This window comes from Oryza brachyantha, chromosome 9 (genome assembly GCF_000231095.2).
Source record: "Oryza brachyantha chromosome 9, ObraRS2, whole genome shotgun sequence".
Taxonomy (NCBI): domain Eukaryota; kingdom Viridiplantae; phylum Streptophyta; class Magnoliopsida; order Poales; family Poaceae; genus Oryza; species Oryza brachyantha.
In genome coordinates, this window is record NC_023171.2 from 4,552,704 (window position 1) to 4,624,792 (window position 72,089).

The 72,089-nt window shown below is 39.6% G+C and overlaps 6 protein-coding genes across 20 annotated transcripts; 3 read left to right on the forward strand and 3 right to left on the reverse strand.

Annotated features, from left to right (window-relative positions):
- Positions 1–8,770: 8,770 nt before the first annotated feature.
- LOC107305004 (L-type lectin-domain containing receptor kinase SIT2-like) lies at positions 8,771–11,210 on the reverse strand. 2 transcript variants are annotated; one of them, XR_005812434.1, is made up of 2 exons: positions 9,132–11,207; positions 8,771–9,037 (listed from the first exon to the last, which is right to left on the reverse strand). XR_005812434.1 is itself a non-coding variant. In XM_015841272.2 (1 exon), the coding sequence occupies exon 1, from the start codon at positions 11,205–11,207 to the stop codon at positions 9,201–9,203; it is 2,007 nt and encodes a 668-aa protein (XP_015696758.1). In that variant the 5' UTR covers positions 11,208–11,210; the 3' UTR covers positions 9,046–9,200. The 2 variants fall into 2 exon arrangements, 1 of the variants encoding a protein (XP_015696758.1); XM_015841272.2 differs by lacking the exon at positions 8,771–9,037 and having other exon boundaries at positions 9,046–11,210.
- Positions 11,211–14,629: 3,419 nt separating this feature from the next.
- LOC102715606 (L-type lectin-domain containing receptor kinase SIT2-like) lies at positions 14,630–17,123 on the forward strand. The gene has a single exon (XM_015841271.2). The coding sequence runs from the start codon at positions 14,719–14,721 to the stop codon at positions 16,750–16,752; it is 2,034 nt and encodes a 677-aa protein (XP_015696757.1). The 5' UTR covers positions 14,630–14,718; the 3' UTR covers positions 16,753–17,123.
- A 2,877-nt stretch (positions 17,124–20,000) lies between these two features.
- LOC102715880 (hexose carrier protein HEX6-like) lies at positions 20,001–30,764 on the forward strand. 13 transcript variants are annotated; one of them, XM_040527288.1, is made up of 7 exons: positions 20,003–20,338; positions 20,568–20,887; positions 22,514–22,948; positions 23,054–23,649; positions 28,002–28,064; positions 28,502–28,599; positions 30,355–30,764. In XM_040527288.1, exons 1-6 carry the CDS (start codon positions 20,200–20,202, stop codon positions 28,524–28,526), a joined length of 1,578 nt encoding a protein of 525 aa, XP_040383222.1. In that variant the 5' UTR covers positions 20,003–20,199; the 3' UTR covers positions 28,527–28,599; positions 30,355–30,764. The 13 variants fall into 13 exon arrangements, with proteins under 13 accessions (XP_040383223.1, XP_040383228.1, XP_040383230.1 ...); XM_040527298.1 differs by having other exon boundaries at positions 20,256–20,338; positions 20,496–20,887; XM_040527301.1 differs by having other exon boundaries at positions 20,257–20,398; positions 20,493–20,887.
- A 6,012-nt stretch (positions 30,765–36,776) lies between these two features.
- On the reverse strand, positions 36,777–39,092 carry LOC102716157 (sufE-like protein 1, chloroplastic/mitochondrial). Of its 2 annotated transcripts, none has more exons than XM_040527792.1 (2): positions 37,811–39,092; positions 36,777–37,020 (listed from the first exon to the last, which is right to left on the reverse strand). In XM_040527792.1, exon 1 carries the CDS (start codon positions 38,900–38,902, stop codon positions 37,811–37,813), a length of 1,092 nt encoding a protein of 363 aa, XP_040383726.1. In that variant the 5' UTR covers positions 38,903–39,092; the 3' UTR covers positions 36,777–37,020. The 2 variants fall into 2 exon arrangements, with proteins under 2 accessions (XP_040383726.1, XP_015696882.2); XM_015841396.2 differs by lacking the exon at positions 36,777–37,020 and adding an exon at positions 37,030–37,160.
- Positions 39,093–40,857: 1,765 nt separating this feature from the next.
- Positions 40,858–44,894, reverse strand: LOC102718020 (nucleoporin GLE1-like). Its single transcript, XM_006660417.3, has 3 exons — positions 44,783–44,894; positions 41,536–41,614; positions 40,858–41,294 (listed from the first exon to the last, which is right to left on the reverse strand). The coding sequence occupies exons 1-3, from the start codon at positions 44,789–44,791 to the stop codon at positions 40,984–40,986; spliced, it is 399 nt and encodes a 132-aa protein (XP_006660480.1). The 5' UTR covers positions 44,792–44,894; the 3' UTR covers positions 40,858–40,983.
- An 8,493-nt stretch (positions 44,895–53,387) lies between these two features.
- On the forward strand, positions 53,388–54,770 carry LOC102718299 (cyclin-P4-1-like). The gene has a single exon (XM_040527710.1). It carries the CDS (start codon positions 53,443–53,445, stop codon positions 54,169–54,171), a length of 729 nt encoding a protein of 242 aa, XP_040383644.1. The 5' UTR covers positions 53,388–53,442; the 3' UTR covers positions 54,172–54,770.
- The last annotated feature ends 17,319 nt before the right edge of the window (positions 54,771–72,089 follow it).

Consider the following 72,089-nt stretch of genomic DNA (forward strand, 5'->3'; position numbering starts at 1 on the left):
GCAGAGATGAAATGAAAGAGATTTGAATACAAGGTGATTGATAAGAAAACTAGGACTCTACAAATGCACTATTTGTAGAACAAATTTGAATGTTAGAAATATAATTATTATTATGAGATAGAGATAGTATTGTTGGTTGATTTTTCGGTTAGACCGCGGATAAAAGAATTAGAGATAGAGATCAGTATGAGAAATTTGAAATCCACCATAATTGTTTTTACCGTGTCCTTATCAAACAAGAAAAGAAATAGATAAAGAGATAAAATAGGAGTTTGTTTCAGTGATCGGTAGAATCAAAACTCCCTACTAAATTCAAGATACACTCCGAGCCCCACCGGTGCTATATAAATAGAGGAACAGAAGAGGAGGGGACATCCATGTTTTTCTGTCCTCAAATCAAAATCCTAATTGCCCGATCGATTAGACAATGGAATAGGGTAGTTTTTCTGTCCTCAAACCAAAACCCTAATTGCACGATCGATTAGACACTGGACGTCGCCCTAATTGCACGATCGATTAGACACTGGAACGACGTCGTACAGTGATCTTGGAAGAAGAAAAACAAAAGGGAAAAAAAACAGAAGACGAATTCAAATTGCAATGACTTCTCAGCCAGATCGGTATAAGTAGGCAACATAATTTCCTTTATAGAAAAATGCTGTATTGCCTAGTCGATAAATTTTTTTGGTAAATTTCTATCGTCATTCCATGTCTTCTTTTCAAAAATATCAGCCCACTCTGTCAAGTGTAAGTGTCATGAGTGTCAAATTAGGAGTACCGTGGCATGACCGTTTTAGATCTTCCCATAACTGTCAATCAGGGTTTGCTTCTATGTGATGCTTTGTTTTTCACATAATAAATTTCGGTTGTAATTAAAATATTTAATATTTGCAGTTTTGTGATTTGTCTGTTTGAGCTTTGTTAAAACTAGGTAAAGAAAATCTCTCTGTCAAAAATACTAGGCAATAAAACCTATGTATCTTTTCTTTGCGACTTTTTTCTCTCTCAAAACATTTTCATTCAACAATTACTTGTTTTAAAAAAAATCCCTACAAATGTCACAGCCGTACAGAAACGTGGTATTTTTAAGTAAAGTAGCATAGTTTAATATATCAGAGAGTTAAACATTGAATTAGCTGTGTTTGGATGTAGACTTCGGGTTTTTAATTCATTTGTTAGAAAAAAACGGAGTTAAACACTGAAAGGCAGTGCAATGGACTTCTTTTGTCCATGCCCCCCCCCCCCCCCCCCCCCCCCCCACCCCACACACACACATGCACACGAAAAAAAATCCTGAACTGTCGCCTTCCTGAATTATGATATTTCTAGTTGAATGATCCACGATCCAGGGCCCAACTGACTGTGACGGCAACAGTGTGGGGACTGGGAAACCGCGGATCCTCCAAAGTCTAGTCTAAATATCGGGTGCTCGTCACAATTGCCTAACATAATAATGACGTGATCGATTTTCAAATAATATTTTTAAACGAAAAATAAATTACGGATAAAACTTTTATATATGTATTCTTAGATATCTAAAAGCTAAGGTTAAAAGATAAAGTACAATAAAAAAACATCAAAATCAATTGTCAATTTAAGATGAAAAAAATAAATTGTCTTATAAACATAAACACAATGGAAAAGATTAGGGTGAAGAGGTATAGGGATTTAAGATAAATGTAAAGCCTTTGTGGACAGACTGAAAACGAAGAAATTAATCGTGATAATGGTCAGCCGTAAACATTTGCCTACTGGAGCTTACCTGACAATAGGGGATCTTTTCTGTTCAGATAGGAATTAGTTGAAAAGTTTTGAGCATGACCGATATATAAGTCCTAGTGGGGGATCAATATCGATTTGTCTAAGTAAACTTTTTTAACGACTAGTCCACCTCTCTGTATGTCTGATCTAACATTTTATAAATATCAGTTGTCCCACGTAATTATATATATTAAAAAATGATATGCAAATTTAATATAAACTAACCTTATTACATAATATAAATAAATAGGAAAATAGGAGCCACGATAACTCAATTTAAACATACAAATATGTCAAGGTGAAAATAACATAGGTAAGAAATTTATTATTGTAGCCATAAGCATTTAGATAAAATGACTGGTGTTAGTAATTTTCAACATGTCTATAGCAATAAAAGTTCGGCACATAGAAAATTGACACGCAATTGTCAAAATACATCATTGTAATTTAGAATAAAAGATGAGTTTATGTGAGTACAACATAAATTAAAAATAGAATAAAAATAAAATGGAAAATAACTAAAAGGACGCATCTCCACATTACAAAAAATGAAAAATTTGATATTGACAACTTAGATAAACACCACCTCACACTGATTATTACCTTCATGGTAAATTATAATTTTTTAAGCATTTTTTAGATTCATATTAATGTTAATGAATCTGAATACAAATATAAATATACGTTGAAGATAAATATAGGTAAGGGCCAAAGCAATGTCTGAGTGTAAGAAATATCATTGACGAATGTGAGTTCTATAAAATATCATAGTACAAACAAATTTATCTGAGAAATGACATTACCGTTATGGTTTCGTTTATTTCTACTGTTAAATACTATGTTCGTATTATGGCACTTAACAGAATCCTAATGGCAACAGTATTTTGTAGACAAATTCATTTATACCATGGTATTTTGTACAACTCGCACTCGTCAATGACATATCTTTGTGTGGAGTACCTGTACTAATGGTATCCGTAGATTACATGCATACATACAGTCGTAGGGGTACCTAATAGGAAGGAGATTATATCTGTATGGTATTAACCGGAGTTTGGTAACTGTAAGATTGCATGCCGCATGTACTAGATCTGAGTTACAACTAAATTAGGATAGATCTTAGTTTTTATTAGATTAGGACTCTATCTGTAAGCCTTATCCCCCACTATATAAGGGGGACGGGGGCACCCCTCATGGGGCACGGCCAGACAGACGGCATATTCAGATCGACTATCTTCTAGTTGATCTGTCTACAATCCAATACAATCGCCAAGCAGGAGTAGGGTATTATCTCGCTAGTCGAGAGCCTGAACCTGGGTAATCCTGTGTCTTCATCCTAACCATCGATCTTTACACCTCGCTAGCCACCACATATATATTGCCGATATCCAAATCATCGATAGTTGGCGCGCCAGGTAGGGGAAGCTACTCCAAGGTCTTTGACAAGATCAATGGACCCAAACTCGAAGATCATGAAGGCAAAGTTTGTCCCGAGGCAAACCTTCAAGTTTGGCGACATCAAACTCCTTGCCGATCAGGGTGGTGTGCTCTCCTACACGTGTTCAGATTCATCTTGGCCTGAGGAGGAGGCGTGTGCCGCTCTGAACCAAACAACTCGGCGCAGTTTGAAGATGAGATCCAATCTAGATCTCACCACACCGAGATGCAGTCTCCTAAGTCGGCATCTCCATCGCCCGGGATCGAGGTCAATGCAAAGCCGACTGCTCAAGTCGCTGCATCAGACACCTACAGCAGCTCGGGAAGCTTCGTTCCCCAGAGAGGTCTTCACCATCACTCGGGCAACAACGAACGTGGCTAAGAAAAAGCGCCAAGAGGAGCAAGCAGCCAAGCTGGCCGGAGAACAGTGGCAGGAGGACGAACGCCATCGACTTGAAGACGAAGCAAGACACCAACGTGAGAATCAATCTCACAAACAACCAAGGAGATAGCCGTGCAAAGTGCAGCACAATCTACTCTACACTTGAGTTGAGAGGCATGCAGTCTTTAAGACCCCTCAACAAAACATCCAAGCGGCGACGGATCTACTCGGCGACGTCATTCAGCAGCTACCTCAACAAGATCTACTGGTGGTTGAAACCATGAACAAGATCAAGGCAATGGTAACAACAGCTGCGATCCAACACTCGTTGGCGCGTAACTCGGGAACACCATCGATACGGTTGGAGGCTCAATCGTCTAGGTCACCTCGATCTAGATCGAACGTTTCCAAACGACCATCCGGATCTCGTCCCCCGACTGATAACAGATCACGCCGAGCATCCCCCGACCCTGAGCAGAGGAATGACACAGCCAGTAAGCAACGTCGCCTCAACGACGAAATCCACCAACTGGATAAACAACGCCAGTATCTTGAGGCCAAGAAAAAGTGCCTCTATCCGGAGGACAGCTCTGACCTCCACCGCAAGATCGAACGCCAACTCCAAACACACCAGGAAGGTCGTCGTCGGGACCGCGAACATCGGAGCCATAGTCGGGGGTCTAGGCATCGGTCACCTGAGAGCTCAAACACTAACATGGTCGACGGTGTAGCGGACTTCACTAAAAACTTGAGTTAGCTCACTTGGCCGACTGGTTTCAAGCCAACTGGCATCAAGAAGTATGACGACTCCACCGATCCCAAGGCATGGCTAACAGTGTACACCATGGCTATCCGAGCAGTCGGCGGTGACACCAAGGCAATGGCCAACTATCTACTGATCACTCTGGATAATTCGGCTAAACACTGGTTGTCGGGGCTTCCCAAACGGTCTATCGACTCCTGGGCAGAACTCCGCGACCGGTTCATAGCCAACTTTCAGGGTACTTACGATAGGCCACGACCCAAATACGACTTATACCAGGTACAACAGAAGAAGAACGAATCTCTCCGGGCCTACATCAAACGGTTCTCTAAGGTTCGAAACTGCATCCCGGAGATCAAGGATGATGTGGTCATCGCCGCCTTCTGCAAAGGCGTGAAGGATGAGCCATTTATCGCGAAATTCACTCGCAAAGAGCCAACTACTGTGAAGTTTCTCTTTGACATGGCTAACTCCTATGCCGCCTCGGCAGATGCAGTTTCTGCATCTCATCCCGATGGGCACGATGACTCGAACGACATGAATCAGGAAAATTAAATCTACTTCTCATGAGCTCTTCATCTGTTTACTGGATCGACGTCTGGATGCGGTTATACAACTTCGTGGCTACACCCTACTCACCGTACCGAACTGGGTAAACGATGCTACACTCTGCGCTGGCTAAGTCCACCCGGGAGCTGTCGGGATGGGCACACGCCGCGAAGCCAACTCATCTCATGACTAAGAAACATACAACAATAAAAGACTACTAGCAAACAGATTAACACCAAGCATGATTGAAGTCCACCGAGAGGTCAAGATGAAATGAGTGGTCAACAATGATCCTAGTTTCCAACAGAAGGTCGTAGGTTTTTCATCAACTTCATCCTCGCCGAGTGGTGATCCCATCACCACACCGAATGCTTGCACCGCCGCCATGTCGGATGCATCAAATTCATCGCCGTTGAGTGGTAATCTATTTACCATGTCGCCATGTCTCTCTTCGACATCAGGATCGTCACCACCAAATCGTGATCGCATCCATATGTCGACCGTCATCATCGTCATTAAGTGGAGACTTATGGAATATCGAAACAGATAAGTCAATTCCATACTTACTACATTGTCTGTAAAAGATTTCTCTTTCTCCATCCTTCGACTGTCCATGCCGAGCGGTTTTCACCCTTAGCAAGTCAGTCGGGGGGCTACACTGTATCATGTCATAAGGTTTTTTTTAAACTCTGTTGTTTAAAAGCTCTTTTTTTTCATGAGACCAATATCTGAATAAAGCTAAACAAACTTCGCGGCTATGCCCAACTCACCGTACCAAACCGAGTAATACGCTATGCTCCGTGTTGGCTAAATCTACTCGGGTTGTCAGATAGGTACACAACACAAGTTTATACAACTCATCTGAGATCGCGAGATATAAATTAGAATAAAGACTTAAAGCAATAGCAAAAACATTTACATTACAGACAAACAAATGTCTTGCAAAAGATAGGTTACTGCTAATGGCTGTATTTCCTATTTGCAGGTCAAGGGCCCGAACTATGGAGTCGGCACTGGTTTAGCCTCTTCCATTAGCACCAACGCCTTCTTCGAATCGCAATCGGCTGCAAAACCTTTGAAGGTGGCTAAAAATACTACCTAGGGATAAAGGGACTTCATTGTGGCAAAGGCTTAGCAAGCCGCTATAATCGCCATGTCCCTCACCTCCTCAGCCACACGCCCGGGTATCCCTTTAAGCCTATCATGGGCTGAAGTAGAGTTAAAGCTAGTCGCCATAGTATCGAACAACTTGAAGATCGCCAAGGCTGCAGAAGCAAACCGGTCCCGAGTAGCCTCGACTACTTTAAGTCAGGCCTCGATATTGGCCACTGCGACATGAGTACTTTATCACACCAAATCTCCAAAATTGACTAAGTGTTACTATGTCCCTCCGTGGGCCTAGCGGACCGATGCGTAAAACTCGGTGCTGGCATAGTTGATATCATGTCGACGAGAACGATGCGAGTTTATGGGTCGCCCAAACGGTGACATAGAATTCATGATTTCTCACATTTCGGGAATCAACGGTGCACCCATATAATGAGGCTATAACTATTTTTACACAGGCACTATTTGATATCGCTCATGTTACTTAATTGCGCTTTTCAGCCTGTGCCTAAACTTTGAGTAAACCTGAATGTACTCGGTACTAACTACTTGGATGTAATGGTTAGGCAGTACTGTATAACCTACCCTACGGGCACAATGTAATTATAAATTACATGTCTGGGGAGACACGACACAAACCATTTCCAAACCACTCGGGTTCAACTTTCTTGGAGAGAGCAACCAGAGCTGGGTACCACTTAGGTCCAGAAGTACTCAGAACAATGTTGCTCGAGTCAAAAACTCGAAACTTCGAGAAACATCTCTTGGGTAATAGTCCATAGAAGACTCTATGTTTAATTGTTACGCATTTAAACATAAAGTCGAGGGCTACACCTATTAGGTGCATCTCTGTTGCACCTAAGTCTTTTTTATAGAGTCCCGAAAAGACTATGTTTAATTGTTACGTATTTAAGCATAGAGTCGGCGGCTACACCTAATAGGTGTCATCGATGCACCTATTCCTTTCTTTCATTCGAAGCCATCCACAACCTCTACAATCATCACAGAGTACTCGGGATCACTCGGGAAGCACTCGGAGAGTGCTCATGAAGCACTCGGATAACGTCAAGCATATTGTGCAAAGATACGCATGATGATCAACAATCTACATGGACGATTTGCGCGGCTATGTATGACTCGGAGGCTGATGTGGAATACCTGTACTAGGGGTATCCGTAGACTATATGTATACATATAGTCGTAGGGGTATCGAATAGGAAGGAGATTATATTTCTATGGTATCAACCGGAGTTTGGTAACTGTAGGATTGTATGCCGCATGTACTGGATCCGAGTTACAACCGAATTAAGATAGATCTTAGTCTTTGTTGGATTGGGACTCTATGTGTAAGCCTATCCCCCACTATATAAGGGGGACAGGGGCACCTCTCATGGGGCACGGCTAGACAAGACGGCATATTCAGATCGGCTCTCTTCTAGTTGATCTGTCCACAATCCAATACAACCGCCAAGCAGGAGTAGGGTATTATTTCGCTAGTCGAGAGCCTAAACCTGGGTAACTCTGTATCTTCATCCTAACCGTCGATCTTTACACCTCGCTAGCCACCCCATATATATTGCCGACATCCAAATCGTCGACACTTTGAATCAAGTGTTTGTCACTGATATTTATTAGATTTTCTCTACTATTAAATATTTTGGTTTTTTTATAGAACAACAAATCTGAATTTCGTAACATAAGAATGCAGTCGTACTATGTTGTTCATCTCGGTAGCTAATAATTTCTAGTTTACTTTTGAGATATGATAACAAGTTAATTTTTAGATAAAAATAAAAGACAAATATGACCTGGAATACATGTAAACAACAAATTTGCAATAAGAAATACTCCCTCTGTGTTTTACAAGACTTTTTAGTCTTGCCTAAATTCATATAGATGCTAATGAATCTAGACATATATATATATATATATATATATATATAAATTATATACATTTATCAATTGATAAATTTAGATAAGGATAGAAAATCTTGTGCCTCGGCGTCCACTTTGCCGTTGGTCCATACATCCGTGACTATAAAGTCACGTACCTTAAGACATGATGCGGTTACAGAGAAGTGGTAGGACCTCGGGTACTATATTGTTGAAATAGAATAAATATAAAATAAAATTTAACTTACAAAACTTTTTCAATACCATTTGATTCAATAAACTATACTAGCTGATGTCCTAAAATGCATAGACCTATGTTTGCTGTATAAACATGTTTCTTCGTTTCTGTTTCATTGTTTTGGGTAATCTCTCAATGGACAGAGAGCACTACATTTGTTAGTGTATGGGTACCAAAACACTGAACTACTCTGTTAGTTCTAAAATATAAACACTCCTGATATTTAAATTTTATATCAAAATATAAATATTTCTCATACTCATAGTACTACTTGTTTTCATTAATTACTTTTCTTTTTTTTTCTGCAACTATTAATTCTCCCAACATATCCATTCTTCATTTATTAAGAGACATCCTAGTCAGGGTTGCTGAAGCCGAGAAAACCACCGCCGTGATTACCACGATTATCATGATCAGAAACCGTCCAAAACTGTAGAAAAATCGTGATAATCACTCTCCATTGGATGATGGTTTTAGAGCCCTCCGCGATAACACAAACCCTTATCATAGTTTTTTTTGTTGAACTTAATCTTTGCTATTGGCTGCTTTTGTAACGCACCGGGAGCCACCTTTTCGTGACTCATGAATAGACGTTTGTTGATTTATGGGCACTTGACGGTTGTACTAATTAAAGTGGGCGAACGTGTAATTGAATTCCTTAAAACTACTAAGTATCTATTACATAGTAATTGTTTTATATTAGAACTAACAATCACAGAGGCTATAAAAGATCCATTAATAGTTCATCAAATATCTACTACTTATATTATACATATATCTATATATATGAGTAGTCGCTGTAAATCTACTTACTAAATATTGTTTGTCTCCATCGCTCGGCGGGGACATTTATTTGAACGTCGCTCTCCCCATATTCCATCAATTGTTCTAGATGCATTACAGACTCCTAAGAACGGATAAATTGTATAGGACTTTCATAAAAAATAGTATAATTCCTATAAAATTCCTCAAAACAGAATAGACCCTACTTGTTGAAGTACCTTGCAGGTAATTACTCGTGTTCAGTACTCCATCCATTCAAGTTACAATATTCTCGAACACAAGCAGCCTCATCGTCCTCCTGAGAGACCAGAGAATGTGCCAAAGCTCGTGATCAACTCGGGGTATGACATGACTGATGGGTTGAATCCTTTGTTTTGCATCAAAGGAAGCTTACTGAAACCCAGACGTGTTGGTGCCAACTCTGGTGGTGGCAAGTCATTGTCGAGATATTGCACTACCTCTCGCATGCTGGGCCTTGAAGTAGGAAATGGATGCAAGCACACAAGAGCTAATTTTAGGACTAGGTATGCCTCGTCGATGTTATAGTCACCTTGGAGTCTCATATCCACCGCTTCCGTGAGCAATCCATGGTGCCAATGTTCAAGAACCCAATCAACCAGCATAAGTTGTTTGCCTTGTGTGTCTTGCTTCACTGGCCTTTGTCCACAAGTCACCTCGAGAAGGAATGCACCAAAAGCAAACACATCTGTGAGAGGAGACGCTTTACCGGTCCGTACCATTTCAGGTGCTAGGTAGCCCATGGTGCCAACGACATGTGTAGTCTGTGGGTTAGTACCATGATCATATAGTCGTGCAAGCCCAAAGTCACCCAATCTCCCATTCATTTCATCATCAAGGAGCACATTGCTTGCTTTTATGTCTCGATGTATAACAACTTTCTCCCATTTCTCATGCAAGTATAATAATCCACGTGCGACATCTTTAATTATCTGAAACCTTCGAGTCCAATCAAGTGTAGACCTACCATCGACATCATGTAGATACTTATCAAGACTCCCATTTGACATGTAATTATAGACCAGAAGTAGTTCATTTTTCCGCCGACAGTAGCCAAGCAGTGGCACAAGATTGCGGTGACGAAGGCGGCCAATGCTAACAACCTCTGTTATAAACTCCTTCATTCCTTGCCTTGACTCATGGGAGATTTTCTTGACAGCAATATCCAATTTAGATGTCGCAAGGATTCCTTTATAGACCTTCCCAAATCCACCTACTCCAATCAAGTTCTTGTTCTTAAATCCTAGAGTGGCATGAAATAGGTCCTTGTATGAGAACCGTTGAGGCCCAAACTCGACCTCCCAATCTTCTCGCAGCTCAGCATACCGTAGTTTCCTCCGCACAAACAAAATGGCAATGGTGCCAAGAATGATGATGAACATGGCACTGGCAATTGGGAGGACGATCTCCAAGACATTGGAACGAGGCTTGGTGCCAACACGAGGTAGCTTGGGCAGTTTGGTGATATCAAGGGCTGGAGCTGGAACACCCATGTCGAAGCTCCAGCCAAGCACGATATGTCGTGTACTAACTGGGCCAGTTGCAGCAGAAAAACCAATATACACTGGGTCTGTGAGCACAGTTGAGAGATCATAGGTAGCAGAGAGCAGTGGCCTCTTCGGTTTTGGTGTATCAATGGGAGCCATGGTCACGGTGATCTGTGTCGCCTCTTCGACGTATTCCAGCCAAACTTGCATGGCCCGACCGCTATAAAGAGTCAGGTTTCTGAACACCCCCTTCTCATCATAGAAGCCAGCAAAGGAGGACTGCACGGAGCGGACGTCGTTGACATCAACTCCAACATGGCTGTTGCTGATATCCCCAAACTCGCTGTTCTGAAAGGTATCGAGTTCGACTGCGAAGATGTGGTTACTGAAATTTCCCCGGTTGCTGATGTTGAAGAGACCCAGGTAGCCATCTGGCCATGCGGCCGAGAGATCGTTGGTCGGTGCTAGCAGGAACGCCATGCCATCATAGCTCCTGTCGGAGTAGAAGGACTGGATGCCGAACACGAAGTTCACCGAGAAGGATTGCACCGTGCTGTTGGGTGGCCTGCGAAGGTGCATAGGCGTTGGGAAGAACGCATGCCCGCTGAGATCGTTCTTGTCGCTTGTCAGCTCCAGGAGTCCCTCCGGTGTGATTTTGGCAGTGCCATCGATAGTGAGGTTTTCGCCGGTGAAGCCATGGTAGATGAATTGGTTTTGACCGGCACACAAGGCCACAAGAGTTAAGCCAAGCGAGACAACAAGAAGCAGGAGAAAGGGATGACGCTCCATGTATGTCAGGTACGTGTAGATCAACTTCGATCAGGGAAGCTGCAGGAGCATCTAGTGTATTTTGTAGTTTATGGACGGACGCACCATGGTTCAATAATTGTGCTTGTAGCCACTAGGTACGCATCTTATAGATATTTTGCCAGGCGCGTTGCCTCAGACCACAAACTACTTGTCAAGTGTCATCCCCAATTTTCCACAATCTTCCCTGTACATCTGAAAATAACAGTCAAGAGATGCCCCCTCTCTTTTGACAAAGTTAACTTTTATATCTATATTTAATTATTTATCTTATTCAAAATAATGTGATTATTATTTATTTTTACTATAATTTGTTTTATCATTAAAAGAACTTTTAAAAAATATAATTTTGCATAAAAATGAATAGGTAAAACATAGAAATCCAGAGGGAGTAACTTTTTAGAGTCAATTCCATATATACCCTGAAATTTCATTGACCCTTTTAAGCCCCAAAAATTTTCTTGATCCCTATATACCCCCAGAGTTTTTTATTTGGATCCCATACGACTCTATTCTGTTTGTTCATCATTAGTTTGAGAATTAGTTAGTAGAAATGTTCTTATTGTTTTTAGTACATTAATAAAAGTTGAAAATGTTTCATGTACGAATAATTTGGACTGTGAAAATAATAAGGGATAAATTGCCGAATATTAGTTGTGAGTCTAAAAAATAAAACATAATTACGTAGAAAATTAAAAAAAATCAAACTTTGCATCAAATTTAAAAAAACAAACTGATGACACTATTGGAATACAAATTTCGAAAAAGTCATTTAAAACTTTTAAGTAAATTTCAAATCAAACTTGATGAATTTTGTGCGGCATCTTCCCCAAAAGTTATGCCCAAATAACGAACCCTTTTGGTTCATCTTCTCATATATTTTGGTATAGATTAATTTTCCCATATGGAGATTTGTTGAGTAGGTAGCACATAAGTATAAGAGAAGAGAGTAGCAATCTAGTCATTTAAAACAGTTTAACGGACAACTAAAAGAATGAACACAGAAGGGATCATGATGAAATCTGAGGGGCATCTAAGGGAGATAAAATTTAGGGATATGGAAACAATTGAACAAATTCTCAGGGATATATAAATATATAATTTTCTCAATGTTTTATAGTCTTACTAACTAACGACTTAGAGATATTAAGGTTTGAATTTTTTTTCAGGAATATTTATCTGTAAATTTTGGTACATGTATATACACAAAATTAACATAAAAATTATGCTACCTTGCCATATATACGTCATTAAGTATCATAAAATCACTCAACAATAAAAGTCAAGAGTCTGATATATATTAGTCATTTTTGCTAGATCTTTTATAAATTATATCCTAAAGTGGATTTTACTAGACGATGTTAGATGATTGACAAGTTCTGTGGAAAAGGATGATAACTCCGTGGAAAGTCCAATCGACAAGTGAAACCCTTTTTTGAACGAACATTTGGCCATGAACTGAATGGCACGAAATTATATCGGTTACAACTTATAGTAATATTCTTAACTTTGCATCTAAAAATTATTAAGTTAGGACGATAATCAATATTGCACAAAAGCATTGTTGAGCTTTCGTGCTATATAAAGATCAGTGTGTTTCATCGTCATGGCATTGAATAGTACGGACTATTAACTTAAATAGATTTAGATTTTTAAGCGCCAAAACTAAACAGTCAAACATTCATAAATTTGATTTCTATCCATCTGTAGTATATTGCTTTGGCCTGGCCTTCTGATAGTTTTGGTCTCGGCCTGTTCTCGCTATGTAGTATTATTGCTGGATTCACATCTCGTTAGTCAACATGACACAGGTTGATGTTGAAAACGGCAACCTCAGTAGATTTGAGAGTGCGGCTGTACATGAATCGATTAATTCAGGTGTCATTTCAGTGACCATTTTCTAGGAGTAAATATATGTGGTTAGCTAGATGCCCCCTTTTTTGTCCTTGCTTAGCTGTATGCTTGTGTGAGTACATAGGTATATATTGCCTTTGTAGTCTCTCGGCCCGTCTTTTCGCTTCTTCTTATAATTAAATGTTAAAATTTAACTTTTTAACTTTAGATTTGAAGTTAATTTTATGGTTTTTTATTATAGTTTATTTTTTAGCCTTTGCATGTAGATAGGCCATGTAACAACTTTATTTATAAATTATTTTTTTTTACAAATATACCGTTTGACAATGACACTCTCTGTCTCCTAGCTAGTACCAAATTTTCCAATCTACTGGCACCCATCAATTAATTAACATAGACAAATTTAAAGTCTGAAAGCGCCATGTTTGGCCAGTAGGATTACCTGTTGCCCGATGGTACTGCAGTCTACCTAGTAAATTTTTCCCTCGCACGCTAATAAGGAACAATGACTTGGATGTTACAGTGTTCATATTATGAAATACAAATAGTATCTTTGCTATCTCTGCGATCATTTATGCTTCCCTTTTTGCATACAAAAAGATCATTTACATATATATTACTTGAACCGTACGTTTAATCATCAAACAAAAATATTTACCATTACGGAATAGGCCATGGTGTTTAATTTACAAAATGAAGAAAATACTGGTAGAAATACTCGCTTCGAGAACTGTATGTCACTAAATATGAAAAGAGTAATATCCAACAAGTCTTTGGGATGTGAATATTGAATACATATTTGACATGTACACTATTATATTTTTACAATATATTCTGCACAAAGGAAAAATATTTGGAGTCCCTAATTTGGTTTTATAATTTTGGACATTTCAAATTCTAACTGTAGAAAAGATTCCACACTTGGTTCCAATCCTATCGATCAAAAGATTCCTTATTCGCTTTCAAACCCTATATCACATCACCAGAGAAAAATAAAATTATCTTGCTGTCGGTCAAACCTACAACAATTTATTACCAACGATGAGTCCAAATTATGTATAGTCGATGAATATCTGCTATGTTATTTACATACAAGAGTCCATGTCAAATTTAGTAGAAGAAAAGAAATGAATAGGAAAAAAATTAAAAAATCTATTTCCATATAAATTTAAAAAAATTAAAGAGTCGATATTAAATTTAATTCATGAATAACTGGAACCCATATCTTGAAAAAAAATCCTACAAGAACCAAGAAGAGCCATGCCAAATTCAGTAGAAGAAAATAAATTTTGTAAAAGAATAATTAAAGGGAAATTCGATTTCCATATAAATTCTTAAGGAAATCAAATAAAAGGACATATGTAATATTTTTTTAAAAAAAATTGAACTATAATGTATTCCCTCAGAGCTGATCGTCAAATTTGACTTACTTTTTTATCCATTATCTAATAAAACACCAGAAGGCATGGAGAATGGTATATTGGTATAGACGTGGGCGTGGCATGGCTTATCTCGACTACTGGAAGTTATAAACGCTGCGGTGCAAGCTTCAACCGAGGCCGGGCACTGCCCAAAATCACCTCAATTATTTGGTCCCTCTCTCCTTGCCAGCTCGATCATAGATTCATAGTCAATAGTCATGGCCGCCATGAAACCCATGTTGTTACTTGTACAGATGCTGCTCCTCAGCCTTGATCTTGTAAACATGGCATATGGTGAAGAATACGCATTCATCTACTCTGGCTTCACCGACCAAAACATCACCCTCGACGGTGCAGCCATGGTGACGAGGAGCGGCCTCCTCGACCTGACCAATGGCTCCGTCAGGCTCAATGGACATGCGTTCTATCCATCTCCACTGCCCTTCCGCAAGTTCTCCGATGGCATGGTGCAATCCTTTTCCACATCGTTTGTGTTTGGCGTGCAATCTAGCTACCCTAGCCAAGGCTTTGCGTTCTTCATTGCACCAAGCAAGAATTTTTCGTCTGCGTTGGCAGTGCAATTCCTGGGCCTCTTCAACAACCAGAACAACGGCGACATGAAAAACCAAATCTTTGCAGTCGAGTTTGACAGCATAAAAAATATCGAGTTCCAGGACATCGACAACAACCATGTTGGGATTGACATCAACAGTCTCACCTCCGTGGACGCCTTCCCAGCTGGTTTCTACGACGATAAAGATGGTACCTTCAGTAATCTGACCATAGCTAGTAATGAAGCGATGCAAGTCTGGGTAGATTACAATGGAGATACTGCACAAATCAGTGTCACCACGGCTCCCATGGGTGTGGTAAAACCCTTGAAGCCACTAGGATCAATCATCCATAATCTCTCATCAGTACTAAGTGAGATGGCATATGTTGGCTTTTCATCTGCTGCAGGCCGGGACAACACTCGGCACTACATTCTCGGGTGGAGTTTTGGTCTAAATCGTCCTGCTCCAAGTTTTGACATCACCAATCTACCCAAGATGCCTCGTTTTGGCCCCAAGGGTAGATCAAAGGTCCTAGAAATCATTTTACCAATAGCATCTGCAGTGTCAGTCCTCTCCATTGGTACCGTAATTTTTTTACTTGTACGAAGACATCTAAGATATTTAGAGACACGGGAAGACTGGGAGGTCGAGTTTGGGCCACATAGATTTTCTTTTAGGGATTTGTTTCATGCCACGGAAGGATTCAAGAACAAGAACCTTTTAGGAATTGGAGGATTCGGAAGGGTATACAAAGGGATGCTTCCGGTGTCAAAACTAGATATAGCTGTGAAAAGAGTGTCACATGATTCAAAACAAGGCATGAAGGAATTTGTAGCAGAAGTGGTCAGCATAGGTCGTCTCCAACACCGTAACATTGTACAGTTACTTGGTTATTGTCGACGCAAAGGTGAACTATTTTTAGTGTATGATTACATGCCAAATGGAAGCCTTGACAAGTACTTGTATGGTCAAGAGGACAAGCAGATCCTTACTTGGGCTCAAAGGTTTCGGGTCATCAAAGGAATTGCATCAGGATTGGCCTATCTTCATGAGGAGTGGGAGAAAGTTGTTGTTCATCGAGATATCAAGGCTAGCAATGTGCTCCTTGATACTGAGATGAATGGTAGACTTGGTGACTTTGGCCTTGCAAGGTTGTACGATCACGGTGCTGATGCACAAACAACACGTGTGGTTGGCACCATAGGGTATCTAGCTCCTGAACTAGCATCAAGCGGCAAGGCAACCCCTCTTACCGATGTATTTTCATTTGGTATATTTGTTCTTGAAGTCACATGTGGGCAAAGGCCCATTAAGGAAGACATCAGTGGAAATACAACCATGCTAGTGGATTGGGTGCTAGAGCATTGGCAGAAGGGAACACTTACCGATGCCGTGGATGTTAGGCTCCAAGATGACTATGATCTTGGTGAGGTAAGCCTGGCACTGAAGCTAGGACTACTATGCTCCCACCCGTTTGCAGATGCTAGACCAAAAATGCAGCAAGTCATGCAATACCTTCAAGGACAGGTTCCAATACCTGAGGATATGCCACCCAATTTGAGCTTCGAGATGCTAACATTGATGCAGAATGAAGGATTTGACTCATATATTATGTCATATCCGTCATCAATAACGAACCATTCCGACGCCAGCCATGCCTCCTGTGCTGCTATGTCTGCTCTCTCCGGAGGAAGGTGACACCAACCATGGTTGATTTCCGTTTCGACAACATATTAGATTGTTTGAAATTAATTTGAATATTGCTATCCTATGTATGCACTAGAGATGCAAAGCTTACATGATTAGAGTTTAGCAGTCCATTTTATTCCTTAAGGAAGTATCACTGTCAAGGATTGGAGAAGAGTTTTAGGTACTCATTTCTATTTTGGACGATAAGCTTATGAATTCTGGATCTTTCTGCTGCCCACTGATCTTGTGGCTTTGGCCATGCTGGTGCATGCGTAGACAAATATTTTTTTTTCATTTATATGTATTGTTAGACCAGGATAGAATAATATAGTATTACCTCAAATTCGTCCCAAAACATGACAATTGTAATACTCACCACATATGTGATAAAGTTGGGGAAATTAAATGGGAAACCGTGGTTCCTTAAGAAGAGCAAGGCCGCGTTCGGCAGCCACCCATAAGTTATCTTATCTCCTTTCTGTGTGAACGCTTCCCGAATTGCTAAACAGTGTATTTTTTGCGAAAATTTTCTATAGAAAAGTTGTTTTAGAAAATAATATAATCTATTTTATATTTTTTAATAATTAATTAATTATGTATTAATCTACTACTATATTTTCCACGCCGGATAACTAACTCACCCCTCCCTCCAACCGAATGGGGCCCAAGTATTCGTTTGTTGCTGCTTTAAGGAGTGAATTAACTCACATCTTAAACGATGTGTTTTTTTAAAAAAAATATAGGATGCTTTTAAAAACCATATTAATCTATTTTCATGTTTAAAATAATTAACACTCAATCAATCTCCTTTTTCTCCCTCCATATCAAATTCACACTAAGTCATTACTGCAAAATTAATTTTTGCAAAACACGGGGCTTATTTATATAGGTAGGCCACAAAAATTCCGCTACAATAAAATTCTATGGTCCAAACTCACTTGTGAAAAACAATTTTCACAAGCATAGACAGTGTCGTATGTTATAATAGATTTTCGCTGGTGGTCACTAAGGATGCCTGCGCGTGGAAACAAAGTGGGTTTGGACCCTAGTTTTTATAACATGTGTGGGATGCCTATAGATCCGTAGATTACATGAATACATATGGTCAAAGGGATACCAAATAGAAAGATTATATCAACCGGAGTATGGTAACTATCGGATTGCATATCATACATATCGGATCCGAGTTGTAACCGAATTAGAATAGATCTTAGTCTTGTCAGATTAGGACTCTCTCATATCTGTAAGCCCTACCCCCCACTATATAAGGTGGTGTGGGGCACCACACCAGGGACACGGTCATATACACATCCAATATAACTGCCGAGTAGGATTAGGGTATTATCTTGCCTAGCCGAGAGACTGAACCTGGGTAAATCGCCTTCTTCTTCATCCTAACCATCGAGTTTCGAGCCCAATAGCCACCCTATAATTTTATTGCTAGCATCAATCGTCGACAGTTGGCTCGCCAGGTAGGGGGTGCACTATTCTTTTCTCTCTAAGGTTCTTTTCGGCGAAGCTCGATGGACTTCAACTCCAACATCGTGAAGAGGATGTTTCTGTTGGGTTCAACCTTCAAGTTCGGCGACATTCGGCTCCAGACTGACCAGTTCGCTACGATCTCCTACACCGATTCGAGCTCTTCTGAATCTGACGAGGTGGTTTGCTGGTTCGGGCCCGACATGAAGGCATTAGATCAGACCCAGATCCAATCTGGGTTGCACGATACTGAGATGTCATCTCCAAAGTCGGCCCACCAGTAGGCTAATCAAGGTGTCATCCCGACGGAGGTGGAGATGAACCTCAAATTGGTACCAGCCGCCCCGGTCGATGTCTCCGACACTCGCAGCAGCACGGGAAGTTTCGTGCCACCAAGGCCACGGGAAGTTTGGTGGCTGCAGGGAAAAACATTTTTTCATCTTACTAAGTAGTTTAGTCCAGGGAAAAAATATATATGAAAAATTATTCTATTATAGAACAAAATTTAAATATTAGAACACTATATTTTAGATCGTATTTTAGATCAGTGGGAATATTAAAAGACGATGGATACCTAGAAAAATATCTGCTGAACAATAATTGAGGGTAAAACTGGTAGGAGCCTCCTTTAATCAAAACGACTTGTATACTTGGAACTTTCCGCATCAATCATAAACATCACCGTTTAGTGACAGGAGGGAGTACCATTCTTCTTGATGGAGGAGGTCGCTCTCTTGTGGAAATAAAACTGTGTCAGGTGATGTCGTTTTCAAAGTATTAATGACACCTTTCGTGAGACTGAGAGAAGATATGAACGGGTAGACTACTTTTCCATTCTAACGAGCAAAGAGTACGACACCGGCCAGCTGAAAGACTAGGGCACGACATCGACAAGAGCGAGTAGGTCAAAATACCTAGGAAAGGCTCGATCCTAATATGATATCGGCACATTCAGCCAAATACTGTCCCGTCATAGACTATAATCATTTCAAGATATTTCTATAAAAATTATCCAGGGTTGCGAAAGACTGAAATTGGTTGGATACGAATAAAAAGAGATTGGACAAATTAAATGAAATATGGTTACGATTGGTTAAAATAGAAATAAATAAGGTGGAAAAATTACTTTAGAACAAATTTAAACTCTAAAAATATGTATATTATAGAACAGAGGCGGTACAATATAAGAGAAATTTGACGGTATTTGACATAGCACGTGGAGACACTTTTACAATAGAAATATGATACTGTTGATACCTTCTTAACGTTGGTAGAAAAGTTCATCATATAAACATTTATCTAAATATAAAAAGAACTGATCAAATTTAACAAAACCGTTGTCATCAAAGGTTTACATAAACGCTTGTATTTGTTTTTTAATATTTATAGTTGCTAAGGTGGCGCGCGGAGTTATTATTTTTAATCTTTAATAAATAGTACATCTTAATGTACCAAACATTCAACTGTAGTAATTTTTCAAGGATAATAATTTTTTTTATTTATTAACTATGGTTGATTGATATAGTCTCTCTTGTTTTTATTTGATAACGTTAACTTTTAAATATGTTTGACCATTGTTATTATTTAAAATTTTATGCAAATATGCAAAATTGTAAATCGTGCTAAAAATATCGTGAGAAATAAATCAATTCACAATACAATAATTAATAGTTATATAAATTTCTAAATACGACGAATGGCCACGCATAAATCCAATTCCATCTGAAAAAAAAAACAGAGGAAGTACTACCTTTTGTGATTGAATTTCGTCTCTTCCATTTGTCCAATAATACTCTCAAGACAGGAACAAACTAGGAGAGGTTAGTTTTGGACTTTCCTTGTGAATGTTTCACGGCGTTCTCCCACCATGATACCATCCACACATGTTGATCAGAAAGATAAGCATGTAATGATCATAGCCGCTAGCTAGCAGCTAAGGTACGTAGTGCAAACCTCGCATGCTGCAAGCGCTCAACCATGGCGGTCTGCACTGTCGTTGCGGAGAACAAGGAGGCGCCGCGCCGCTATGGAGGACGAGTCACCGCCTTCGTCACCCTCTCCTGCATCACGGCGGGCATGGGCGGGGTCATCTTCGGGTACGACATCGGCGTCTCTGGTGCGTAACATAGAGTACTGAAGCTTATCCCGATCGGCAAACTTCTTTGTTTCTCTTCTGGTAATTAATGGAAATTAATCAATCCAAGTACCTCTCATTCAAAAAAATATATATCTGGCAACCACACCACACGTGATATGATATTGATATATAGCAGTATGCCATTCGATCGAGGTGTGGAGGAGCACGACGGACGATGGAGTTGGATGATTTGTGTGGGTTTACGCAGGCGGCGTGACGTCCATGGACGGATTCCTGCGGAAGTTCTTCCCGGATGTGTACCGGAGGATGGAGGGGACGAGCGTCAGCAACTACTGCAAGTTCGACAGCGAGCTGCTCACCGCCTTCACGTCCTCTCTCTACATCGCCGGCCTCGTCACCACGTTCCTGGCTTCCTGGGTCACAGCAAGGTGCGGCCGCCGGCCGTCGATGATCGTCGCAGGGACCGCGATCCTCGCCGGTTCGGCGATCGGGGGAACTGCGGTGAATCTCTCCATGGTGATCTTGGGCAGGGTGCTGCTCGGCGTTGGGCTGGGCTTCGGCAATCAGGTATAGGATTAATTACAATTCCATTTTATTTTGTCATTCAAAACTAATTTATAACTACCTGCATCCTAGCTAACTGCTTTTTCAGTTTAATAACGGGTAAAGGTCTAAGTTCCTTTCGATAAACTTATGGTTCTGATTGGCTCATTTTTCGATAAATTGATGATAAATAGTAAGATTGGGAGGAACATTGACCATCCAACTGTAACCATATTGAGATGTTGTGTTACGCCTTAGTAACTGATATATATTAAACTTATTCCTATGAGCAAACACAAGAAACAACTAAGAAAAGGAAAAAAATAATTTGATATTGCAAGTAGAAATTTAATATAAATGATAAGTTGAGGTTCCGCAAAGAATAAACAAGTGATTTAACCAATCATGATATTATGTAGAAAATTAGTGAAGCTAATCTTTGATCTAAACAAAACCCTTAGAAACACTGAAGAGGTATCTAACTATTTTAAGAAGGTAGGAGGATGTTAAAGTGGTTCATACGATTGTGCTCCACCAGATTGGGATGCACCTCACATAGCCGCACTTGCACCGGCGTCCCAAATGAAGTTATAAACCTATAGACCCATTATATGTGAGGTAACATATTGTTTGTAAGATTTTTACCAACGGATGGAATTTTGACATGAGGCAGCTGGAACGGTTGGGAAGATGACTCCGGAGAGCTTAGGCACCACTAAGCCACCTATGCCCCAAGGCACTACTCAATTGATATTTCAGATATGAACAATTTTACAGTTAAGTAGGTACCGAGAGACAATTTTGGTATCTCGTAGTACCTTTTTTTGGACTGTAATGTTACTTTTCAGATATATATGAACACGTGAGAGATAGAAATAGTGATATAATTGCTCAACAGTCACCTAATTAACCCTCAAAATTGCTTTAAAAAGGAAAAAAAAACTAACACCCCACAAAGCTTCACTTCCAAACTTGATTTGGAAATTGAACTCTAAGTAGGAGTCAGTATGCAAAAAAAAAAGGAATTTTATGGTACTTGATAAGATATCAGAAGATACCACTTTTCTCTATATGAATTTAGTACCTCTTGATATCTTAGATACTAGTAGATACCAAATTTTACACTAAAATTTTGATATCTCTCGGCACCTACTCAAGTACCATAAAATTCCTCAAATAAAACGACGAGCCTCCTCCATGGTTCCGCCGGATTAGTAGATAAACCGCCTGTCATGTGCTCGGCCATCGATCAGGGGAGGATATAGCCCACCTATGAAATTGTGTTATCTCAAACGGGCAACTAAGAGGCCCGTATGGGAAAGTTAATTTTTATAGTGGACCTCGTAATGGTTCCTATGGAAAAATTAAATTCTAAAATAATATATATCTACAACTAATTTTTGATATAAAGTTGAACAAATATGAGCATTATTTGAAAATTGTATGTTTTGATAAGATCTAAAACTTCATATTTCATAAAGTTTTATTTGAGATTTTTTTATGTGTCAAGTTCACTAAAAACATCTTATATTTTCATTACAAAATCTCATATATGCACGTTTCAAACCATCTTCAATGAAGATGTGCGGAATAAAGAAGTAGAAAGCTTCAGCTAACATACAACTCTGCTGGGTATGCATGTGCATGTAGGCGGTGCCGCTATACATGTCGGAGATGGCGCCACCGCTGCACCGAGGAGCCTTCAGCAACGGCTTCCAGCTGTGCGTCGGCATCGGCGCCGTCACCGCCCGCCTCACCAACTTCTTCACGCAGAAGATCAGGCAAGGCTGGGGATGGCGCGTCTCCCTCGCCGCCGCCGCCGTCCCCGGCGGGTTCCTCACCCTCGGCGCGCTCTTCCTCCCGGAGACGCCCAACAGCGTACTCCAGCAGGGCAAAGACCACGACACAGTCAGGGTGCTTCTGAGAAAGATCCGAGGGATCCACGACGTCGAAGACGAACTGAACGACATTGCCGCCGCCAATAGAGAGCGGGCGAGCAGCCGCCGCGGCATGCACATGATCGTCACCCAGCGGCAGTACCGCCCCCAGCTCGCCATGGCCATCATGATACCCTTCTTCCAACAGGTCGGTCGATCAGTCTCAGGTCATCGATATATATATATGCTCTTTAATTTCGTACCTGAACAACAATTTTGAAATTTAATTATAAACTTTGGCGTACATATGTAGGTGACCGGGATCAACGCGATCTCGTTCTACGCGCCGGTGCTGCTGCGCACAATCGGAATGGGAGAGAGCGCGTCGCTGCTGTCGGTGGTCGTGACGGGCCTCGTCGGCACGACGTCGACGTTGCTGTCCATGTTCCTCGTCGACCGGTTCGGCCGGAGGACGCTGTTCCTCGTCGGCGGCGTCCAGATGCTGGCGTCACAGCTCATGATCGGAGGCATCATGACCACCCAGCTCGGCGACCACGGGCAGGTGAGCAGGACGTGCGCGTTCGTGCTCATCTTCCTCATCGCCGTCTACGTGGCCGGCTTCGCGTGGTCGTGGGGCCCGCTCGGGTGGCTGGTGCCGAGCGAGATCTTCCCGCTGGAGGTGAGGTCGGCCGGGCAGAGCATCACGGTGGCGGTGAACTTCCTGATGACGACGGCCGTGGCGCAGTTGTTCCTGCCCGTGCTGTGCCGCATGAAGGCCGGCATCTTCTTCTTCTTCGCGGCGTGGCTTGTGGCCATGACCGCCTTCGTCTACCTGCTGCTGCCGGAGACCAAGGGCCTGCCTATCGAGCAGGTAGGAAGGCTGTGGTCGCAGCACTGGTTCTGGAGGAGGTTCGTCACCGCCTCCGACGGAGAGCAAGCTGAGCTAGAACCAGTAACTAAAGTTGACAAGCTCTAAACTACTGCCTCTGTTTCATATCGCAATCGCAAGACTTTCCCGTCTTTCATCAATTAATAAATATTTATAATCTATCATATATATATATATATATATATATAAAGTATAGGAAAATAAGCCTTCACATTGTCTCTCACGGGACTAGAAATTTTGATATTAATCGAAAAAAAATAGGAGAAAAAAGGAAAAAAAAATGAATCGGACCAGGGACGGAACCGGGCCTAGGGCAACTAGGGCCCAAGCCCCACTCGTGAGCCGGCTAACAGGGAAGGAGTCCACATATATTTCTGAGAATTACAGATCCAGCCTCACTCATTTTGGGCTGTAATTTCTCAGCCCAACAGCCCGTCGGCACCTTGTCTAGCCCAAAATGGCAAAACCCTAGCACATGAGTGGTCTCTCTCCACACCAGTCTCTCTCTATCTCTCTCTCAACGGGCGGTGGATGACGGATGACAGGGAGAGGAAGGCGGCGGCGTTGGCGGCAGGGGGAGGCCGGGAGGGCATGGCGACGACGACGGCGCGGGCTGGAGGGAGAGGGGAAGGCGGGGGCGCTGGAGGCAGGGGGAGGCCGGGGCCCGGGAGGGCATGGCGACGGCGGTAGCGCTGGCGGCAGGGGGAGGCCGGGGCCCGGGAGGGCATGGCGACGGCGGCGGCATGGGCTGGAGGGAGAGGGGAAGGCCGCGGCGCTAGCAGCAGGGGGAGGGGAAAGCCGCGGCGGATCGGTGGTGGTGGGAGGAGAAGGCGACGGCTGCGGCTTGGCGAGGGGAAGGCGGTGCCGGCGGCGACGGGGGAAGCCGCGAAGGGTAGGCGGCGGCAGCGGCAGGTCATAACCGGTTATCCCCTCTCCTCGCCCTCTCTTTCCCTCTTCTCTGCATTTTTTCTATTTTTTTGTATTTTTTCAGAAATTTTGACTAAACTTCAAAATTGAATTTGAAAACTTTGATTCGAAAGCTCTGAAATCCAGAAATTTTGCCCCTCCTTCCAATTGAAATGTGCAAACCGAAATTGTAAGCCGTAGTTTAAACCCTAGGCTTAGAGAGATCCTGGTTCCGCCACAGAATCGGATAGAGAAAAAAAAAAAGAAAACAACTGCCATCCGCGGATAGAGAGAAAAAAAAACAGAGAGAATACAACGGCCATCCGCGGAGACGATTAGCTCCTCGCTTCGCCTGTCTGCGTGTCTGGCTTGGCTTTGCCCGCCAATCGAAAACAAGAAGGGCAGAAGAACTATCATCACCATTCACACTAAAATACAACTCAGAAACATCTAAAATTTCGTTAAAAAGAACCAAATTAAAATACAACTTAGGAATTAAAAATAAAGAAAAAAAGAGTCCATGTGTAAATACAGTTTAGAAAAAAATTCAAATCTCAATTAAAATTTTTAAAATAATTAATATTGAGGAAAGAGTCTATCTATAAATATAATTTAGAAAGATCTAAAATTTTGGTTAAAAAATGGAAAAAAAGAGAGAAAAGGTCAATATATAAATATATTTTAGAATTATCTAACATAAAAAAGATTACATGCGTAATAAAGTTCAGAAAAAAATCTAAATCTCAGATAAAAAATTATAAAATAATTGATATTGAGGACATAGTTCATCTATAAATACAATTTGAAACATCTAAAATTCTCGTTAAAAATAATTAGATTATAAATATAATTTCAGAACTAAAAATAAAGAAAAATAATAAAAAAGAGTCCATACGTAAATAAATCTCAGATCAAAAATTTTAAATAATTGGCATTAATGGAAGAGTCCAATTTAGAAACATCTAAAATTTCGGTTAAAAAACCAGATTAGAAATATAGTATAGGAATTAAAAATAAAGAAAAATAAAACAGAGTCTATGTGTAAGTACAATTTAGAAATATTCATATCTGGATTAAAAATTTTAAAATAATTGATAAAGAGGGAAGAGTCTAAAACTTTAATTATAAATTAAATATTATATAGAAAAGAGTTTAGGTACGAGTATAGTTTAGAATACATGTAAATAGGGTTCCATGTAGGTTGTGAACGAGCCGAGCTCGAGTGAGCCAGCCTGTCTAGGCTCGAGCTCGACATAAGCTCAAGCCGAGCTCGAATCAAGCCTACCAAACATTCGAACTCTTAGGCAGGCTCGGCTCGAGCTCGGTTAGAGTATATGATAGTTATTTTGATGATATTTGTTTTTGACAAAAACAATAATTTCAAGTAAATCATATTAAATAAATTATAAATAAAATTTAAAATTATTATAAAATGCCCATATAAACTAATTTATCATTTAAATATATAATAATATATTCTTAATATACTATTTCATCAAAGAAAAATAAAAATAGCATATATAGGTAAGCTTGTGAGAAGCTCGAGCTCGGCTCAAAAAAGCTCGCGAGCTTAGGATCAGGCTCGGGCTTGGCTCGTTAGAAACTCGAACCAAGCCTGAAACGAGCCGAGCTCAAGTAACTCACGAGCTTTGAGCTTTTTTGACGGCCCTAGTTTAATGTAAAAATATAATTTAGAAAAAATTAAATTCAAATTAACAATTAAAAAGTAATTATTATCATCCTATATAGCTACAATTTATAATGATGCTAGCCATGCAATATGCGCAGGTCACAGGTCACGTTTTCTAGTTTATATATATATATATATATATATATATATATATGTGTGTGTGTGTGTGTGTGTGTGTGTGTCTAGATTAATTAGCATGTATATAAATCTAGATAAGGCTAAAAAGTCTTATATTGTGAAACGGAGGGAGTACCAACTATTTCAGCTATCAATAATACTCTTATAGTAATTTTACTCAGTACGTACGTACCTTTTAGTTTCCCGATCTTCTCCTGTTTTGTGTGTATTGCGTGTAATATCAGTGAATAACCTCAATAAGATTTTATTCAGGCGATGCTTACAGTTAGCCGCTTTTTTGGTAAATTGTTCCGTTTAAAAAACTTATTTTAAAACTAGTCCGTGCCAAAAACTTTAACCAAAATTACGTCGTGGGCTCAGCACCATAGTCTTTGACGCTGAGGACCTACATGGAGACGTCACCCGTGTTGGCGCTAGATCCTTGCTAGCATGGAGACCGAGCCAATCCCAGTATCGACGTGGCAGGGATCTCAGCGCCAAATTGTGTGACGCTGACTTGTTCAAAATCAATGCGAAAGATCTTTAGCTTTGGAGACGTGGTGGCCGATGGTGTTCTGCCTTGGCTTTGGGGATCTCAGTGCCAATATCTTTGGCTTGAGCTTGAATAGGTCAGCGCCACCTAAATTAGCGCTGAGATCCCTATCACGTCGATATGGGGATTGGCTCAGCCTGTCGAGTGTCAACACAGATGGCGCTGAGCCCATGACTTATTTTAGTTAAAGTTTTTGGTAGCAGTACACCACAACACCATAGAGGAGGTTGTGGTCTACCAGTAAAAAACTTTTTGGTTTCACTCATTCCATCTGGCACACTGTCTGCCAGTAGAAAAATAAATTTCAGCACAGTCTGTCAGCAAACATTGATGGCAAGTTATCTGTCACTAATAGGATGATCATGTCAGTTGCAATGTCTATATACACCGAAAAAATGGCGCGCCCCAAATAGTCCTAGCGGGAGGGAAGACGCGCCATGTGAAAAATTGAGCGCAGGTGGAAATTGTGCAGTGGCCCAATAATTCTCCTCCGCCTCCCTCCTTCTCCCCTCACTGCAGATAGGTGCTATCTTCTCTCCATCTCCATCCATGCCTCAGCTATGAAACAATCCCCAATCCAAACCCTAGCTAGCAGTTGCATCATCCCCCTCAGTCCTTTTGCTGTGCGCCCCCTATAGCTCCCCTTCCCCCTGTCCTGCTCCTTGCCTCCTCCCCAGCATCCATGAGAAGCCTCCATTGTTTCACCCTAGAGCCATCTCACAGCTAAGTCCACCTCCACACAGCCCCAAGGAGGCTCCAGCATGGAACTTCTAGCTCGTAGCACTCAAGTACTAGAAGCAGCATCTCTATGCCATCGAGTAAGCAATTAGCCCCAATTATATTCTATCCTAGGACTGTGGATTGCATTGTTGTAGTTATAATCTGAAGTTCAAGACAGTGTTCTGTGGCCACTAGAAATAGCAACCCAAGGTTATCCTTGATTCCCTTCCCCTCCTAGTGCTATCTCTTGCCCTTACCTATCTCAAGTTTTTCTTGAGACAAATTTGGTTATGTGGCAGACACAGGGTATATCGATCTTAGTTTTGTTTCTGTGCATTCGTATGTGCTAAAAATATTTTTAATTTATTTTGCTTTCGCCATTGCAGATCCATCCTCAGTAATTATGGTGTTAGTAGCTTCATTTCTGTCTTCTTGGCTTCCTGGGTAAGGTATGCTAACCCGGATCTCTTTATCTAATTATGTAAGTCAAGTAGTTGTGAGATGCTTGAACATTTATAGGCATATATTTTTCATAGCTTATATTAATAGCAGAACAACTGATGTGACTATGATTTGTTTGTCTGAAATCTTGCTGTATCCCTGTAGTTTTCTTTGTACTAAAGATTAATTCAGTCATTGGTTGGATGTTAGTTTTATTTTATTTCTTGAATCCTATCTGAAAATACAAATGTTTTTATTAACCTGTGAGTTTTAATTTTTGTCTGGAGTTCCAAGTGAAAATAAAATTGGTTATTTATTAACGTGAGGACTGAACTAACCATGTTTAGTAAACTAATTTCATTTCTATTTGATTTTTCTTATTTTGCATTGATAAAGAGCAATATATTGCTTATATTAGATTTAAAACTGTCTATTTCTTATCCAGAATTGGAGGGGATCTTTCTGAATAGTTGGAGGCACTAATAGATCTTTGAAGAAGGTTGGAAGCAAATCATAAGGAGCAACTATACACACTACTACAAGGTAGAAATGTGTTTCCCTGGCTCTTAAACATTCGTTTCTTACCTGTATGGTCAGAATAAATTTATTGAATGGGTATTGGAATGTATATTGGACAGGGAGAGCTATGGAAACTATTTTTGTTTTTTACAGTATCTATGCTAATAATTTCCATGGATGTTACATACAGACATTGCAAACGTAGTATTTCATAGTAAAAAAAGTCAAGCATGGATAAGGGATTGATGGGCCTGCCTAGGTACAGTAAACAAATACAAGTATAGAATTGTTTAGCCTCACTGTCTTCATTTTTGCCAACTCTAATAGGATGGTATTTCAGGAACACACCTGAGTACATACAAGGGGTCAATAATTTTATAGAGTTTGCTTTTACCCATTCAGCTAAAGTAAATAAAATATTGTGTCCTTGCAAGAAGTGTGTGAACTGTGCATGGCTAGAAGCAAACATTATAATTGAACACTTGATATGTGAGGTATTTAGGCATGGGTACAAGCTATGGATATTTCATGAGGAAGCACCATCAGCTTTTGTGCATCATGCTTCACATCAGACATGTTCAAGTAGAAGAGAGAGTAGATGATTGTGATGAAATTCCTGAAATGATTAGAGACATGGCACATGGTACAGATCAGAATGGAGAGGGAAATCTTACTGATGGTTGTTCAAGTGATGCCAACAACCATGCAGGTGACTTTTATAGACTGGTAGATGACGTAAGTCAAGAGCTATACCTGGTTGCAAGACCTTCTTAAACTAAATTTCTTAGTCTATTTGCTTCATACTAAATGTCTTGGAGGATAATGATAAAAGCTTTGACATACTACTAGACTTGCTTAGAGGCATTTTCTGAAGGTGCAGCACTACCCAAAAACTTATATGAAACAAAGAAGACAGTAAAATCTCTAGGTCTTGGGTACATAAATATTCATGCTTGTAAAAATGATTTCATATTATTTTGGAAACAATATAAAAATTGTATTTCCTGTCCAAAATGTAGTACTACTCAGTGGAGGATAGAAAGAAAGAGTCTTGATGGAAAATATTTCCACAAAGTTCCATGGAGACGTGAGGAGGTGGACTCAGGTGTGAGGCGGCTCTAGGGTGAAACAACGGAGTCTTCTCATGGATGCTGGGGAGAAGGCAAGGAGCAAAAGAGGGGGAAGAGGAGCTGTAGGTGGCGCACAGCAAGAGGACTGGGGGAGACGATGCTGCTACTAGCTAGGGTTTGGATTGGGGATTGTTTCAGATCTGAGGCATGGATGGAGAGGGAGAGAAGACAGCACCTATATGTAGTTAGGGAGAAGGAGGGAGGCAGAGGAGAATTATTGGGCCACTGCACAATTTCCACATGTGCTCAATTTTTCACATGGCGCGTCTTCCCTCCCGCTAGGACTATTTGGGCCACGTCATTTTTTCAGTATATATAGACCTTGCAACACACAAATTGATAGGATCATCCTATTAGTGGCAGATAATTTGCCATCAATCTTTGTCGACAGATAGTGTGCTGAAATTTATTTTTCTACTGGCAGATAGTGTGCCACTACATATACCGACAGACTGAGTGAAACCAAAAGGTTTTTTTACCGATAGACCACAACCTCATACAACTTTATATTCCCCATAGTGTATTTTTTTTTGAGTTTGTTGCACAATGACTTTTAAATATTAAGATAGCAAGTCATTGGTAATGCACGCGTAATTTCTATTTTAACAACACTGATATATACCTTTCCCATGCAAATTGCATTGATCAGGTGACGCCAGACGAAGAAATTATGTCTCATTGAATCAGCTAGCTATTTAATGGAAGTTAGACCAACACAAAACAAACCATCAAGTGCTCATCACACCGTCTGATGGTTACCTGTCATCGTATAATTTTCGTCGAAGCATCGAAAGTGTAATTGAAGGTTCTGGAATGTCCACTGCAAGTCTGCATGTTGCTCCATGGCCATGTTGATTTATGTACTGTGGTGGTGTATTTGCCATGATGGTTTACGTGAATGTCATTTTGTTTGTCTATATATGGTGATGTGTGTATTGTGAAGGATCTATTTTCTATTTGTACTGCGATTAAAAGCTATTACATTTTGTCATTGTAACGTGTATAAGCTGTAACACAAACTTATATATTATAGTTGTAATCCTGTTGTTTTGCTTTGTATTTTTCAGTGTATAGACTTGTGTGCTGACCTGACATAGACTAGCTTGTGTTACACGCGGTTGGGCAATACACTGAGCATATTGTGCATGTGGAAGCTTTGCATGATTATATACCCAAAGGAGCAACACGAAGGAAAAAGGATTGCTTGCTTCCCACCGTAGCCGCGGTCATCGTTGATGTATGTTTTATATGGGTTTCAATCTAGTTTAGTTTTATATGAATAAAACTTGGTGTACACAATTACCTACACAGTGAAATTAGATTGAAACTTTCACAAATATTAGTTTGTTTCATCTTCAAACTTTTAATTAACTTTTATTTGTCACTTGGATAAAATATTTAAGTGATATGTTAGCCTCTAAAACCATGGAATAAAATATTGTATTGAGATAACTAGTTTCACTCATTCATTTAAATATAAACATGATATGGTTGAAAACAACACAATCAAATATTGTACTGAGAAGCCGGTATGGTCGGAAGATACGAAAGCAACAACCGGTATGGTTGGGACTTTCCAAACCATTTTAACCCGAGTTGCTGCTCTACTTTGTTCGCCTGCTCTGCACAACTGCACCGCCGTCGCTGACCTCCGCAGCGCCACGCATCTGCCCCTCCGCTAGAGTGCTAGACATTCCATGGTGTCATCGGAGAAGCATGAATGCACGATGGCACCTGTAGGGGGAAAGAGCTCAAAACATCACCTTATTGATCCATCCGATGGAACTGCATCCTGACTTTCCAGCAATCAATCTCAATCCACTCCAGGTATTCATTTGTCAATTTGAGCAAAATTGAATATGTGAATCTGTGATGTGTTTGATTATGTTGGGTTCATAATATAGTATTGCCTGATTTGTTTAGGTTGTCAAGATCCTGTTAGTGAAAGTGCAAGCCATAATCAAGTGGTGACTGCATCATCATCCACACCTTAATCAGCAGCACCTCATCCTCCTCCAACCTTTGATGATGATGATGGCAACGGCCGTCCTGCAAAAAAGAAGGAATCGACATCTGAGGTATGGCGGTACTTCAAACAAAAAGGTCAAAGAGACTATAGAAGATGGTGGGAAGACTAACAAACAGGAGTGGGCATATTACCAATTCAAGAGGTGCACATACAAAAATAGATGTGAGAGTAATCATGGAACAGTCCATTTTGGAGTCACCTCAGTTTACATCACAGTGTTGTGAAAGGCTAGTAACTACTCAAATTAGAGAAAGACGGGGAAAAGGCCATCACTATTGCTGAACCTTTCAGGTATGATCTGGAAGATATCTTGAGAAAGTTCTACTTGGCAATAATCATACATCAGTACCCATTTAATATGGTTGAGCATGAATATTTGTTGATTTCATTAAGTCATTGTGTCCTAACTTTTCATTGAGGTCCCGTGTTACTATTAGAAAAGATATATATGAGATCTACTGGAAAAAAAAGCTGAGTTGTATGCATACTTTAAAACTGTCAAATCCTGCATTAGTGCAACAATCGATATGTGGACTTCTAATCAGAACAAATGATACATGTGTATCGCATTGCATTGGATCGATGATGATTGGTGTATTCGAAAAAGAATTGTCAACTTTTTTCATGTGGGAGGACGGCACACAAGTACTAGACTGTCTGATGTTTTTATGACTAGTTTGTTGAGATGGTTTGTCGAGAAAAAAATGTCTTCTTTGACTCTTGACAACGTAGCTGCAAATGATGTTGTTGTTAAGGATATAATATCTGAACTCAAGAAGTATGGTTCCCCAGTATGTGATGTTTTTTTTTCATGTTAGATGTGTCAACCACATACTAAACTTGGTTGCTAAAGATGGTTTGCAACAAATTGATAGAACAATTCAGAATATAAAAGCATTTGTACTTCTTTAAAGAACTCTTTGTTGCAGTGGGAGTTCTTGAAGTGTGTAGCTGAGTGTGGGTTAGAAACAAATAAATGGTTGCCAAGTGATGCAAGTACAAGGTAGAATTTAACCTATCTCATGCAGGTAGATGCTATATATTATAGGTTTGCTTTTGATAGGCTTACAAACTTAGACCGGCGCAAGTATGAGGAAATTTTCCCAACACTTGAAGAGTGGGAGAAAGCAACAAAAATCCATGCATTGTTGAAAATATTTCATGATCTTACTAAGCTATTCTCTGGTAATTTATACTCTACTGCAAACTTATTTTATAAAGGATTTGTTCAAATTAAGGTTATACTTACTGATTGGAGTCGTGGCAAAGATAATTAATGATGACACTATTAGAAGCATGACAACACTTAGGATAGCTAAGTTTAACAAGTACTAGATTATGTCAAACACTGCTCTAGTTGTGGCAAGCTTTCTTGATCCTAGGTTTAAGATGAAAATTGTAAAATTTTACATGAAATACACATACAGAGAAATGCATCCTATGAAGGCCAATGCATTTCTCACTACCACAAGGAATATCTATGACTGCTACGTTTCTGCTGCACCTCTGCCAACATTCAATGAATCTGAGCCTACTATACCAGATGCCAATCAAGATCCAACTAAATTGGTTACTGCATTGGATGATTTTCTACATCAAGATGAAGCAAATGCACATGTCGAAAGAGTAAATGATTTGGACAAATACTTATAAGAAGCTCCTATCCATGCTACTAAAGGAAATGATAATTCATTTGATATTCTAGCTTGGTGGAAGAATCGAAAAGATGTATATCCTATTCTCTCCATGCTTGCCCAGATGTGCTTGCCATGCAAGTCTCAACGGTTGCTTCTGAATCGGCTTTTAGCGTGGGTGGTCATGTTGTCGATCCATATCATAGTCGCCTTGATTCTAAAATGGTAACAATATTCCATTAAACATATCTAATAATTTGATTTCTCATGTCATAACAATATTCCATCAATCGTGGCTGATTGGCCTCCTAGCAAACAAATTATAAAGTTAGGTATAAAACCTATACTTAACGGTACTTGTATTATACATGCTAATGTTAATGCTCTTTTATATTACTTACCGAATTTATTCTCAGTTTGTCATATCGCCGCTCTTTTATTAATTGTCTATACTTAGTATGGTATTAATTGATCTAACATGAGTATGAAGTGGACAACTGGTGCTATCAATATGTTCTGCACTTATTCTTATTATATAATGCTATGTATTGTTATTTTCAACATGCACTTTCGCTTATCAACTGTTATAGATACATTTCTGTTTCGGTGGTACCGTTTCTGGAATTCCGACAACGCCGATAACGTTTCCATTTCCATATGTACTATTCTATTTTTGTTTCCGAACAAAAAATTATGAAAATAAAAATAGGAAATATAATTTTCTAACCGTTTCCGACCGTACCAACGACAGATTTGGGCAGTCGTGCAGAGCAGAGATGGCTTAGGGCGCTACGGCGGCTGACGACGCAGCCACATGGAGCAGCGGCGGTGCGATGGCTTACGGTGCGGCAGCAGTGCGGTGTAGTGTTGTCGTGTTGGTGCATGCCTGCTAGCAGCGGCGTCAGAGTCTCCTCACCAGGGTTTCGCTTACCGCGCAAGCCGCCAAAACCGCGGCACCGCGCTCCTGCGGATCCCGCACGGTAACCACAAGAAACACAAAAACCGTGATAAATTTGAATCCAAAAAATTTGAATTTAAACTCACGAGGTTTTCGTGGCTTACCACATGGTTTGCCGTAGCAACTGTGGTAACTGCTTATTGGAACATCACATGAGAACGGCGGTTACCACGGCTTCCCGCACGGTTTTTGTAGCCGAAACTGCGGTTACCGCGAGGAGACCGTGGGTGTGATGTCAAATGCAAAAAATAAAAATAAAAATCTAAAAAAAATACATGAAAAATAAGAAAATATTTTGTGACTATATTTATGACATAGGAAAAATAGGACATGTTATACAGAAAACAAGAAAATTTCACATGACATTTTCTAAATCCTTGATATTGCAACATACAAACATATTCCGTCATATCACCCTTCACCAAATAATTCACACCAATAACAAGTAACAACAACTTCATTTTGATTAGTGCGTCACAACTATACCTACTACCCGTTATTACGAATAAAACTATTACGTATGTACTAAGATGCACGTATAATTTTTCTCTATACATATTTTTTATATATACATCGTTGTATATTTGTATTTCAACATTATGTACCCTAGTGTCTAGTGCAAATTAATAATGACTCAACACAAAATATTCTTGACCATCTTCCTATTAAATATTACTTGCAATAGGCTATTTTTAATTTTCTTTCCTGAAATACTCGTTTATGATTTTTAATTACGCCGAGAATACATATTTTTGATTAATTTCTCTGACAAAACTACATTATATATCAACATATATCACATATATTTTTTCGTTAAATTTCCTCAAATTTTTTAAATTCTCCTCAAATTTAAACTCGGTTACCGTGTCTTACCAAAGCTGTGCCTCCGAGGAGGGCACGGTTACCGCGGCAGTAAACACGGCAACACAAACCCTGCTCCTCACCATGGTCCGTGGTGATTCTAACTGGTGAGATCGTGCGTACCTGTTAGGGTTAGCCGATTAGGAGTTAGGAGCTAATGGGCCGACGCCTGACTGGGCTTTCTAAAATTTTGTGAACCTGGCTGGTTGGGCGTTTAGAAATTTCTAGCCCAATACAAAATAAATGGTCAGAGAAAATGCATTACCGTTTTTGCTACCATTTTCGGATACCTTCACCGTTACCATTACTATTTACAGGGATTACTGTTACCAATTAAAACAGTCAAAAAGAAAAAACAAAAACGACTGCCAAGATTTTCCATACCGTTTTCGTTTTCAACCCTAACTGCGACCATCAGCTGCCCAAGGTTTCACTAGGCTGTGTTCTAGGCTAGGAAATAGATGATTTTCGTAGCTTTGTTAGTAGGATACTGACTCACTAATTCAGTGCTCATATTTTTAAGATGATGGAACTAATTCCAGCCTTCAGCTCGAGGCTTCCAGCACTAACTTTTCAAATATTCGGCATCCAAGTTGTAGCAGCACAGCAAGTCGATCAGTTTGAGAAACAACCACGATGCTGCTATCAGTTGGCCCTGATAGAGCATTAACAAAATAATGTATTAAGCTGAAAATGGAGGAACATGAAAGGGGAAGCAGTAGATTTGTAATTGAGCACCATGAGCCATACTGTCAATTATACTTCTACCTGATATTCTACTAATTCTCGCATGGAGTAGAAAAATCCAAATAATATTACATGCAGTAGTAACATTATTTGTCCACTTTTTCAGATAACAAAAATGGAAGGAGCCCTGCCTATACATTCACAGAAATTAAAAGTACAGTACAATGAGGAAACAAAAAGCCAAACTGACAGCAAAAGAACAGGATTGCCTCAAGTGAATAAAATCAATAAACACCGCAACATAATCAAATTATGAAATAAACTCTAAAGCAAAAGGTCACAATCAAGACAAGAGGCAAGCAGTCGGTACACCATAGTACTATTGCTAGAACAAATAGACAATTTCTGCTCTTCCAACTGTTCCAAAACGACTAGATCAAGCCTGCACCAAAGTCTTCCTTCTGGCATGCAAAAAGAAGTTCGAGTTTCCACTGACCCACTGGCTATAAGCAAGAAAAGCCAGACCAATATGCTAATCTATGTTGACAGGCTGCAATTTCGGGTAACAGATTATAATTGTAAGTTTGTAACAGGAGCCATCTGCTAGTCAGATTGTGCGGTAAATCCGTAAATATTCACACCTTATGTATCACCACAAAGCCTACCTAGTACAACTGTACGTACAGGTGATGCTCTGATCAAAATTAGGAAGCTTAATCTCAGTGGATAATTTCGATGCTAACAGCAGAACATAGATGATATACAAGTTTGGCATGATATGGAATAACAAAAGTATAACCATTAGACTCAAAACATTAAGCATTCCTTGAACTAGACTATCGGGAACCCATTTGTTAGGTAGTACAAAACAAAAAATGGTTAGCGCAATTTCAGTGATTTCAATGAATCTCGTAGATGATCACAATTGATTATATACTTAAGGAAATGACTTAGATTTGTCAGTAACGGATGCACAAATAAAAGATATGAGCAAAATTTTACAATTTACATATAAAAATTAGAGCAAACAAGGTATATTTGATGACACTATCAGTGAAGATACCCAAATTTGGCAGAGAACTTTGATCCAAGCATTTCAACCTGCTTGAATCAATGAAGAACATAGAACTTGCAGCATACAGAAAACTATGATTGCATCAGAATTTTATTAAATAAGGCATTACAGAAAACTAAATAAGGCATGAAGAACATCAGAATTTTATTAAATAAGGCATACAGAAAACTATGATTGCATCTGATAGACCTACACCGTATCCTCTCGGCCCCTGGCATTCAAATATTCAGAACTCATAAAGTGAGAAAACTAATGGAAGGATAAATCAACAAAGATGTGGCTAACAGAATTTCATGAAGACCAATCAAGAACGTTAATAGCAGTTCATTCAACAAAAAGCACAAGAAACACCTCAAGCATTTGAAACCTAAATGAAGAATTCATGCTTAATCTGCATTTCTGCAGTAATGTGATGCTATGACCTATGTGAGTCGAATTCATACTCTAAACAATGACACGAGCATGATGATGTGTCAGGTGGGAACAGCATTGCATTAGTCGAGTTTGTTAAAAGGTAACAACAGTCTAATAACAAAACATTACATCACGAATTTTAGTAGTAAGAAGACAAAAGTTATCAGAAGTGAGAAGCTATAATCTTTCAAAATCTACAGTATGTAACCAAAAGAACTAATATTGCTGTAATTCAAGATCTTCTTACTCTGGCGTTCACAAAATTCATGTGCATATCTTTCACAATATTAAGGCAGTAATTATTGCAGTAAGAAAAATTATCAGAAATGAGAAGCTATAACCTTTCAAAACTAGTGTGTATAAAAAAGAACTACACCTTACAAAGATAACAGGACCAAAATGCATCTACGGTGTGTTTGTTAACTGTATATGTAATCGTGGAGATACCTAGACTTCAGATGGTGTCTTTGCATCGATGGACAGAGCGTGCAACCCACTCTTGAGCTCGTCTTGCAGGAGATCATACACAGCCCTATGCCTCTTGAGCAGGCTCTTCCCCTGAAACAAATCTGAAACCACCCGAACATTGAAATGTGTCTCGCCATTGCTCCCTGATACCCCAGCATGACCCTTATGGAGGTGTGATATGTCCTCAATCTCAAGCTGCACTGGTGAAAGCCCCCGCTCAAGACTCTCCCTTATCCTCTCCTGCCTTCCACCTCCCAATCCACCATTGCCTTCCATAGCTTCAGCAGGCACCTCCTCCAGTTGTTCCTCGTCCTCATGGCTATGCACCTCTGAGGCCTCTTCTTCACGCACACCAAAAGCCGCAAACTCAGGTTCCTTCTCTGCAGGTGGTTTAGCAACCTCTTGGGCCACTTCTTGGTTGCCAAATTCCTCAGTAGATGCTTCACCGGTGGCAACCTCCAGAGCCTTGCGCTTCATGAGGCTGAGCATGTTGAGCAGACCACTGTTCCGGGATGGTGATAGGCTCTGCCTGATCCCAAGCAGCTCGATGAATTCGATGGGCACCATGGCAACATCCCGCGCCGGCGCGCCAGAGAGGCCGAGCACGAGCAGCGCGGCGAGGCCCTTGGTGAGCTGCGCGTCGGAGTCGGCCTGGAAGCTGACCCTGTCCGGCGCGCCCTCCTCCGGCGCGGCGTGGACCCAGACCTGGGAGACGCACCCGCGGACGCGGTTGGCGTCGGTCTTGAGCGCCGGGTCCATGGGCGGCAGCCGCGCGGCGTAGGCGAGGAGCTGCTTGTACCGGGTGCGCGGGTCGGGCACGGACTGGAAGAGCGCCACGATGTCGCGCAGCGCCGGGGGGAGCCGCGCCGGATCGACCCCGGAGGCCGAGGTCGAGGCCGAGGCGGCGGCGGAGGGGGTCGGGGACGCGCTGGACCGGGCGACGAGGCGCTGGAAGGACACCGGAGCGCAGAGCGTGAGGAGGTGGGGCTTGGAGAGGAGGGGCTTGGGGGGCTTGGCGAGGAGGCGGAGGGACGCCGACGAGGAGGTGGCGGCGGCAGCGGCGGACGCCATGGATGAAACGAATCCGGCCAGACCAGCTATGGGCTGGTGAGAGAATCGTGAGGAAGGAGATGACCTCGCCGGTGGGGCTCACCGGCGCGGTGGAGGCGGCGGCGGCGAATCGGGAGGCGCAGAGGAGGCTCCTCCAATGTCGGCGGGTCAGGAAGAGAGAGAGGGAGATAAGGTTTGTTCTCGCACGAATCTTGAGGCGATCTGGGCCGTACGATATCGAAGGAGGCAGTACCGCAGTAGTATTTCGCTTGGATACGGCTGTGCTGTGCAGGAGGACGTTCGAGAATGTTCATTTGCCACTGGATGGTTTTTGTAACCAAAATGGATGAAGATTCTAATTCTATACGTATAATGTACGAAACATTTGGGATTTTGGCTAAATTTCCTGTTGTCAACGGTTGCTTAACACGTTTTTTTCCTTTTATTTGTGGATTATTGAGAAGCACCATGTTTTATATTTTACGATATTATAGCATGGAAAACAAGTGTTACATCACTTGATGGGCTTATGGGACTTCTTGGGCTTGGATTGACAGTAGCTATAACAAGTTTCATGTTATAGGTATAACTATTGGTGTTTTTTTTTGATAAATTAATATTGAGGTGTGAAATTATTGAGGAGATAAGTGAAGAAATAATTGTACTATGAGAAAAAAGAATTACAGAACCAGATACATTGTGTGACAGAGGGAGTACCAATCTAACTAATTTTTCTAGCTCAATTCTAATTATCAGGAGAAATTTTGAATATTTCACCTCAAATTGGAACTTCAAACTCAAAAATTGGAAATCTCTATGCAATTTTTGAAACATTCAATTCAAAGTTTTAAAATGTTGTACCAAAATCATCATTGAGACTTTTGCTTTCGTAAAACAAGCCAAGGTTGCATGTTTGAAAGGAGCAACGTAACATACCACTTTTATAATAAGATGGAAATGGACATAATAATGAGTAAAGCGTGCTCTATATGTAATTGTGTCCCCATTTGTTTGTTTAGTTAATGTAGTATCTAGATGGTTTTTAAATTTCTTATAATCATAGCATCACTGGAACCGGCCAATTACAAAATTTAAAACTAAATGGATGTAAACCTACAATAATGAGAGAATTATCATAAATAAAACATCATAGTGAAAAGAATAGTTTTCTCATATTCATTGTGCCAAAATATATTAACAGGATTTTTAGTGAATGTTTTGGAGCATTATAAATGAGGTTGAATAATTAAAAATCGTTCAGAAGTGGAATTAAAATTTCAAAGATGACTATCTTTTTTTCGAGGTCGTGGGCTAGGGCTGTCAAAAAAAGCTCGAAGCTCGTGAACTGTTCAAGCTTCGCTTGTTGCCCGAGCCTGATCTGAAGCTTGCGAGCTTTCTCGAGCTTCTCACGAGTTTACCTATATATGTTATTTTTATTTTTTATTTGATAAAATAGTAGATTAAGAATAAATTATTATATATTTAAATGGTAAATTAATTTATATTGGTATTATATATTAATTTTAAATCTTATTTATAATTTATTTAATCTGATTAACTTAAAATTATTGTTTTTATTAAAAAAAATATCATCAAAATAACTATACCATATACTTAAACCGAGCTCGAGTCGAGTCTGCCTAAGAGCTCGTAGTTTTGCTAGGCTCAATTTAGGCTCGGCTCGAGCTTATGTCGAGCTTGAGCCTAGATAGGTTGGCTCGCTCGAGCTCATCTAGTTGATAGCCCTACCATGGGCCCTCGTGCCACGCCACTCTCCCCTGCATGGCTCCGCGGCCCCCTCCCTGCGCTGGTGATCCCTGTCCCCTTTCTTCGTTCCTTTTTCGAAGCTGAAGGTGGGGAGAGGTGCATGTGAGAATGGGAGATCCCTCCGGTAGCATTTTTACGTATTATGCCTCGAAAAATCTTATTTATGTGGAGGAGGAGTTGAGAAAAATTAAACGATATCAGACAGAAAACTAATCATATTTTGATCTCATTACTTATATATATATGTGTGTAAAATTATGTAGCATAGTTGATAAACAAATGTCCCAAAATTCTCCACAATACACCCGTAGTGATTTCATGCGATATATAAATATCTACATCACGCAGCATGCCGGGCTGGGCTCGTCGACGCAGAACTGCACAGGATAGGGCATGTGAACAAGTTTGGGGTTGCACATGTTCTTCTCCTCTTCTTCCTTCTTCTTCTTCTCTTTCTCCTGCTTCTCCTTCTTCTCCTTCTCCTCCTTCTCCTTCTTCTCGTCCACCTGCGTGACCGTGTCAATGGCGACGTGCGCTCGCCGCATCTGCTTCCTCAGCTCCATTGTCAGATGGGTCACGTCCAAGTTCTCGTTGCCAACGATCGTAACCTTGTCTTTGTCCCTATCAGCTGTAATGGACAAGATTCCTGCATCCAAGACAATGATCGATTTGCCTAATTAATGAACTAATAATGTTCAATCGTTACCATGTGTGCAGTGCAGATTAGCAAATTATCTATTTAGCAAATACTTGTTCATCTTCATTAACAACATTATATTTTTGCAGGTTAAGCAGCGTGAGAACAAATATAAATATATATCTTCGCACGTTAGTTGATGCGTGGAATTATAGCAATTAGTGCAATGTGTGATTGAGGCATTAATTACCACACTGCTTAGCAATTATTTGCATAACCTTGGACTTCTTCCTTTCGTCCACCATTGTCACCTTTATCTCCACCTTTTGCTACATCCAGATGAAAATAAATAGATAAACAGATAAAAGATTAAAATACAGCGCCCAAACTTAGACGACCAAAAGGTGTCATCTAAATTGTAAAATGCATATCTAAGACCTTAATTAATATTGGTCTAATGTATTAATGGGGGTCAAAACTGTACATGGAGGACAGAATTTATGTTCCCCTCCGTCTCGCTATAGTACGTATGGCTCCAAAACAACTACCACTACACGTATATCTTTAGCTTAATTATGACTTAAAATTAAAATTAATGCATGTTGATCTTGGGTGCAGCGGGAGTTGATTTGGGGGCATATTGCAGCGGGAAAGCGTAAGTGCAAATTAAATTCTTTCCTCCGTGGATAGCAGCGTCCGTACTAGAGCTAAGATGTACATATTTTGGATGTTGGGTAATAAATTAAACCAAGATTAAACATCTTGTGTATTCTATAAGTTAATGAACCTATAGAACATCTAAGTCCAAATTTAAAGACAGTCCATGTATTTTACTCTAAATAAATTCTTGCTACGTATGTGTTACCATGATAAAACTAATATGATAGTTGTTTTTTTTGTTAGCTCCATATGTAAAAACCTAGAGCAATTTTATCATCTTTGATAAGGTACTAGGATATACTACTATTTTCTATGTAAAATTTGGTACCTTATGGTACCTCTTTAGAGATGGGAAAAATGATCAAAAAACCTAAGAGGAAAGTCCATGTTTGGTCCCTGAACTATATCCTTGGTATGGTCTTTTTTGTTAACTACGAAGCCAACTTTTGGCCCTTCAACTCTTGAAACTGTCACCTTTGGTCAATGGGTCCGGAGCAATTTTCCCATCCTTAAGAAGGTACCATTATTTTCTATATAAAATTCGGTATCTCTTGGTATCTTAGGTGCCATAAAGGTACCAAATTTTATATAGAAAATATGGATACCTCATGATACCTTCTCAAGGATAGGAAAAAATGCTCATGGATCCATGACAAAGGCGGTTTTCTTTGACGTTGCATGATCAATCGATCATGCTATTAGCCGTTTGAAGTACTCCCTCCATCTAATGAGGTAAGGATCGTTTGAAGTTTTTCTAAAGAGATTTGGGTTGAGGGAATGGAGGATTGTGATTGGTGGAGAAGGAAAAGTATGTGAGAAAATTAAATAATGAATGGTTGTAACTGGTTAACATGAGTAGGCAGGTGAAATATCTTTATATTGGTGAAGAAAAACTCTGGATGTTCTTATATTTCAGGGTAGAGGGAGTAGATTATATATAGGATATGTGCGAGAGAAAATGGTGACATGTTGACCAGTAGGTTGCGGTATTAATTAATCTATTAAGTGACATGTATTTCGTTTTGTAAAAATTTCTTTCTAAGAGTTGCTTTGAACACTATATTAAACAATTTTGAAGTTTATAACACCTAACACCTAACTTACCATTCATTAATTAGATGTTTCATTTTCCGTGATCTTCAGGTACTTCTGTTTCACTGACTCTCAAACTCATCGGAAAGGGACCAATGTAGACTTTTCTCAAAACCTAAATATAAAAAGATGAGGTGAAAAGGACTCAAACACCATATGCACGACTCCGTTCCATTAATTCCAGAATGTTGATGAAGCAAGTGGATATCTCTCATAAATTTTCTCAAAGGGACAGGTACATAGAAGAGATCAAAGTTGGCAAAGATCGGTACTAAGGTCAACAAGAGTATTAAATTCTGAGAAATATACAACGGTGTAAGCAAAACTTGGAGGTTTCTTTTAGGGCTAAAACGTACTTGGGTATTTTTTTTTTGGATGGTCGCCACATGTTTTGCTACACTTTTGCTAAGCAGAGGCTAACTGTTTGCTTTATTAACATATTAATTTGAACCATATAAGACAATCTTATCCCTATATCTAACTTTTCAACTACTCCATCCGGTAATTTATGTATGATGTTTTGGACATGTAAATTAGCTTTTGTTTTAACTATAATTGTTTGTTCTAACGACAAACATTAATGATCAGAGGTAGTACTAGACACAAACTCATTAAAAAATTATACACATCTACGGAACAGGTTCAAATTAATGGCTTATGACCATGCATAGTGGGAGTTACGGACCGTTAATTTGTCCACTTCTCAATGTTGAGGTAGAGAACTAATTGAGATTAACGTAACAGCAAGTTTCATAGTATAACTAGTTTGTAGATATAAAAATTTTAGTATTAGAACAAACATGTATATATAATAGATTATCTAGACTATAAACTTGCTATAAGCTCATATAGAGCATATGGAGGACAGATGAAATAAAAAAATAGGGTTGACTCTAATGCAAAAGTTAGGTGTACACGTGCATAAAGGAAAATGTACTAAATGCATAAGTGGCACAATTAAAGAGATAGAAAATAAAAAAAATTAGAGACAACCTTATACCTAATCTATTACATATGTTGACTACAACATGAGCCATAATTAATAAGTTAGATCTATTATTAAACTTGCTCATGTTTACCGGTGTCTCTTATCCACATGTGCTTATAGCCTACGCACAGCCTATTAATGTACTCCCTCTATACGTCTTATTTAAAATTTATATCTAAATATGCAAAATTATAAAGCATACTTAAAGTTCCTATAATAATAAATCAATATATTATAAAAAAAATAATTAATAATTATATAATTTTTTTAATAAGACAAAAAGTCAAACGTAGACAAAAACTCAACGGCGTGATATAAAAAATATGGAGCTGCTCTAGGCAAGTTCTAAAGTAGTCATGTCAGTGGTGACCATGGAAAAGGGGAGAAGTGAACCAAACTTGTGTACCAAGTAATCATCAAAGCAATAGCTAAGGTTTCATCATGCAAGAGTAGGGATGTCATGTTATCAGCGCTATATATATACAGAAACAGATCTTAACTATCCCTGTAAACAGCCACTAAGATCGATCTACATATAGCGTCAGAAAAAATATCTTAGCCAAAAATTTAAAGGTCCCTAAGTACTTAAATGAGTAATTTATACACTTTAGGCTCCTTTTGCTTCAGAACTTAGCCTCAACTTCTACAAACATGATTATATATAGTTGAATCGCAGAAAACAATATGTTTGTTCGCAGTGAACAAAAATAACTTCATAACAAATGAAACAAAACACAAGAGTTGACATGTACAATACCTTCCCCATGATTAATTTCTCCGATTACGTCTGGCTCAAAACGAAAAATGTTCTCACAACCAACTTAATTTTCTCACCGAATTTTCTAATGGTCTCTTACTCTGCGAGCTTGCGCTGCAGAATGGCAGCCAATTTATAGAGCCCTCGTCATCGCATGCATGACTTAGTCACACCGTGTAATTTTATTAATTAATTCAGTTACAAGCATAACATGGAATTCCAGCATAATTTTTTATGGACCAAATGGCCGAGACTGTCAACCATGGCAATACATTGCTTTGATAGCTAGCTCTCGATCGACAGTGTCATACGAGAAGGCGACATCCCAAGTGTGTAACTGTCCCCTTGCATATGGGATTGACTTCATCTCCTTGACTTGGTTAATGCCAAAATACTGGCCTTAATGATCTAAATAATTGGTAAGATTTTTATATACACAGAACCCGAATTCCTTCTCAATTCAACGGTTTCTGCATTTTTCTCCCACTTTGTGAGGAACGTTCCCAAAACCTTCGCTCTCAAATGCCACGACAGAAACGGATATACAATTGAGTCGGTACAAGATCAATGCATACAATTTGAAGTTGGAGGATGGTGAGGCACCTTCACACCATGGAGGGGGGCGGCGTTCACCCACCACAACTGCAGGAGTGTGACCAGGCAGCAGGAGAGGTAGACGAATTTGTCAGTGAGGTGTCAGCGCTAGAGCGCGTAGAGCCCTAGGTCAGCGCCCCTACGGTGCCACATCAATGCAGTATGCATCACGGAAGTCATGACACATGAGGGTGTAATGCATGCCCGGGATGAGAGATGAGTGGCCCTGGGCGAGGAGGCAAGGGTTGAAGCGGAGGCATGTGGGTGTCCTCCTCCTCCAATCCGCTTCCACTCCTTCCTCCTCTTACTGAGTGGCATGGCACCTAGGCTTGGTGAAATCCCCATCGGGGGCAGGGATCCACCCCAACCAGGTCGGGGTCTAGGCTGAAACCACCCCATAAGGATTTGGGGTCAAGGGCTCAGATTATTTTGGGAAGGGAGTAGGGAGACAAACTTCACTCGCAGGGATTTCCACGGGGCCTCGGAATTATAAAGAAATACAAAATCTTGGGCCATTGCCCATGAAATCACTAATACAAAGTGTATTGGACCTTAAGCCTATTTGAACAGTAAACTCTAGTTTTCAATCCTTTTATTCTCTCTCTTTCAACTCTCATGACTCAATCTCTCTATCTATCGGACTCATCCCATCACCCAGTGCCTACGCACTACATGAGAGGCCGAGCCACCGGTTCCCAGCATGTCGCCCAGACCCCAGGTCCTCAGTCCTCAGATGTCATATCCGCCCATAGGCCCGCACACCCGCACACGCCCGTGTTGCCCCCTCGCTGCATGTTTGCTGCCAGCGCACGTTGTCGTCGGCCACCTACCACCGGCTCGTCGCTCGCGCTGCGGCCTGCAACCACCCTCATGTGCCACCACCGACTTCCAGATCTCGAACTGATGGCCCTACTAGTCAACCATGACCCCAAGTCTCCATCTCATTTCGAGGAAAACTAGGCTCTGTTCAGGGATGGGGAACACATTCCCCTGGATTTGTTTTTGGACTTGAGCTCGTTCTGGTCATCCACGGCCCCGTCACTCTCCACATGCCTTGTGCCCTTTCTCCTCCGTCCCATGGCAGCTGCTTGTTTTATTTGGCGGCGGTGGCTTCTCGAGTAGTAGATGGGGAACATGTCACTGAGGCAGTGGAGAAGTCGACACAACTATGAAGAGGAGTGGGTGGAAAGGAGGATAAGGGAGTATGATGAGAGAGAGTATGAGGCTAAGAGGATAATTTATGCTAGCTCGGTTTCTGCGGGTTTCTTTGGGTGTCGATTTTTAACTGTCAACTATAATATATTGATGTTATTTTTTATCCCATACATGTGGAAAGTAACTAATAGGTACATGTTTTATGGAAACCGACACCTATAGATACGTCACCCATTGGGGTGTTTTATAGTAATGTATGACATTGTCTAATATTTAGTTGCAAGAATATTTGAAAAGTTAGTCAAATTTTTTACTGCTATGATTGTTTTAGCATGAGTATAATACTCATAATTCTACCCTTCCTACCTCTTCATTACCGATGTCACGTCAAATATGATTTTTGATTTTCTGCTAGTGATCCACCCCAAGTGCACCGCCTCCTCGATAGCTTTTTGTGTTTATAGCATTGGCATGCCCCTTCCCTTCCTTCCTTTGCCCCACTAGCCCAATCACACTCTTTGAGTCTTTCTTCTTTCTTATTGGCACAAGGAATCCTCTCAGCCTATCATTCCTTTTCCTTTCATTGTGATTTGCAACCACTTTCCATTACCTTCTAACTGGCTGGTTTTTCTTAACCCCAGCACCATCTGTACCCATCGTCCTTCTCCAACCTTGTGGCTTTGGTGATGTTAGCCGCCACCTCTTCGTCCATTGTTAGACTGTCGCCAATCCTTAGCTATTTCTCTAAGCTTAGCCCAATGAAACACCACCTTCCACTCCCATAAATCCTCGGTCACCCCGATCTCAACTATAGGACCTAATTTGTCCATGATATTATCGTCTTTGGGTATCTCCAGAAAAGAAGAGGTGCTTGCTAGAGAAGAAGAGGATGAGAATCTCTAAATATTTTAAGTGACTGACATGAAGTAATCCCAATATAATATATATGGTGTGTACCAAGACAGACAGTGGTTGTGGTTGTGGAATTAATTGAATGAAACCAAACTGGTCAGATGGTTTCTTTCTAAAATTTTTAATTAAACAACATCAAGTGTACCTTTGTGGGATGATCGATCATAATTAATTCACTCACTATACAAAATGGATTCATGGAACAACATTATCTCGCATTTACTTCCAGCACGACATGATTGGAAATCTTCGAGAGTAACCTGACAACGTATAGGCAACCATATTTCTATGAATTTTCAAAACCTTATGTCTATATCACAACAGTGAGGTCCCACCTGCAGAATGAGTGAAGCTGAAGCTTGCATGCGATAATTCTCTGGAATTTTCGGCTGGATATGAGTCATTCACTTTGCCATGATGCTTAATTTTTAAGTAATTTTTTTAAAAATGTATTATAGTCAAAATTGTACAAAACCATGGGAGTTTGGCACATAGAAAATCAATACCTATGTATCATGATGTAAGAGTTTTATAAAACCACATCACTAACCATTTAATTAACTTTGTACTATAGCCAAATGAAATGATAATCCTAGGTGTGTCTACTACTTGTATATGACATGCCAAATAACTTACAAATATATCATATATTACTTGTATTTTTATAACTTATAATTGGTCAAAAGTATAGTGTGGATATCTGTACCGGGGGTATCCGGAGACTATACAAATACGTACGGTCAACGGGGTACCGAATAGGAAGGAGAATATAGCTATACGGTGTTGGCTAGGAGTCCGGTATGTACCGGATTGCATGCCGCGTACTTCGGACCCGGGCCATAACCGAATTAGGATAGATCTTAGTCTTACTAGATTAGGACTCTATCATATTTATAACCCTTCCCCCACTAAATAAGGGGACGGGGTGCCCCCCTTGGAGGTAACGGAAATCCATCTGAGGAATACAATCGTCAAGCAGGAGTAAGGTATTATCTCGTCACGTCGAGAGCCTGAACCTGGGTAAATCATCTCTCTTTTCATCTTAACCATCGAATTCCGAGCTTGGTAGCCACCCTATAAGTTCATTACCGACATCGAACGTCGACATACAGCTTCATGAAACTCTATAACTATAGCACCTTTGGTTATGTGCCAGGTACTAAAAGCTCTGTGGTTTATGATTGTCCATAGTACCTATCGTTATGTCAATTTTTATCTTTTTTTAAAAAAAAACTTTTGCTATTTTAAGTGTCAATCATCTAATATCTTTTTATCTGTCAGACACATAAACCTGCAACGTGTAGCACAAAACTTGGTCGAGATATAAAAAAATACAACTTAAGCAAAGAAAAAAAGAATGTAACTTTTAGTTTGCACTGTTTTCTTCTTGAAACAACTGTTGGTTCAATGGTCCGAAATGGTGACTGACACATGAAGAAAAATCATGCCACTAACAATACTTTTTTTTTGAAGTAAGCCACTAACAATACTGATATGGGCCTTGTACTTCATTTATATATATTTAATTATCCGCTACTAATACGCCATTACAGATGATGCATTCAACAAATGATGTAAACTATTAACCGCAGGACATGGACATGGTTTGGTTTTTGTTGCTAGAAGACCTTAAGTCAAAATTTTGTTTCATTATGAACATCACAATTGATGTTGGCCGCCAAGGAATCATTAGACTTTTCTTAATGAAGAACATGCTGATCTTTTTATCTATGAACAGAAGATATATATTCAAAAAAAAATGAAGATACCACAATCTTGTCCGTACAAAAAGGAAAACAAAATACATGACAACATAGAGGCTCCACATCTTCGATTAATTGCCACAAAATATTCGAGTAGGAGCGCGATTGTAGCCCACAACACTAATCAATTTTATCACCCAAAACCATAAGGAGCATCGAGTCACCATCTTTAGAAACACTAATGAACTAGATCGTTGGCAACACAAGCATTGTAGATATTTTTCGAGGACCTCCCAAATGAAATAGCCATCAACACAGAGAGAGAGAGAGGAAAATCACTCTAAACTAATATAACTCCAACTCTATATATATAGATGAATGGCAAACTCTAGATTATTTGGAAAATCTAAAACCCTAGCTAACAGAATTATTTGAAAAAAAAAACTAAAACTAAACTTACTTGACTAAGATAAGATGGATCCCTCTACTCCCCTTGCCACCAGCGAAGTGTACATAGCAGGTATGGACATTTCTCCAATAGGAACAATTGATTCGATGTGTTTGGAGAGGTTTGAAGCACTTCACGAGAGCCAAAAACTGGTGCTGGCCAGCTCAGAAAACATCTCCATAATTACTACACATTTCATAGCAATTTAATCCGTCAAAAACTGAAATCCAATTCTCTACACATACGCCGTGCCGTGATCAACAAAGAGAAAACAAATCCCAATGAAAACAATATACTGACATGAAAACAAAAAACAAATTACAGATTATACGGATGACAATTTTGCATCGACAATGGGTTATTTGTTTGTCTTAGAAGCAGCAACGCTGGCAATGACAACAGATTGTTTTGGCATTGATTCACATCTCGCTATCATTTTTCGTCCTGTACTGTGGCTTTTGGCCATTGACGATCCACACAAATTAAGAACAATAAGAGAAAATGATGATCGATATTGGTGCAGTTACTTGCCGTGCACAGACGGGAGCCCAAAACACACACGGGTCTACCTAGTTGACCGCTATACGACGAACAGAGGCCGTGCTAGGCATGGCACCATTTTTACTCTTGTTCTAGCTTTTTTTTTGTGTATAATAATGAGATATTGATGGACCAAACCCAAGATTCTGTCAAATACACAAATGCACATATTCTCCAGGGTCATGATCCAAATATACTGAAATCTGAAAAAGTCCTTATCAGCCTCTCGAGTTACACTATGCTGACGCCCCTCATCTTATCTGCGACGGATCAAATATGTCATGTGTAAAAGAATAGTCAGTCGTCAATGCTCAGGGGTCGTCACTGGAAAAAAATCATACTTCTGATGCACAGACGTCCGTCACAGATAACTCACCTATGACGGTAACTCTTATATGATGGGTTGTAACAACAACGAAATATGCATAGGTGATGGAAAGATTTGAACATGAGACATCCTAAACTCCCTCTCCATTCAGATAAGCCTTACCAACTCACCTAAAGAGCACTTGTTGACTATTTAGTTCATATTTTTTTAACTAGATATGTTTATATCACGTAACACCTATTTAACGCGTTAGATGACTTAAAATAAAAAGGTTTTTAGTCACATAGTTTTAGATATTATTATGTTCTAAAACTTTTATATAGTCAATAGCTCCATCTGAGGTCATTTAAAGAATTCAAAATAATGTTTTTATAATATATATCCAGGAATGTAAATCATCTTAAATGAAAATTGTCAATTTTAGAGTTATAGATCCGATTAAGATATACAACTTTGCTATAAGATATGTCTCCATCCAAGGTCAACTAAAAATTAAAAATTTCATTTTTGAAATTAGATCTCATCACTTATAATGTATACTTGGCATGTATATATATACGATCTCAGATAAAAGTATTATCATTTACTACCTATGTAAGACTTTCTCTATTGCCTAAATTCATCTGGATGCTAATGGATCCGGACATATCTATAAACAATATAAATTGATATATAGATGAATCTAGGTATAGCTAAAACGTCTTATAATATAAAACGGAGAGAGTATAAAGTTGCAGAATATGGTGAGATATGCAATTTTTGTATAGGGCATATTTTCACCCAAAACCGTTTCAAAAATCCAAAAAATTGATCTTTTATTTACCTGTGATGAGTTAGATGAGTGCACTGATTTGTGATCGTCCATTCCATTACACCCATCCGAGATGACGTGTCATCTCTAACGGCTCATGTTTGGTACCCATTATAGATCACCTTTGACAGGTTTGAACTACAACATGTCATAAATGCCGTTCTACTAAGACAGGTCGTTTCGAATAGATATATCTCAAACATATTATGTTTCAACCTGTAATAGTTGAGTCATCCATAACGAGTCATATTGATCTGTTACAGCTGCCCCATTAAGGTTAACCGATCTGTAGTAATAATGTCCATTTGCGCCATTACTCCCTCAGTAGAATTTAATCAAACATATACGGCCGAATAGTCAAACCGTGTGAATTTGAATATGAATTTTTTGAATAAAATAGTCATGGTTTTGGAAGGGATACCGTGTGACTTGGCACGATAATTGCGCAATTTGCTATGATAATCGTGGTGGTTTACAGTTGATAATTTTCACAGAGAACATGATAATCACGTGACATAATGACAAATCCGCGGTGGCAGGAGCGATAATCGCCCCATATCGTGCGTTATACCGTCGAATTATTTTTTTCAGTTCAACTCACCTCAAATCAGTTTGCGACCTTTTCTGATTGATTAATGTTTTTTAAAAAAACACTTCATCATTAGGTTCATGAATTACATAACTATCAGCTGAACTTTTTCTTCTCTACCAATTTTTTTCAATATTTTTTTGAATTTACACAATATTTACCGAACCATACCACAAATTACTAAAGTCGTCTCATTACTATACGTGCGACAATCGTGGTTTCATGATCCCTAGGCGGAGGAACTTCGTGAGGTATAGGAGTGATCAACGGACATGATGTGTGATGAATCTCGGCTCTAGTAGGATTTTATGATCGGATGGCGAGAATTTCGCGTGTTTGCTTAAGTTTTCATTTTTCTAGATAATGCTTAAGTTGTTTCATTATATTATAGATAAGGGAATAATGACCATAATCACTAAGCAAATGTGCAGTTTAGGAGTGACGATCCAGTAGACTTAGGAAGAAGAGCCCCTAGAAGTAGAGGAGCAGCTGAGAAAAAACGTGGAGTGGAGCATTCTTGGACTAATATATAATATAGGAATAGTGAGACCGTGCATGACCTTAGCTCAACTGCTTCGTATTCTCAAATGCGATATTTAATGTAGACAGCGCGACACCGAATTAAATTTCAAAATATACTTTTTAAAAATTAAACTAGAGTTGATTTTAGGGTTTAATTTTTAATTTTTATTAGAAAACAAAAATAATAAAAAAAATCCTCAGTTGTCACAGGCCTCATATATAGTGAGTTAGGCCGCGTTCGGCACTCCAACTTCTCAGCCCAGATTTTCTTTTTTTTTCGCATGCACGCTTACCGAACATGTAAACAGTGTATTTTTTCCATAAATTTTCTATAGGACAGTTGCTTTAAAAATTATATTAATCTATTTTATATTTTTTAATAACTAATAATTAATCAATCATTTACAAATTTATTCCTACGTTTTCCACGCATCTGACCCATCCTTCCACCGTATCGAATGCGACATTAGGCCCATAAAGGAAAAGTCAATAGAAAAAGGAAAAAAAGACGCTTACTTTATACTACCTCCGTTTCATAATGTAAGATGTTTAACTTTTTTAATTGCAACGTTTAATCATTCGTCTTATTTAATTTAGTACAAATACAAAAAATGACAAGTCAAACCTAAAGTTCTTTTGATAATTAAGTAAGTCACCAGCAAATAAATAATATTTTTATAATTTTTGAATGAGACGAATGGTCAAATGTGGCAACCAAAAAAATCAAATATCTTACGTTATAAAACAGAGGGCCTATATGAATTAGGCCCAAAAGCCCAAAATCCCCGGTTATTGCAGGCCTCATATAGGGCGAGTTAGCCCTGTAAAGAAAAAGTCGACAGAAAAAGGAAAGAAAAAAACGCGTAAGTTACGCGTGAATTAGGCCCAAAAGCACAAAGCCCAAAGGATAAGATAACGGAAAAAAAACGCGTATAAACCCCGTACATACGTATTAAATACCTGTAGGCGTACGCTCTCCCTTCTTCCTCCACCAGATCACAAATCCTCCTCCCCTTCTTCTCGCGAAACCCTAGAAAGCCCTAAATCTTCTCGCCGACATGGCTGCTGCCTCCGCCGAGGTCTCCGCCGACGGCGATCACGCCGTCCTTCGGAACGACGATCGGGGGATCCCTCGGTGCCTTCCCCTCCTCGCCGCGCTCGTGGAGGCGAACGCCCTCCGCAACGCCGCCGCGGCCGCATCCCGACCCGCCGAGTCCGATCTCGCCCGCGCATTCCGCGGCGGCGCGAGGCCCGCCGTCCAGATCGGCGAGTTCCTGGAGCGGATCCACACCTTCATCCAGCTTCAGAGCGTCCGCCACGTGATCCAGCTCCGGGCGAGGTGCTACGTGCTCGCCGGGATCTACCTGACCCGGTTCATGCGCAGCGCCGCCGCGCGGGAGGGCGGGCTCCTCGTCGACCCTTCCACCGCCCACCGCCTCGTGGCCGTCGCCCTCTTCCTGGGCGCCAAGTTCGGTGGCCCCGACGACAGGCTCCCCATGAAGTGGACCCCAGTGTTCGAGACCAGCTCGGACGGCGCGATCCGCGCCAAGGAGATGGCCGACCTCGAGAGGCGCTTCCTGCGTGCCGTGGACTACCGCCTGTTTGTCAAAGACGAGGAGTTCGAGTGGTTCTGCGGGATCCTCGAGACGGCGCCAACTAGCGTGGGCTGCAGCTGCGGCAAGGGAGGCAGGAAGAGGACGGCGGCGGAATCTGTGGAGGGAGAAGAGCAGGACGAGCGCCGCCGCGTCCGGGCTTGCGTGCCGCCCCCGGCCGTCGTCGCCAACTAGATTCACGATGAATTTCTTGTGCATCCAAAGTTGAGTCATTTACTGCATATTATTCTTTCTTTTGCTTGGTTCTTGTTTCAGGTGTGCAGCAGGTGGCATGGTGGAGAAGATCCAAGATTCCTGCAGGTCTCTGTGGTGGAGAAGATGGTTGGTGGCGATGATGTTGGATCGGCTGAGCTTCGCCGTCGCCGGAGTAGAGTGGAAAGTTCAGTTTTAGGTTTTAGGGATTAGGGATAGGACGTTGAGCAACTGATAGCCGAGTTTTTAGTCAGATATTTTCAGTTGCTCTGTCTTAGATTTCTATGTAGTTCATTTCTCCAATTAGATAGATACTAGTACATCCTAGTAGATAGATTGATAGAGAGGCTACAAAGTTCAATTTTAGGTTTTAGGGAATAGGAATAGGGATCGGATGTTGAGCAACTGATGTCTGGGTTTTGAGTCAGATAGTTTCAGTTGCTGTGTCTGAAAATTCAATGTAGTTCTCCAATTCGATAGATAGATAGATAGATAAAGAGGAAGCGAAGTGTATTTTCTTTTCTGTTGTATAGACAATAGAGTTTGTATCGATCTTGATTCTGGAATGGAAAAGGTTATTGAAACGACTTTATATTGTACTCTGTATTCTGGAATGAAACTCTTTTTCTGTTACCTCTGTCATTCTGGAGTCTGGAACTCTGGACTGGATCGTAGAATAGAAGCCTTGTATGGTTGTTCAGGCCTTCAGGGTACGAGCTTGTATCGTCACTTGCCGGTAGCACCGTTAACGTGTCGCAAGAAAATTGAATTCAAATCCCGCGGGCTCCGTTACTTCTGTTTTATGCACGCCCCTCCACCAGCATTTGGACAATTATTGTGTGGTTTGTGCTCAGCTATTTGGTCCGAGAAAAATTTGAAAAAAACTGGAAAATCCGAATAATTTAAAAAATATGAATTAAATAAATAAATACTATGATATTTTTTACATGTAAAACATATTAGTTGATAAATACAAAAGTTCAGCATGAAATAAATAAATAAATACTATTTGAAATTCAAATAATTATAAATGACAATTCTCATTTAATCTATAAATATACAACATAATTGAAATTTAAAATTCGCGCATGTACCAGAATACAATATAATGAGGAGAATGTTTATTATAGTGTCTATTACATAAATATTATAATATGCATAATAGAATCATAAATGATACAACCAAATATTCTTAGACTTTATGTCCGTAAAATACACAGGATTGGGGATGTAAATGAAATTTGTGTAACCCAAATGCTGGGGATGAGAAAATAAATCTTCTTGAGTGTATCATCTCCTTTGTTTAGTATTCTTGTATATTTGAAATGGCATAGTAGGATTTTTCATTCACTCAATTAAAACAACAAACTAAACAGCAGTAAAGGCTCAACTAAAATTTCCATAAAACTTATTAGTGAACCTAATGGATTAAGATTCATCCGCAAATTTTTCTCATGATTTTATCATGTCATAAAAATTCCGAAAACAATTATTCCATCAAGTTAAAATCTGAGAAAATCCAACATTATCAGTTTGCCTTTTTATTCCCTTTGTAAAATACTGATGAAATCAATTTACACATAAAATGTTGAAGATATATTGAGACTAAAACCTCCTCTAATTACTAGTAAAATGGTGCGACCAAATCTGCAGATTTACTACATAAAGTGTCTTCACCAAAACCCCTTTGCGATATAAGGTCCGTAGAAAGCGTAGTTATTTATCTATCTTTGAAAATTTCCCCCAGTGGAAACTACTTTGAATTTCCACCCCTGGGACCACCAGGAAGCTACCTAATCTAAAACTCAGCAGTGGGCCCCACCGTCCCTGTGGGACCCACCGGTCAACTCAGCCAACACCTAGCCGAACGCCTCCACGCGGCCGCACGGCCACTCCTACCCTCCAGCTCGCTGCGACGCCGCCGCCGGCGATCGACCTTCTCTCCCTCGCGCGCCTCGCTGCCGTCCTCGCCATTGGCCCCCTCCCCGCCCGAATCCACCGCCACCCCGCCGAGAGACGCCCACGGGGGGCGAGACCTCACCGCCGGAAAAGCCGTGCGCGCCCGCATCGCCGCTCCTGTTCGATGGTCGTTCCTCCCGACGCGGCCACGCCGCCCAAGCCGCTCTTCCGTAGTCTCCTGCGCCTCACAGGGGATCCATTCCACGGAGGAATCGAGCCCATGCACTTCCTGCCACCGAAACGCCACCGTCCCCTTCGCCGCCGATCACGCAGCCATCGTCGGCGGGCGCCATTCCTCCCTCTCCGGTAAGTTAGAGCTCGATTACTTTGTTAAGCTTGCAAACCCCTCTAGGAGCGGCATCCATACACATGCGCACATCAATCTAACCCGTAACCATACATGCATGTGTCAGTGTCACCCGAAATTCGCCGTCGCTTAGAGCATCGCCGTGCTCAACTCCGGCCACCGCAGCCCGAACCACTGGTCTCTAGAGATTCGTCGAGATTCCCTCTACCTTTTCTCCTTTAGTTGCCGTTCCTGAAAACCCCTGCATCGCCGCCGCCGCTCCGCGCGCCGAAGCACGCTGGCCGCGCCAGCCTGACACCCTCCCCTGCTCCCTTTCTATGACGACGAGAGAATTTCTCATATGCCACTAAAATTATAACTTATTTTATACTTTGTTTCTTCTATGTCATGCCAAGAAATCGAACTTTCCTCTATGCCATTCACTTAATTTTTTCTTTCTTCTGTGCCACTGCGGTTAAGTTTTCCATCCAACTCCGTTAACTTATTTTACTTACGTTCCTTCTATACCACTACATGCCAAATGACCCGAAACATATAATTGAAAATTAGTATTTTCGAATAAAATTTGAAAATTGATATTTTTGGATAAATTTGAAAATTAATATTTTCGGATAAATTTGAAATGACCCACAACATAGAATTGAAAATTTGAAAAATATCAATTTCCTTACTTAGAATTTTTCAGAGATTTTCTGTCAATTTGTTTACTCGTTTATTTTTTCAGAGATTTAAAACCATTTTAGTTTTTGAAAATTTTCAAATGGTTTAAAAAAGATACCCAGGCTGTGATAGTCAGAGACTGAGGTCAAATATTGCTCTTTAGTACTCTTCAAAGTAGGAAAATTGATATTTTCTAAATTTTCAATTCTATGTTACGAGTCATTTCAAATTTATCTAAAAATATCAATTTACAAATTTTATTCGAAAATATCAATTTTTAATTCTGCTGTCTTAATTTCAAATTTTATTCAAAAATATCAATTTTCAATGCTATCTTTCGGGTCATTTGGCATGTAGTGGCATAGAAGGAACGTAAGCAAAATAAGTTAACGGAGATGGATGGAAAAGTTAACGGCAATAGCACGTAAGAAAGAAAAAATTAAGTGAATAACACAGAGGGAAGTTCAATTTTTTAAGGGCATAGATGGAACTGAGTATAATTTCAGAGGCATACAGGGAATTCTCTTCTATGATAGGTCCAGCCCACCTGTAAGAGAGAGAGGGAGAGAGAATAAGAGAGAAAAGAAAGAAAAGAATAAAAGCTATTTTTTGTTGAACTAAAAAAACAAATTAAATTATGATATAGTATCCTCAAGCATTTTTTTCATTTTCCCCTATTTGGTAAATTTTGATTATTTGTTATTTTTGTAAAATTTTAACACCAAACTGCTTTACAAATACATATCAATTCCTAGCAATCTTTATGATTTTTCTATAAATATTTTTTAATTTTTTGAATTTGGTCAAATTTTATAGAGATTCTACTGCCCAATAACCAATACCATACCCCTGCAGAGACATCTGTTGCCACGGTACCGGAAACTCTGGTACTGTGTCTCAGGCCGAGGTCTTTCTCCCCTCTCAGTAACATAGATTTCCTCATTTTTTGCGCACGCGTTTTTTAAACTGCTAAATAGGGTGTTTTTGGCAAAAAAAATTTTATAGAAAGTTGCTTTTAAAATCACATTAATCCATTTTTTTACTTTTTTATAATTAATAAATTAATTAATCATGTACTAACTTATTCGCTACCGCTACCGAACCCTCAATCTTGATATGGGAAGCAACTTGATTATGGAATAGAACTCTTTTTCTGTCACCCTTGCCACTCTGGGTTTAGGAACGCATGGAAGCCTCTTGCCAGGGCAATTTATTTCAGCAATCTAGATTCTGAAATGAAACTATGTTTGCGGATGTGCCTTGGGTCACGGTGAACCAAAATGTTTGTCATATTCAATTTTGGCTTATACTAACAACAGTAACAAAAGCTCTCTTAAACAGAATTTTGGCTTAGGAGCAGGAACTTGAGCTACATGCTATTTCTTTTTAATGATTAACATCTTCATGTTTAACAGAAGAAGCTAGAGATCTATCTGTTGCACCTTTTAAGGAGCTTATTAGAGATGTTTTCTGGAGCAGGTGCAGAATGTCGGCATCGTTACTTAAAAACTGCTGTTTTTGTGAATTAACAACGATCTTGTTTTTGTTAGAACTTATCAAAAGTTCACTTGCTATGTCTCTTTTTGTACAGAGATAAACAATTATCTCGTTCACTTTGTTAGATAGCTATCACTGTTGAAAAGGAAAAGGGGACAGCAACATAAACAAGCGCTTGCAAATTGCTTATTGTTGAGTACTCACATTTCTTATTTTTGCTATGTTTTTGTTGGGTTTTCAGATAATCACAATCCGTAAAAGAATCATGCATTTCTTTTTGTTATTACTGATGCATTTCTTTTTGTTAGTACTGATACTTGATCGCACAAATTATATAACCTCGAGGGATAAAGCGTGAAACTGTAAATACTTTAACTGTTGGCTCCACAGAGTGTTGTTCCATTTTTGTGGTTGCTACTCGGCCCATTTACTTGGAGTTTTAGGATTTAGAGTTTTCTATTATATTATATCACAATATATGGCACACTCAAAATCATTCTTCACCAAGAATCCCTCACCTCCAGTGCCAGATCCACCCCACCAACGGTGGAGCCAGAAATTTATTAAGCTTGGTACTAAATAATAGAATATAAATCTTTTATATAAATTTTATCTTAAATGTAGTAATTTTCTAATATAATTTTTTGGTCAAGCATGGGGCTCAAGCCTAAGCTACTCCACGCCTGATACCACCCGTGACCCCGGCCCACCTCCTAGCCTCAGACCCATCCTGTATGTAAAATTGGATCTAAAGATGAAATTTTGTTCTTAAAAAAAAGAAAATTGTTTCGTTTAGCGGGATCACATGCATTGCAACTATTACCTTGTTAAGTTTGATTTTCGCAAGAGTGGAGATCTTCTAAGCAATCACTCCAAAGAACCAAAAGGCTGCTATCTCAATCTTGTTAATCATGCATGGAGATTTAGCAATAGGATTCCTGAATAATGTCTTCTGTATGTTCTTGTATTCAAGTAGACGTCCAACGCCTACTACGTACCGTGTTCCCAGAGGAGAGATTTTAGAAAATTGGATTCTAATTGAACATAATTTTAGAGAGACGAGTTCTACTAGGATAAGAGTCCTATTCTTTATTAGAGATAGATTTTTTTTCTATAAATAAATACCGAGAGATATGTCCCTGGTATGCTTTTGGTGAGATTTAGAATTAGAAATTAGAAGTTTAGAATTGTTTTTGATTCTAGATCGACAATTTTGAGAGGAGTGTTGTTGGTGCACTTTATTAAATGTCAGTTGATGCAATAAAATCAAGATCGTTCAATCTATCTTCTGATTTCATCTACCGGTGTTTTTTTGGATCCCGACAATCTGATTGGGGGCACAAGAGCGGTGCAACCAGAGGTAATCTTTTATTCCGTAAAATATTTTTGGATTTTGGTTCTACCAACCATTCACCCCTCTAGTAGATGTGTTTAACTCTGTATCGATCCTATATCAATACGTGCTGACATTCACAAGTGGCATACAATAATTCAACCTATTGTAAATAATAATTGAACCATTATTTATTCTATCAGCTTCTCATATTATTAATACCATTCATAACAGGGTCTATATTGTACTGGATGTGATCCCATGACACATCACATAAGGGGAGATTGGCAAAACCAAAATTTCCCCATCAGAATTAACTAGACTTCTGTTTTCCATACTTCTGTTGAAGAAGGAAACGAAACAACAACAACAGCGAGAAACCCTAAAACTAGTTTTAATCTCGGTAATTATTATTTATGTATGGACTCCCATGTCATAGACGACCACAATCTTTTTTTTTACTCAAATTCAACAGGAGAGACTCCTCCAAGTGTGATGATCGAAATCTTCCCAAGATTGTTCATCTCCAACTCCAATCTGCACATCCACAGTGACTGCAGAATGCACATATATCTACATCAGGCAGCATTGAGCTGATGATGTCTGATCACTGACCGCATACATATGATGTGGGTACATAGGATATGGTGGCTGATAGATGTCGTGCCAAAGGTTTCTGCAGTACTCCTCCTCCATCCTCTTCCTCTCCTTCTCCTCCTTCTCCTTCCTCTCATCAACCTGTGTGACCGTGCCAATGGCGACAGGGGCATGCATCTTCTTCCTCAGCACTCTGGTCAGATCTGTGACGTCCATGCTTTCGTTGCCGACCACCGTAACCTTACCTTTGTCCATATCGGCAGTGATGGATATGATTGCTGATCCTACGTACGTCCAACACCATGAGATGATGCATTTGTAATAATGACTTTTACTAACAATTGACATTCACTCACTAAGAATAATATTGAAATGGAGATTATGTATTAACAGCTTAACTATTTAGTCAATATAAGTTATCTCAAATATATTGTCCACGGATATCTCAAATATATATGGCATGGTACAGTTAAAGAATGTGATTGCGGTATATTACCACTATGTTTAACAATTATTTGCATAACTTTGGACTTCGTCTTTTCGTTCGGCATAGACACCTTTATCTCCACCCTTTGCTATAGCCACATGAAAATAAATAATTAAATAAATAAAATTTCAGTTCACTGCATGATTAAATGCTAGATTGACTTATTTTAATTGTTCTTTAGCTCGAGAAGTAAAAAATAAGAATAAGTTTCACAAAACCACGTATATTATAACCAAGTTTCAGAAACCAGTATATGTGGCAAATAACTACCGGTATTATGGTCATATAGTTTTATAAAATCACACTTTTTTAACAAATATGAATTACAAATTTACATGTAAAATTATAACAGATTAATAACTTCTTTTGATACATCATATACAAGTTTCAATCCCTAATAATAGACGGGGTTATACCTCATGTGCCAAAACTGATGTGATTTTGTGCAACTTAGACCGTAATACATTTGGTCTGATGAACTTTTCTCTAAAAACAATGAAATTTGAGGTATGAAGAATTTAAGGACCATGTGTGCATTTAATTTCATAATATTGATGGAACAAGTGGATATTTCTCATAATTTTCTGATAGAGACTGTTAGAATATGTGGTACCTTGTCAATGACTAAAAAGATTGAGAATGAGGTCGAATAAGGCCGCGTTTGGCGGTAGTAAAAGGAGAGGTTAGTTATCTGGCGCGAAAGACGTAGTAATAGATTAGTACATGATTAATTAATTGTTAATTAAAAAATTATTAAATAGATTAATATGATTTTTAAAAGAAACTTTCCTACAGAAAATTTTCACAAAAAATATACCGTTTTAACAGTTTGAAAAGCGTACGCATGGAAAACAAGGAAATATGGGGTAAGGTAACATATGCCGAATGTGGCCTAAGAGTGCTAAATTGTAGGGTGAGAACCATGGTGGCAGCTGACATGGGAGAGGAGTTAGCAAAACTTGAAAGAATTTTATCCTTCCTTGCTATGATTTCTTATTTGTCTATGTCAACGCGGTAGCTTATTCGTCTACTATATCTCACTAACATGTGAATCATGATGTCATTGACAGAACAACCAAGAAAATAAGATAGGCAAATAAGCAAGTTAACATGGGAGATCAGGGAGTTCGAAAAACTTGAAGGATTTTATCGTTCTGTTCTAGATAAAATTGGCAGTATTTGGTTGGTAGCAAAAAAAATTTTCACATTTTTTCTATGTAAGTTTACCTCTTTTAGGCCTGCGTTTGGTTTATATCAACATTAATTTGTGGTTTTATTTATATAGGGACAAACACTTCTTGATGTTGGGACATTATTGCTTATAAAAATCTGCATGCAACTAGATGTGGTTCCAATGCATGGGGTGGGTGAGAGAAGAGTTATTCAAGCTGGTATAAAATGGCAAAAGCAACACAGGAGGTTAGGGATTAAAACGGTAGGAAAAGTGTTGCCTCTGTTTCCATTTCCATATTTTATCAGAAACTGAATGGTAAAGTTAGAAAAACGATATCAATAATAAGCAAATTCGGAAACAGAACCTTCGAAATGGAATTGTACCGATATCTATCAGAAGCTGAAATTCATGCCGAAAACAAACGAACTAATAGTGTATATCCCGCCATGCTTGTTCATAAGTGCATGACCATACCATTATATACAATCATACCCACATCAATCCATTATGTCATTCATAATCAGTTGAGTATATAAGAATATACCATATAGTAAGTTCGACAATTGATAAAAGCTCGACCATACGAAAAATTGATAATAAGTTTGATAATCAATATAACAAAGGATACACCAGAGGTATTTTGGTCCTTAGGAAATTTCCCAGAAATTTTAGGGGATTACCGGTGCAATACTAGATAACAAAACGGTTGGAAAAAATATTACCGTTTCTGTTTCCATTACCAACATTTTCGTTACAATATGAAATGGTCAGAAAAAATATTACTGTTTCTGTTTCCATTGCCAACATTTTCGTTACCATATGAAATGGCCAGGAATAAAGGAAAACGTCGTCAGCAACGGTCAGGGATTTTCCTTATCGTTTTCCTCAAAAGAGGAGGTTTCACTAAATAGATATATGATCTTCACATCCCATTTCCGTAATGTTGATAGTACTTACAAGGTCTTGTTTGATTTATTAGATTAATGAGTGGATTATTGGTGTGGATTATTTACTAGATTATAGGGATAATTTAGATATTTAATTTTGGGAATAGACTGAACAAATAGCTTAAAATAAATAGACTAGACAAAGAGAAAAACTGAAAGTTTTGAAGGATATTTATTTTGTCAAGCGTAGAGCAAATAACCGACAAATAACCTGAAAAGACTATGGGATGAGACAATTTTGAGAGTCCGTCCTAATGCAACTAATTACATTTCATTAGTAAATTTCATACCTACGTATATTTAGTGTTTCAAAAGTATCGTAAACTTTTATGGACATGATTTTAGTTGAAGTAGGTAAAAGTACTATATATATCCAGACTGTGAAAGTTTTTGACATCTATACTATTATAAAAGAAGGTAATGATGGTGGCAGTCATATACCAATTATATTGTTTTAAAGTAGTCATATATATTGGTTCTATTTTTTTATCTCTAAAAAACAAGTTCCAAATGATAACATGTGTATAATTCATATTTATTCGTAGCAAAACACGGGTATTTAGCTAGTATGTAATAAGTATGAAACCTTGTTGATTTCGGAGGAAGCTAGTGATAAACTGCTACCCCTAGCAATTAAGCAAGTACAGTGACATGCAGGAAACAAACGAGAGAGATACTTATAAGTGGATATATTGAGCAAGCAAATTCTTAGCTGGGACTATTAAAAGAAATTCTTAGCTGGGAAAATTTATAGATCTACTTTCTAATAAGATAAACAAAAAGAAGAGTACATGGACATAATACCTTCCCCATGTATCTTCTCCAGATAATTAAGCAAGTCGGCACTGGCAAAAAAAATAAAAAAAAAATGCGTTGCCAGCAAACTTAAATTTTGTCCCTCAAGCATGCATACTGAACTGAAGAATGGTACTGAATTTATAGACCCCCTCAACATGGAGAGATCAACATGCATGACTGACTGACTTTAGTCGCAGCACATGTAAGTAATTAATTAACACAAATAATATATATACTACTATACTAGTAGTGTAAGCTAGAAAGCATGTGTATGAATTGTCATCTTGATTTTCTATGGACGAGATCGATTAGATTGTCAAGCACGGCCGATCGATTACTAGTTTACTACAGGGTCGTCAGAGAAAGGCGAGATAGTGCCCATGCATTATATTGTCCAAGGTCTTTGTGGTATTTTCGTGGTTGCATTCCTCTGATCAGCTTTTGAAGCAGTCTATCTGCATGCAGGTATATATCTCTTTGTCCAAACAGTTTAGCTAGCAGAGAGACATAACCTGGCAGGATGATTGAGACTGTTTCTTTGTCTCTGGATTATATTTCCTGTGCATATATAGACGACCTTCCGTCAACCCTTGTATAGATAGATAGACCGACATACCATGAGGAATTACTCCTATTTGTCAGTTTGAAATCTATGTGTGAAACTGACAACTTAATTTGCAAATATTTTATGATTAAAGCTAAAAGTACAACCCTCCAAAGGATAAATAGTTAATTTGGCAATTAATTGACTTCATCTATATAGACGGGGTTCTGAAATAAATGCAGTTGTTTGTTTGAGAATCACATTTGTCGTAGCTAATTAAAGACATTCAAATACTGTCTTTAACACATGTTCAATTTGTTAGAATTCTTTAAATCCAATTGTAACTTCAGTGATGATAATAACTCACTGTACGTAATGCGCTTACTGAGTTTATCTCAGCTTGTTTGGTTTCTTGTGGGAGCTTTTTTTACTGTCCTTGCAAAGATACCTATAACATATTTTCTAGTGCAAAATATTATACATCAGGCTACTTATAAGAGGTAACAAACCTTTACACTAAAACTTTACCTTTGGATACTTTTTCTGTGACCGTAAAATTTCTACTTGGTGGAACTTGCCCATCCAGTTTCAAGTCCTAATGAACTTGTTAGGTTTTCTACGATGGAAAACACGTATTTACGACTAATTATTTTCAACAGTAGATGTAACAGTTGAAGACAATATATATATGCGGTAATTTTATTAATCTCGGTTTGCATGTAGAGGTTCATAGGGGTAACTGTGAAGGTGAATATACGAACATCTGCTCAATCTATACTGTGTAGCCAAAACAAATGGCTAGAATCCTTCGGCTCACAGAATGGTAAAACTTTTGGAACTTTGAAAACCTCAGCGTGGACTACTTTGACCCCTCATGCTTATCTTTCTCCATGCTTTACTATTTATCTATGATCTAAATTCTCCCTGGATTTCTTTTAGTTTTAAGCTGCAACATTATTTGCTTTTAAAAAGCTGACTTGTACATGAGGCCAAAAAAGGGTCATGGAATATATGTATTTTTCATTTGTCAGTCGATCAGTCAGTGCGTGTAGATGCACACCAGATTCATAAGTAAACTGCAGGACATACTTGGACTTGGTCTTTGTTTTCTTAGAAGACCTTCAGTGTCTAAATTTTGTTTGTCCACAAGAACATTCCATCTGATTGATGTTGCCTGCCGAGGAAACATCGATCAATTGTTTGTTTCTTCAAGGATTTTTGTTTTAATTCAATTTATTTCTTCTTGACTCTGCACACATTGGTCTGGGGTTCATTTTGTGCCAAGAAATATCAGAAAAATCAATTTAATTTCTGCGGCCATGAGTGTGTAGGCTCAAATATATATCCAAATTAAATGGCTATAAAATATTTATTAACAGTTTAGTGACATAGGGACTGATATAATCCGTCAAATCTCTTTTTTTTTTGTAGATCCTATTGGTTTATATTTTTAGCACCACAAATTATACAGATCCATGATTAAATAAATAACATAAGGATAAATCATTTTGTTTCTATTTTTTGTGAAATTTAATATTTTAAACCACTTCAATTTAACTTACAATATCTAAATATGACATATATCTGGGATTTACAACTGTGCCAAAATGAATAATAGTCTTTGCTTGGCCATGATGGCTTCAGAATAGCAAGTGCTGGTAGGGATCAAAAGGGCACGGATACAGACCGATAATGCTCGTACTTTTTGAATTTTCATATTCTTAGGATACAAATAACTCAGGTACGAGAATAAATATGAATTATTTCAAAAACAAATAAGAATTGAATAGGATTAGACACAAATCTTTTTTGGAACATGATAGTCCCTCAAATTGCTCTTAGAGATAAAAATTACCCTAGTATAATTAGCTAATTTGATAATAAATACATACCTAAATTGGATATCCGTTTCTAATTTTAAATCATGTTAATAGCATGCATTAGCATTGTACACTAAATTACCATTAAAAACTTGTAAACGTTGATCAAAGAATTATAGCTATTAACTAACAAGAAAAAAAGATACATTATGTGTTTTGATGATATCTGTATATTAGGAGAAATTGGATATTTGTATCTATATTCGCATCTGATCAGAACAAATATATTATATTAATATTTATATATGGATTTAGATTATCCGAGAATTAGCTGCTACGAGTATCCTAATGCGCTTTTATCCAGAGCTGACGGTTTCAGGAGATTTGCAACGGTTTCAGGGTGAGAATTTGGCTTTATAAAAGTTTGAGAACCAAAAGTTAACTTTACCCATGGAAATATGGCACAACTAAAAGAAAAATTATGTATGAATCAAAGTTGTTTATATACTATTTACTATTTACTAGTCTAGCAGTTATTTCATTTAAACTAGTTATGGCATACGTGTCTAAGGCACCATTTGATTCAGCTTGGAATCACTATAATCTAACTTATTAGAAATAAACTAAAACAAACATATTAATTATTATGAGATTATTATAATCTTAATATAATCTAGTAAGCTCCTAGAGATGTTTTTTAAAAAAAATTATTAGGTGGCTAAAGACCCGATGCCTTTATACTTCAAATTAATTGCCCACAATAAGTATAGTGCTCCTTTAATCCAATCAGCGCTCGTCCGAGTGGGGCAACGGCGGACCGGGCAGGAGGCAATTGCGCAGTGGTACGCATCAAACTCTTTTTACTCAAACTCTTTTTACTCGCGTACGCTTATTTATGAAACAATTATATATATAAATTGTTTAAAAATCATATTTATTTTTTTAATTTTTAATAATTAATAAAAAAATCAATAATATGTTAATCCAGTTCTACGAGTTTTTCGCGCTGGTTAATAAACAAAACTAAGAATACGGCGCGTAGGAAACCGACGAGGACACGTACGCAGGGCTGCCAGGTGGGCCTGTATGGGCCTGTGCTCGCGTGGGTGCCTTCAGCAACGGCCCACGGATCGACAGACACACACGCCTATCTCTGCCAGCTGCTCCACCGAACCACATGTACGTTGACAAAGTCAACAACCTATGTATACGTACATACGTGCAACCCATGCATACATCCCTTACGAATTACTGTACTACAGTACGTCCACCGACAGAAACTATCGCGTATACATAACTATGCATGATGCGCTACAGTGCATGCCGCCTCTCCGGCCCGTTTCCATTCTTTAACTCATCTTCGAATTTTCCTATGATTTTTTCAACCCTTGCACATATAATCTGTAAAGTTTGTTATGAACAAATCTCCATGCGTAATCTATTCACCATGTGCTATCTTATATCAGACCTCGTCACCTGTCATCTTCGACAATTCTAAACTTTAGCTTATTCCTTCAGTCATCTAGTCCCAATTCCACCATTGACCATGTTGACCCGAAGTATCTCGATTCTAACCCAACTATCTGACATAGGATAGCAACTTGACCGTACTCAGTCTCAGCCACTGGGCTTAGTCTCGGTCCTCACCATCAACCAACATTAAACTCAAGTCACATACACATAAATAGACACCAACTATTTCTAGGCATAGTTGTCGTAACCTGACCTACAATAGTCACATGCACACACACTAACACCATAAATATTTTTAAACCGATTTGTATTAAATAAATTGTGAGGGCTCGATCCTGGACCGAATCCAAGCGTCCCTTGTTTCACGTAACCACTCAGGAAGTTCAGTTACGCGCAGAATGATACATAAACAATACTTCAATTAATTATACAAACCGACGAGGTTTTAGTACAACTCCAGGTTAAACTAAGACACACGCAACGGGCCTACAGCCATACACCTTACAAACAATAGACGCAACTCTGCACCAAAGGAATAGCCTGAGCATAGAGTCAACCTAAAAGTCAAAGCCTTCGTCTTCGTCCCACTCGTGTGGGTTCTCAAGCTCTTCGGCTTCACCTGCAACTTCACCCGGACCAACTGGAGCCAGAAGTATGTAAGACTGAGTACACAAGTACTCCGCAAGCCAAGCAGGGAAAGTAGTAAAATATTAATGCATAGTCAACAAAGGAAGGAAACTGGTTCAACTCTCCAATCTTAACAGTAGTTTATAAATAAACCCAATCAATAACCCAGTATAATAATCGAGTATAACCATTATTTTATGTCATTCACCTTACCATATTAAACAGTAACTCCAAATCTACCTTTTTGCCAACACATTGGATTCACCCATAGACATATCTCCATTAACCGGGAGCACGGCGTATTCGAATACCAAACGACTCTGCAGCGTCTACCCAGCTTTACCCACACGATACCCATAGCTAGCCAGGCTATGAATAACACAACACAATACTACCCCAGGTTTATCTAAGATCTACCTAGCGGGTTATAGGATTTTGTGGCTGTTGGCCCCATCTCGAACGCAGAGGGGGTGTGTTCCAATCCCGCCACAACTTCCACCCACTATTGAGCGTCTCAGAGGCACACCAGCTCCTCCTGACCTCTTTTGGGTACACACAGTACCCTCACTCAAACAATCACAACACTCGGTGGCCAGTACACACCTAAGGCCGATATTGCCATATACACAGATAGGCTGCAGATCATCAACTCACTAGAGCAGCCCATGCTATGGCCGAGTATCTCGATCGTGTGGATGGGTGTAAACTATGTCATATACTGGCATAAGGTGGAGTCCTCATAGCATTTCAAATAAACTATATAGCATTTATGCTTTCACATAAAATAATGATAGCCATATAATAATCATCTATTCTAAACTAGGGTTATCAAGGCATAACAGGCACAATATCAAGGCATGGCAATATTTAAAGCAATATAATATATGGGTAACTACTAGTTAAGGTGATAATTTAATTAATTAACACATGCAAGCTAAATATGTACTTCAAGGTAGTACGACTATCCAAAATATGATCTAGCTCCAGATTAGGTTCAAATATGAGCAAAGAATACTTGACTGGCCTTCAGGGTCAGTGTACTCGTCCCAGGCTTCACTCCCTACAACTGCGGTGTCGTAAGTGTCGGCGAAGAACTCCGATCTGACTCCTTCTGGATCAGCGGCGACGCAGTCTATCGATACACAAATGAAATAAAATAGATAAGCGATTAACTCCAAATAAACACCAAACTTAGAAAGTGCAGAAAAAGGTGGAAAGAACGCTAGGAATGATTTTTGGGATTTTCGGGGTTTTTATCGGTTGCAAACCCTAGAAGCCGAAATTAGGGTTGCGCCAACGGATGCTTGGCGCTGAAAGTGGTTTCATTGGACTTAGAATAATTCAAGAAGTCTAGAATTGGTCTTGGATTTGGAATTGGAGGTCAAATGGATGGATAAATGGGTTTAAAGTGAAAATAGAATTTCTAGAATTATTTTCGGATAGGAAAATCCCTATTTTCTCTCTCTTCTATTTCTTCTTCATTCTTTTCTCTCTCTCTGCTTCGTTCTTTTCTCTCTCTCGTGCACAGGGGCAGCGAGCATGGAGGGATGGGCGCCGGTGGTGAGGATGGCCGGCTTCAGCCGGGCAGGCGAGATCTAGCGATGGGAGGCCGAGGGGGACCGATTCCCCTCGGTAGCGGCGGCTGGAAGGTGACCAACCGGGCTGGCGGTGGTGGCCTGGATCAGGCGGCGGCGCTCCGGCAAACTCCGGCGAGGGCACGGCGGTTAGGTGGCTGCAAGGAGGGGCGGCGGTGCTAGCGGCACTAGCGTCTAGGCGCGGGAAGGGGCGAGGCGGCGAGTCGACGTGCAAGCCGACGACGACGAACAGGGCAGAGACGGAGCAGCAGCTCCGGCGGTGGCGATGGCGATGGCATAATTCCGGCGACAATTTCGTCGGGGAAAGTGAGGGAAAAGGAGGGATGGAAGGTCTAGGTTCCATTTTTACCACTAACTTTGGAAATGGAGCAGTGTGAGCGACGAATTTTGCGGTGGAACGCCAGCGACCAAAACTCGAACTCCGGCGAAATTTAAACGAGTTGCGGCGACTCCGGTCGTGGAAGGCGGCGCAGGTTTAAGGGAATGAAGAAGGAGATCGCTGCAGCCTCCTCTGCGCGTGGCAGCAGCAAGAGAGGGGAGACAGAGAGGGAGTTTGGAGGAAGCAGGATATTTTTAATTTTGAATTTTATTTATTAAATTATTCACCATTTTAATTTTACGATTCAAGAAATCACAAGACTAGCCTTCACCCTTCACTAGTTTGGAGGAATGCTGACGTGGCACACGACGCGGCGCCCGGGCGGGACGGCCTTTAGCGGGGCGGCCGGCAATTTTGCACTAAGCCCCCTTCCGCCCTTACGGAGGGCGGGAAGGGGATAAGTGCAAAATTGCCGAGTGCCGGCCGATGCGCCTGCGGGGAGAGGGGGGAAGGGGCTTAGCCATTTTGTAGGCGGCCCCTTCCGCACTCTGTAAGGGCGGTTTATTCGGTGGCCTATATAAGGCCGCCAGCCCCCTTCTCCCTCCTTATTTCTCCCCTCCCCACTTCACTCACTCAGAGTTAAGGGGAGGACTCTGGAGCGGCGAAGCCCTACTGAAATTTCTCGGTGGACTACAGTAAGTTTTCGAAATATTTTTTATGTTCAATAAATGTTGTTTATTTAGCGATTGTATTATTTTGTTATAACAAAATTTATTTATAGTGTATAATTAAGATATTTATGTAGTAGATAATTACTGTTGTGAATATATAATTTAGTAGGTAAAAAAATTTTGTATACTGTACAATTTAGAAACTTATTTAATGGATCATTGATTTAGCGATGGTATAATTTAGTCCGTACGTAATGTATTGATACAATATAATAAAGAAATTTATTTACTAGATAATTAATGTAGTCATTGTGTAACTTAGTTAGTAAAAGTGTATTTGTAGTGTACAGTTTAGAAAATTATTTAGTGGATAGGTACAACTTACTAATGGTATAACTTAGTGACTACAAAAGACATAGTAAAACATAATTACGTTAAATAGAAAATGAAAGTAGTTTATGTTGTAGTTAAGGACACTGTTAAGCATATTTAAGTTAATGTCAAGCTATAGTTTTTTGTCATTGTTTCGCTTACATAATTAAAATACAATGATTGCTTGTTGGTACCGTACTATTATTGAAAATTAAATATGATTTATCGCTTATAGGTAAAATATAATCAAACCTAAAATCAAATATTATGTGGACTTATTATTGTTAAAAAATAATGATATAGTTCAAGAGAATAGTGTTTACTGCCAAGTTAATGTAAGTTAAATTTGAATTTACAGAATTAAAAACGATGTAGTTAAAAATGTAGTTACAGGTAGGATGTAATATAGTTACAGGTCCTCGAGACAAGCAGGAGGTACTTCTACTCAGGCAGGCCACACGTCCACGCTGCCTCCGTGGACTCCGTGGACATCCACACACGGGTAGGGGACCTCCACATAGGCGCCGGGTGGAGGGACTACCGTGGACCTATTCTCGTAGGACAACCCATAGACGTGGACGATGGGCCCACGCACGTCGTCCATGTCGGCAGGAGGGTGGTTCTCCTATGCCGGAGGGACGTGGACTGTAGAGGGAGGTTGGATGGCCCCGCCTACTTAGCTGGACCACATCCACACAAGGTACCGATGACAACTTTGAT

Bases quoted from the DNA above. Each gene is read 5' to 3' on its own strand.
- LOC107305004 (XM_015841272.2), bottom strand. From the start codon at position 11,207: ATGGAGCGTCATCCCTTTCTCCTGCTTCTTGTTGTCTCGCTTGGCTTA.
- LOC102715606 (XM_015841271.2), top strand. From the start codon at position 14,719: ATGGCCGCCATGAAACCCATGTTGTTACTTGTACAGATGCTGCTCCTC.
- LOC102715880 (XM_040527288.1), top strand. From the start codon at position 20,200: ATGGCGGTCTGCACTGTCGTTGCGGAGAACAAGGAGGCGCCGCGCCGC. The intron at 22,949-23,053 runs GTCGGTCGATCA...GTACATATGTAG, and splicing joins TGATACCCTTCTTCCAACAG to GTGACCGGGATCAACGCGAT. The intron at 28,065-28,501 runs GTATGCTAACCC...TTTCTTATCCAG, and splicing joins TTCTTGGCTTCCTGGGTAAG to AATTGGAGGGGATCTTTCTG.
- LOC102716157 (XM_040527792.1), bottom strand. From the start codon at position 38,902: ATGGCGTCCGCCGCTGCCGCCGCCACCTCCTCGTCGGCGTCCCTCCGC.
- LOC102718020 (XM_006660417.3), bottom strand. The intron at 41,295-41,535 runs GTAATTAATGCC...TCTTGGATGCAG, and splicing joins AATAATTGCTAAGCAGTGTG to GAATCTTGTCCATTACAGCT.
- LOC102718299 (XM_040527710.1), top strand. From the start codon at position 53,443: ATGGCTGCTGCCTCCGCCGAGGTCTCCGCCGACGGCGATCACGCCGTC.